The sequence below is a fragment of the Phragmites australis genome, chromosome 24 (assembly GCF_958298935.1).
Source record: "Phragmites australis chromosome 24, lpPhrAust1.1, whole genome shotgun sequence".
Classification (NCBI taxonomy): Eukaryota; Viridiplantae; Streptophyta; class Magnoliopsida; order Poales; family Poaceae; genus Phragmites; species Phragmites australis.
The window spans coordinates 14,659,480-14,731,568 of NC_084944.1; the positions used below are offsets into that span (position 1 = coordinate 14,659,480).

A 72,089-nucleotide genomic window follows, 5' to 3' on the forward strand; every position below is an offset into this window, starting at 1 on the left:
ATATGCAAAGCAAGCAAACAAAGGTAAGAAGAAGGTTACATTTCAGCCAGGAGATCTTGTATGGTTGCATCTACGAAAGGATTGCTTTCCCCAACAGCGTAAGAGTAAGTTATCTCCTCGGGGTGATGGTCCGTTCAAGGTTCTCCAAAAGATAAATGATAATGCTTACAAAATTGAGCTGCCACCTGAATATTCCAATGTGAGTACAACATTCAATGTCAAAGACTTGCTTCCATTTGTTGGTGAGCCTGAGTCGAGGACGACTCCTTCTCAAGAGGGGGAGGCTAATGAGGACATGCCTAGCATTCACTCATCTTCAAATGAAACTCCACTTGATATAGCTGGTCCAATTACAAGGAGTAGAGCTAAACAATTGCAGAAGAAAATTCATTCTCAGGTGAACGCTAACCTTATGTTTAATAATCAGTCTATGTTGAATGAGCCTATGCTTTTGAGTTCTTGTTTCAATGTCCTTAGGAATGGAGTGTATGAACCAGCATGGGATCAAGATGGATTCAAGCCTCTGGACATCTGAACCAAGAAGCCTATGGTGTGCATGAATAAAATGGTGGTTCATCACCTTAGCATGGGAATGCAACCAGAAGCTAGATGACTGACACATGGTACGAATTCCAAGCATCACTGCGGACAGAATACAAGGAGTTAGACGGTGTTCTATAAGTGGATGGAAGCGTCTTCAAGTCTACTTTCCAGCCCATCAAACGGTTCATTATTTGGACGTCCCAATAAGGAGTTATGCTCATTTTAGTAACTGCTGCCAGAAGCTGAAAAGACGCGCGAACCAGCCACGAAATCCATTAGAGCATGCGCATGCAGCCATTTACTCAAAGCTGAACGCCCCTATCTCTATATCTTGTACTAGACAATGAAAAGACAGATCTTATTTTTTATTGAATTCAGAATACACAAATTCGTGGAGTTTGTTTATGCGTGAGTCTTGAGAGGCTTGCAACATTTGTTCTTTCGACCCCTGAGGGAGTTGTAGAACGCCGAACTGCGGTTCACCCAGTTCGTGCCTTCACGTCTATAGGGCGTGATTGCGTGGGCTGTTTCGTCGATACGTGGAAGGGTGATTGTCTCGGTAGTTCGTCGCGTGGACAGCCTCGCGGTGCGCTGCCTCTTCACCAGGTCACGCAGCGACAATTTATCAAGTTCGCAGATCCTACGAGAAGATCGGGCCACAACAACTTGCTACACGTGCTGCCTAGGCGTGTGCTTATCAAGATGCCTACGGGATGATTTGTGATCACGGAGGTCTCACCAGCAGGGGAGCCAACTGCACTAGAGAGAGTTATGGGGTCATGCAAGTCAGTATGTGGGATTACTGTTAAAGATCACGTGCTCATCAGCTACAGATTGTGGACTGGCGAACGAGGTGATCTACACGTGGTTCCTGATTTGATCAGGAACGACATCTTATGGCCCAAGATATTAGAGGAGTTTGACTTCCCTAAAGAGACATATATGAAACTAGTTAAGCGTAAGACGCTAATGATCATAGACCTTTCATTTAAGAACTAGAAGGGGACACTGAATAGAACGTATGTGCAGAAAGGTACAATGCTAGATTTCCGCAAATGGTCGCAACTGGAAGATCATTGGCAAGCCTTTGCAGAGTACAAGTCATCGAAAGAAGCACAAAGGTTGACTGAGGTGAACAAAGCAAATTCGAAGAAGAACATGTACCCCCACAAAGTCAGCAGTCTTGGGTACGTGAGGAAAGAAAGGCAATGGCAATAACAGCTAGATGAACTATGAGAGAGAGGTGTTATGCTGAGATAGAGGACTAGAGAGAACGATCGACACACTTCCTTCTTGGGAGGGGTGCTTCTTACTCATCTGATGGAAGCTTATCCTTTACGACCTTCAAAGGCCCGGAAGTGATGCAAGATCTTACAAAAAAGCTTGCAAACACCCAAACGCAGTCTGCATAAGGCTCTTTCAAGCCATACAGGGATAGGACGAGCTCACCTTAGCCTTGGGAAACAAGGAGCACGGTGGTCGCACACGAGACGTTGGGGTGATGGGTTGGAAATATGGATTCCCAAGCGACGTCAACAGTTACAAGAGTCGAAAGAGATCCCATGCAGAGCGAGATACAGAATGGGAGACGGAACAAGCTAGGATGATGAAAATGCTTAAACAAGCACTAAAAAAAGGAGAGGCAACATACAGAAGAAAAAATAGCACAAGCAGTACGACAAGCCCTCATTCGTGAATGGGATGCCATTTTGAGCTAACAGGAACGGCCGGCAGCGTCTCCAAATGTTGCGCGCTTCAGCTCTGGTGGTCGTCGGAGTAGTTGTGCGTCCACAGGAGTTTCAAAAGCTAACTCCATTACTTATACTGTGGACCTCATCACATCACGAACACAGTGTGAACTACGTATTGGTGCTAGGAACATTACCTTCAAGGTGGCTTCTGGTGTGGCTTATCCCCATGGCTCGTATGAACATTTGCACGAACGTCCCATACTAGAGGGCTACGGCATGGTCAGAGTAGATGAGGCAGTTAACCAGTACCGCCATATTGAGGTGGACTACCCCCGCATAGGAGGAGACAAACACTATAGGAGAGAATGGGCACACATTCATCGCATGGGGGAAGGTCTACATAGTTTTTTCACCAGGGACAACTCTTGAGAATCTCTACTCTCCACTACACCTCGGGCCACTATCGCCTCGAAGATCTCCCTCTCCTCATCCATCTCCAAAAAGAAGTCCACCTTCTCAGCCATTGCTTTGAAGAAGTCCATCGCTCAAGAACCTAGGACCATCAAGAAGTCAGACATTAGCTCAGAAAATAAGATCAGATTCTGCAACATCCAAGTAGAGGACATCGTCTAAGAAGTCTGTGGCATTGAAGAAGTTGGCAGAACTCAAAGATATCTATTCACTCACTGCTGAGGAAACCAAAAAGATTGTGGACACTAGTGTCATGTCTCATTTCCATCCTCCACCACCTCCACCGAAGCTTGTTGTGCTTGAAGATGCCTTTAAATTTTTCATAAAAATGGCCAAAGCTAAACAGATAGGGGTGGCTTCAATTAAGCCACTGACTGACTATGAATGCATCAGCAAGAAGCAGGCCAAGAGCAAACCAGGCCCAATCATTAAGGATGCTCCAAGCAATGTGGACTTCGTGGCCGATTCAAGAATAACAGCAGAGGAACTAGCACGGCTTAGTGTGGGAGTGGATATATCAAAGTTGGATGTTACATGGCCATTTGAGTTGAGCAAACCCTTTGGTCAAACCAGATATAGAAAGAAACCTTATAACTCAAATATGCCGATTACATCAGTGGTACTTGGAGCAGTCCAGGTAGGGTTTTTAGGCATTCCCTGTAAGATACAGAGATGAATATTTCCTGAACAAGGATGGCTCTTTCTGGTTAGAATTCTTGCACTTGTATGAACTGTACAAGTAAGATACCCTTGATGTAGCTATAGTCAAAGCATGGACTCTATAAGTGACTTATATATATAATTCACGTTATATGATCTTGTACCTTAAAATTGCATAGCTAACTTCTCTCTTTCATAGAATGGAGATCCAAGCATATGAACAAGACTTAGATAAAAAGGTAGGATTCATCGATCCTGGGCTTGTGAACCAGAAACTTGTAACGAGTAATCCAGACTTCACCGAAGACTACTTATTAAAGTGTCTGCTTCATCACCAATACAAGAAATACACACTCTTACCCTACAACTATGAGTACGTGTTTGTGCACCAGGGTATCCTTATTTTATCGGCAACTCAATTCTAGTATTAATTTTCTATGGTGATATATTCTGCAGTTTTTGTTGGATCCTCTTTGTCATCCACCCAAACATGAGTAAGATCATTGTCTTGGACTCACAAAAGAGAGATAAGACGACTTACCAACACTATCGTCCTTACTTAAGATTTTTGAGATATACCTACATCAGCTGACGCCAAACACTATCGTCCTGCTCAACCTCTTTGCCTAGGTGGCAAGATCTGAAGGAGCAAAGGCTTCCGCTAGGGCCTTCGTTGCGGCCCACCAGCTCCATCACCAGCCAAAGCCGGTCTTCGTCAACAACGTATAGAGCGAAGCCCACTATGGCTACACGAACTTCACCTACCGGGTAGGTTTGACCATGCCTACCATGGCTTATAAGAACAAATGGCCCAAGCACTAGACACAATGGTAGTTTTACCATAAAGTAGATAAAAAGGACTATCTTGTGTCGAAGACTCAGAACTACAGAAGTAACCGCACCTCGGATGTCATGATAAGGGGCCTCCACCTCCGTGACAGTCACAACTGTTTCAACGCCCATCTTCTTCTGGGGAAATTTAACGCAAGCGAAGGGAAGGCCTGTGTCGAATTGGTCCTTGGTCGCATGCTTAACTGAATTTTTGAGCTCTGAGGCCTTAATTATGGAGGGAGACCATAAGCCACTGGTCTATCGATCGAAGGTGCTGAAGAGGCTGAAGATGCCAGAAGGAAAGGGAAAAGGAAGGATAGGAACCCTTTGGCTCGCATTCACAAGAAGCGAAAGATCAGAGTCTTGATGAAGGTCACTCGCCCTGATGAGTATCTCATCGACGAAGCTGGGGATGATGACGGTGTCAGGGTTCTGATCACCATTCTAGTGACACCTCTGTAGCAGACACCTCTAGAGGACAGGCTGGAGGTGGCCATCCCCTTGCCAAGACACACTGCACACACTGTGCCAATAAGGACCTTCGGCAGCAACGGGCACGAAGTGTTGATAGAAAATTGTTGTACCCCCATCCCCCAACTTTTAAGCCGTAAGGACCTTCAGTAGCAACGTAGTTGAGCACTACTACAACTCTACCTTTGCTCCTATATTTTGACTTGAAGACCAAAATCATATTGGCCAAAGTGTGTGTGTTTGAAGACCATTTTCCTTTTTCCTGTGCGCTACTCTATTTCTAGTTTGACTCTTTCATTTCTAGTCAAGAGGTGTGCTGCCTTTGTTTTAAGGTTCAGCAACACCTTGGCCTTTTTTTTTACTTTGGTGCAGGGCTAGCACTCTTAGTCCCCGTCTTGTTTGTGATCCAAAGACTTTAGTTTAGTCTTCAGAGCAAGGGCAAGCACTCCTAGCCCCCATGTTGTTAATGATCGAAGACTTCAGTTTAGTCTTCAAAGCGAGGCAGACACTCTTAGCCTCCATCTTGTTTATGATCCGAAAACTTTAGTTTAATCTTCGGAGTGAGAGTAGGCACTCTTAGCCCCTGTCTTTTATTTTTAAGTTGAGAGGTGTGATCCCTTTTTTAAAGGATGAAGAACACTTCAGCTATTTCCTGCAGGTAAGCAACCGTCTTATAAGTTGAAGGGTGAGGTGTCAAGCACACTTTGACATTCCTGGCCTCGACTTCTTCCGGGCTAGCTTTGGCCCACCTTATTCTGTCGATTTGTGTGCATCCTTCAAGCGAAGGCTTGTAGCACTTCCACCGTGAATTACACACTAATTCTATCGAAGCATATGCTTTCTTAGGGGTAATTTCTTATAATCAAAAGTGTTTACAAAGGTGACTGCCTCTTTAAAAACCTCACGCCCCGACAAGGGGTTCCCCTGTGAGGAAAAGAGTACAATACCTGTACATTGCTTGAATTGAAATGCTGAAATTAAAAGTTCATAAAGTAAATTTGTTACAAGGACTTCGCCTATTACTACGAAGGTCCCTCTTGACATCTTCAATCTCTCCTACTTAAAAAAACAGTAAGGCGTGTTCCGTCCGCTCAGCATATTCCTCTGTGATTCCTCTGCCTCCACGCATCTCGCCTCCACCTGATCCCGTACATCCGGTGCAACCCCGCTCTTCCCCTTCACGATCCTGCCCGTCCCTCCCCGATCCATGCCCTCCTCCTGATCCAAGCCACCACCCAGCCGTCGCCGCCTCTGCCTCCCCACATCATTGCCGCTGCAGCCGCTTCCATTTCCTCCACCCTCATCCCCTCACTCCTCCCCGTTTCCTCCGCCACCCAGCCGCCGCCGTCGCCGCCTCTGCCTCCTCCCCAACCCAATCTAAGCTTGCTGCAGCGTAGCCCCCTAGCCGGCGGACGTCGTCTGTGACTCCGTGCGCCGCTCCATATTTCCTCCTCAGCCACCGTCACCGTTGGTGGTGGGTTCAAGGAGTGGATCAGCAATTGCCTCCGCAGGTCGCGGGGTGTGGGGCTACTCGGGATGGCGTCCAAGAGCCCCTCGCCCATGCGCCACCTCTGGCGTCCGCAACTCCGTGCACCGCTACATATCCTTCCGCACGGGCTCCACCCTCGATGAGCCCGCATCCTCCTCCTCCGCCTCCGCCGCCGCCGCTGGTGGTGGGTTCAGGGAGCGGATCAGTAATTGCCTCTGCAGGTCGCGGGCGTGGGGCTGCTCGGGATGGCGTCCAAGAGCCCCTCGCCCACGCGCCGCCTCTTGCTGCCGCCCGTGCCCGCAGCCTCCGACAGAAGAGGTGGGGGTAGCACAGTAGGGGAAGAAGGAGGAGGAGAGGGGATCTTGCCGATCCGGTGGTGAAAGGGAGATCTCATCGGGAGCGGCGCATTCAAACAGGTTTACCTCGGCATGAACCTGGCGTTAGCGACGAGATTTGGTTTGTATGGGTTTTGGGTTGATGCGTTGCTTTAATTTTTTGCGCAGTGAAAATGGAGGAGATGCGCAAGGAGCTGGACAGTCGGCGGGCCAATGTGTAGGCGCTCACCGCCGAGCTCCGTGCAAAGGCGGACATCCGATGTGAAGGAGTTGGACGACAGGCGGGCCGATGCGGAGGCGCTCACCGTCGAGCTTCGTGCCAAGGCGGACCTCGCCGACGGGCTCAAAACGCCCATCGACAAGTCAACTTGCGCTTTTCATTGGTTTCAGGTGTAGTTTTGTCAGTAGGTGTTGCTAGCTTTTGGGCCTTCGCTTTTTCAGCTTATTTGGGTGCTTTCTTGGTGCGCCTCCGAATCAGGCTGTGTTAGTGTGTAAGGTTTGAGGCGAAGTTCCTCTACCTTGTTCTTGTCTGCCATTAGCTTCTCAGGATTGACTATTCAGCTCAGTTTTCTCCAAATATGTTCCAGGTTTCTTGCTTGGAACTGAGCCAATTGGGAGGTTGTTCTTGGGGCCTAAAGTTGCTTCCATTTGAGTTAGTACTGGATAAAAAAAATTGTTCTTGGGCTTCGTTCTTTGTTTCCTGCTCTGAATCGGTGAGAATTGGGATGCTTCTGGGCGCTGTGAGGTTAAAGGAGAAGAAGGGATTGATGATGGGGACTAGGGAGAGGGATCAGTTCACGGTTGGCATGCGGGTCCTCGCGGTCGACATGACCCGGTGTGCCTCAAGGTTCTCGAGACCCTCCTGTGGCGCTGCCAATACCATGGTCAGTAGTTGCTTGATCATTGTTGTGTTACTCTTATATTATCAATTCAGCTAATTGTACTTTCAGTTATCAATTATCAATTGTTAGAAATCAAAATTGCTTAATTTTGTACATTCATGCATATTTAGGACACTCTTTTTATGCTGCTGCTTGTAATTTATTATATAGTAATTACTACGGAGTACCACTTAACTGTTTCTGTAGCTTTAATAGTTACCACATGCAGAATAATTTTTTCCTTACATGATCTGACATGTTTGTCGCATTTATGTTTGGGAGAGTCTTTGCTGTTATCTCTGAATTTGGTAGCACATTTTAGAACTAAAGGATGTGTTAATGGTCTTATGATACAATCCAATATTATACTGATTAGACTATCGTAAACTGATAAGAGTACCTTATGCTTCCTTAACAGTAACAACAACCAACCAGGCCATTACTGCGCTGAAGCTATTACAGGAGAACAAGGATATGTTTGATCTGGTTATCAGTGATGTACATATGCCTGACATGGATGGCTTTAAGCTCCTTGAGCTTATAGGACTTGAAATGGACCTCCCTATCATCATATCTAAGTTTTTAGATCTTCCTATTCTAACCAAGTGCTCTCAATAGTAAGAGATTCTTGGTGAGTAATGGTGTTTGTTTCCACATGTCAAATGTGGATGTTAATCAAGTACATTCCTGTGCAGTGTTATCTGTGAATGGAGAGACAAAATCTGTGATGAAGGGGATAATTCATGGCGCCTGTGACTATCTCCTAAAACCTGTTCGTATTGAAGAGCTTAGGAATATATATGGCAGCATGTTGTTAGGAGGAAGTTTAGTAAACGCAAACGCAGTAATCTTGGTATTTGCAAAGAATTCACTAAGCCACCAAGCACAGATTCATGCCATGGGCACAGACAGATTATTGGTGGGGCTCCTGACCAAAGTGGGAGGATCAGCAAGAAGAGGAAGGAACTGCATAGTGATGAGGAAGATAACAGAGAGGAGAATGATTTTCAAGATGGTGATGAACCCTCAGCAGCCAAGAAGCCAAGAGTTGTTTGGTCAGTTGAACTGCATCGAAAATTTGTTGCGGATGTCAACCAGCTTGGAATTGATAGTAAGAACTCCCGACCTCCCTTTTGCTTTATGTCGATTGTCCTTACATGTTACAAGAGCTAATTTATGTTGTGTCCTTTATTTTGCTGTTGATGCAGAAGCTGTACCAAAAAGGATTCTTGACATCAGCGATGAGTTGATTCTTTTATAGTGTGACCTTATTCTTTTATAGGAGATGATGACTGCACATCCTATCCAAAATCATGATAACATTGAACGAGGGGAAGATGACAAGTTTTCATTGGCAAATCCTTTCACAAGCATCTATAATTTGTTTGGTAACATTACCGTTATTTCTCTTCTGTTTTGTGTTTGCCAGCTAAGCTATATTGATTTTTTTTATTCTAAAACTTAGCTTTATATACAAATCGATAGAAGAATGTCTTTGTAGGGGTCTGTACTATTAATGTTAAATAGATCCAAATCTAATTAATGTGCATTGCTTAGTACAGTCCTTGGTATGAAATTGTGTGCTGCTTCTATCTTATTTAGTTTTGCGGAATGACATGACAAAAGATTAAAGGCATGTTTGAATCTTGTAGTTTTTTAAAAAAACATTGTACTGAGAAACTACAGTTTTAAAAACTAGAGCCACACAATACCATAGTTTAGAAAAAAGAGATCTTGTGTGGTATTTCTAAAACTTCAAAAAGACTACACTTTTGGCTATACTATGGTTTTCAAAACTACAAGATCTGTTACATCCAAACACCTCCAAGTTTTCTAAAACCAATTTTATAAGACCATAGTATTTTTTAAAAACTCCAAAAGAACTTAGCATCCAACCAGGACCTAAAAACCTGAAGTCTTCACTTAACAGGTTGGGTTTGGTTTCAACTTGTATCTTTTTTGGCTGCCTTAAAGCTTCCGCTTGATAAACAGATATTCATTTGATCCATATTGTATACTTTAGGTAGGAATATTTTTATTTTAACATTGTAACCAAATTTTGTTTGTTGTTGGGCAGTGAGTTTCGGCTCATTCATGAGCTATGTTTATATGTCCTATCTGCAACACAAAGACCTGAGCTCATCCGTGCTACTTTGGCAACACTTCATGCTCTCTTATCATGGATCCCTGTTGGATTAATCTTTGAGTCACCATTGGTTTGTGGATGATTACTGAACTTTTTAAAAGATCTTATCTATGAAAACGCTGGGCCTTACTATTCCTTCCTTTTCTTTTTCTTTTTTTAATTTAGCTGGAGACTCTGCTGAAGTTCTTCCCTGTGTCAGCCTAAAAAATGCCATGTTTCCTATTACACTTTTTGAAAGATCGAGGTTTTTTTTGTAGCATGCCATGTTTCCTATTACACTTTATCACCTTTCGTTTGCTTGTCATTTTAAACACTAAGAAGAAAAAGGAAATGCTAATGTGAAGGAAGATGCCGAATAAAAAATGATTCTCCAATTTATCTGACCCTTTCCTTTTATTATATATCTCTACAATTAATACAAGAATTTTTAAGGTAGGAATGTTAGACTATATTTGTCACGAAGACATGGTGTAAGGCCATCTTACGACATCGGTTGATTTACAGGTGTGCTTTTATTTATGAAACTTTACATGTCTTTGAACCTTTGTGTTCTTCAAGTTGGGTAGCCAAAGCCACATGTTTCTTACACGTTATTTTTCTTGTTGACTTTGGAAAAGTTACAGAAGTTCAAGGTTTCTTTCCTCAGTACGAACCATACTACTGATATCACAGAAAAGGACGTTGATGAGGAGGATTACACAGGGTGGCATACCAACCGGCTAACATTTGTGTCTGATTCTTCGAAGGTAAGTTGCCTTGGGAAAATATATGTATCTTGTAAAGATTCGGGATGACCTGAAATATGATCTTCACGGGATGGAATGGCTAGAAAAGATGATCCAGATGACTATGTAGTTGTTGATCCACTTCTTGAGAAAGGAAAACAAAAATTCAATAAGATGCAAGCAAAGCTTAAGCGGAGGGAGCGTGAATGGGCAGGCAGATCTCTCACCTGATCAGCGATCTGCTTGATGTGTGTTAAATGTTCCCTTCTTTCCTATTGGTCGTCGATGGTACTGTATTACATCTGCATTTCCTGTTACTTTTGCTAACTCGGTAGCATTTGGCTGTCATTTTCCCCCAGTCATGCACTGGTCAAAGGTGGCCACATCTCAACACACGATGCAACCGTTGCAATTTTGGCGTGGTCTTTGCTGTACACTAATGTTTTTACCTTTTTGGTGCCTGTATCATGATTTTCCAAACTGTAAATGCAACTGTACAATTCATTTTGTTTGTGATGCGGGCTAGGTGGGAAGTGATGACGTGAGCCAAGATGGATCATTGTGACGTGGGTTAGGCTGTTGTGGACTGCAAAGCACAACATAACCAATTAGAAAATTGAGACGGTGGGAAATTCAGTAGTAATGTAAATAGAAATAGATTATGGCTATGCATGTGACATCATTTTGTATTTTATATAATGTCAGAGTTCCTAAGTAGAGTAGTATGGTATAATCTTCGGTTTTTATGTGCTTTTGATATAAACTATAGTTTTTATATGATGCGAAGATGAAGCACTTGCACTGCCATGAATATTTGCATTCCCGTTAGTCCACATGTGAGTACAATGTACATGTCTTTGGTACATTGACGTTGTTTCCAGTCTGATAATACCTCAATGTTCTTTTGTCAGGGTTGTGCCATGCTTGTTATGGTATCATGTCACTTTTGTTTAACAAATTTTTTACGCCTGTTGCAACGCATGGGCAAAAAACTAGTTATACATAATTCTTGTAAAGGCTACCTGCATTCCAAGTGTGTTGGAGCTCTTCTCCTTCGAGCGTAGCCAAGTAGTAAGACCTAGGCTTCTTTGAACCCTTGACCAAGAAAGGTCCATCCCATTTTCTCCACGATTTTTCCACAGTCGAAGCATGTAGGACCAAGAATGGTACTAGATAGGGGGTGAATAGATGTCTCACAAATTTCTTTCAAAATCGATGGTCTTCTCCTATTTATATCACCTAACGCACCTCAAAACTCAAGCGGAAGCAAAACTGAGAGAAACTTAGTTGCTATGGAAGTTTCCAAGAAGGAAAATGGCGCTCATTGGTGTAGATGAAAACTAGGTTCTATTTGCACTCATCCCATGCATCATCACAACAAAAGATAGCAACTTTGATGGAAGAAAAACTTAGAACCAAATAAGAGAGCACTAGAACAAAAAAACTCTCTGAGTTGATTATTTAGAGGCAAGAAAATTCAAGACCCACTTGTATACATTCGTATGTGAATTTTATACCTCTAGCAACAAGAAGTTCTCAAGGTGGGAAAATTTCAGCGTTCAACCAAAAACAAAAATCACAACTAAAAAGGAAAAACTCGCAACAAAGTAAGGGAGCCAATAGAAAGAGACTAGAAGGAGATGAACACAAGCATCGGAAGAAACAATATCTTCATCTCTTGCAAAGGATCCAAAAAAATAGAAAAATGCAGATTTTCTATGAAATCCTTTCTTTCCATAGATGTATCTAGTCTGAGACGGTACAGTACTCTATGAGAGGAATGCAATGGGATGGATGGTAGAGGGCTGCCTGCGCCCAAAAGTGATGATTCACTTGTCCCCTTGTCTATAGGGACCTTGTGGCATACAACCGCCACGACTCCTGCGTTATAGTCGCCCCTTTCTCTCTTTCTTTTGACTGCCTCGTGGACGGACGAAAGAAGGGAAGTTACAGAAGGGGGATAGCCTTTTTTCAGCAGATTACAAGATATTTTCTTCACAAAAAGCTCTCACATATTACAAAGCTCTACACAAGAACAACCACAAACCAACTGTGCATTACGCGCACACGTGCATTCCCACACCATCATCATACAACCATTCTGTTGAAACCCCTATACCATGTTGTTACAAAATTACCATATCTGATTCTTATTGAATAATTATTAGTCAAAATTAACATTTACCCAACTATGACAGCACTAGCATATCTACCCTTCATTACCCATGATTCATCAACGGCGACAAGGATAATCATACAAGAGCTAGTAAACCCTAACATGGGATTCCAAATTAGACAAGCATCCAATGAAGCATAACTAACTACATATTAATCCTAAAACAGGAGCAAAATGTTCTAGGACACTTGCCTTCAGCTGAGGGTTGTTCGAAGTCTTTGAAAACTTGATCTTGCAGAATCTCGAACTGATCACCTCCTAATTGACACACCGGAAAAGCAGACAAGGGAAATAACTAAGAATAGTACACCAAACAGTACTAAAACTAAGTAAGAACCCTATAAAAAACATTTTACATTTCGCTACGAACATTTGAGCATGAAAATCAACCAAATCGGAGCTACAAGCAAAAAGTTATAAACTTTGAAGTTCCAGGATTTTTCTGCAAATTTTACTTAATTTCAGAGATTAAACTGATTTGTTTTTATACTGAAAATCTTTTTTACTGTGTAGGGTGATGTCATCAAGCAAATATGGATTATTTTTTAATAGGCAAAGGGCGGTGGACTGGGTCTGTGGCTTGTGAATCGAAGGGAGGGGATTCGGTCCATCGGTCTACCATGGACTGAAGGAGCCGGCGGGCATGCACTCGACAGCGGGGTGGTTGGAGAGCGGCCAGGTTGGCTCTACGGCGGCTAAACCTCACCAAAGAGTGGTGAAACGTGAAGAGGGGCACGTGGGGATCGTCACCTTGGGGTGCTCAAAGGCCGGGAAGGGTGGTGGTCGGTTGGTGATGAGGTAGACGACGACAGTGGTTAGTGAAGCGTTGGGAACGGGTTCCGGCAGCTCGAACGACAACAACAAGCCACAGGTTCGACACCGAAGAGTCATGCAAGGCTGGAGGATGAGTTAAAATGGTCGGAGATGGCTCAAAAACAGAGAGAAAAGGCGGCGGCGCGCTTCATCGGAGTTGAAGAAGGTGTCGGCGGTGGAGTTTCTGGCGAAAGAAATGAGGGTAAAGGGGTGGCTCGGGTGCGGAACTTTGTGGAGAAGGTAATGGCCGGCTTAAATAGGTGCAAGAGGGGGAGGAAGTGGACCGGCTAGGGTGGTTTCCATACGGCAATCTATTGCCACAAATCGGCTTAATTAGGAGAAGGAAAGAGGATGTAACACCCTGATTTTCAGATTTCTCAAATTTCTAAAAAAATTCAAGATTATTGAATAGCTTCACTAGTAGAATAGGTTTAAAACCTATTTTCCTAATCAATCAATCAATATAGATTATTATTTTGTGTGCATTGCATGTTGAGTTTTGTTAGGAGCCAGGTAAATGCATTAGAGTTCTTTTTCTTTTTCTTTCTCTTTGGTGTTTTGAGTGAAAAAGATTTTGAAAAGGTTTTTACAAAACTCAGTAGTGAATAAGTTAAGGATCTTAATGGTTGGAATTCAAAGTCTTTGAATTCATCATCTATTCAATGCTTCACCATACCTGATCCTTCTTCAGTTCAATTCAAATCTTATACAAATCCTTGTTTAAAGCCAATTTCTCCTCTTTCTCAAAATTCTACCCAAATTCAAATTTAAATTTCTTACCTACTCCTATTCTTGTTTAATCTCATCTATTTCGTTTCTCTTAAACTCATCCAAGCTCAATTCAAATTCAAACCCTATTAAAATTTCTCTGCAAAACTTTCTTTTCTAAACCCTAGATATACCTAAAGTGTCTTTGGACTCAATCTTGCTCAAGTTCAAACCCTTAGCTAAGTCTTCTACATAGCCCAACAAAGGATCCACGAAATCTGCCAATTTTCGCGGAGTCCTGAATAGCCTCAAATGCAAATCTTGAAAATACCAAAGTTGTAGGTCTCATCGAGAGCTTTGATTTGAACATATGGAAGTTCCCTTTTGGATAATGGAACTAGGAGTTATGACCCCCGAAATCAGTGTTGCGCAGATAAATCCAAGTTCAAACAGTTTATCTTGTGGTGCATTTTTGGAAATCAAGATAGCATCTTCATAAGTTCCAATGAATACCAACATTGTAGATCTTTTCGAGTAGTACAATTTAGAGTCAAGAAACGTCTAATTTGGAGTCAGGACGATGGAGATATCATCCTTGGAATAGAGAGCTGAGAAAAAAAAAACCATAACCGACTCGAACTTGAATCTGATTCGTGTTCGGCTTGGACTCCACCTCAACCAGCTACCCCTAGCCCTATAAATATGAGTTTCATACCCTCTCCTACCCCTATTCCACATCACCAAACCCTAGAAGTCACTGCTGCCTTGTCCGTTCGCCGTCACCGCCGCCCGTGATGCACTACCTTGTCGTCTTCTCCGTGAATCCTCCTTCCTCGACCATCAAATCAAGGAGAGGACCCCTTTTTCTCCTCCCTTAGTACTTTTTTTATCATCATACTAAGTCACTAGTCAAGCCCTAGCCCCGCCCAAAGCCCGATCTACGCTGCCACAATCGTCGCTGTTGCCGATAGCTACGCTGTAGCCGATTGGCATCAACGTTCCCGACCGACAGGACCAATCACCAAGCCCTTTCACCGGTGCATGTCCCATGATATTCCCCATGCTCTCACCAACTGGGTCGGCCAGTAGAGCAGCCAAACCACCGTAATCAAGGTCGACATACCCGCTGTCCAATTTCTGGACGCGTTCTGCACAAGCACCGGATTTGCATTCGCGTTCCCTGTCAATCCGAAAGTCCTATGGATGCACAAACGCGTCACGGCATGTCCCATCAAGTCTTCTACGTGACCCTAGGAGCCCATCCCGATTTGTGCAACGACACGACCAGGACGCCATTGCCAACCACAGCATGTTGCAGCCATCACCCGTCTCATCTCTGCTGATCGTTCTTCCTCTCAGTGGATGATATACCCAACACTATGCCATAGCATTATGTCCCCGGAATATATGAACATATCTATTTCAAATGGATTTTCAAATTTTATAGCCAATCTTTGGGAAGGCGAGCGTCTTCGATCCTGTATCTGTTTGCGGTCACCACCAAACCTAGAAGCAGTCATCGCAGTTTTGCCGCTACCTCGGATGACCCCTTCCAAAACCAACCATACCATTGAGTTAGTCTTTCCATGTTCTACGCCATGCTTCCTTCGTTTCACTGAAACACCATTGAAGCCCACCATCAGTGTCTATGGCCACGTGTCTGATCGCCATCTCCGATGAAACCTGCACCACCACCGCTACATACAGTCACCAGTAGTATCCTTAACCTAGAAGCACAACCTTCAGCCTTTTTGATCCATCATAGGTGGTTGAGACTAGATCTCAGTATATCCCTTCTTTAATCTAAGATGGTACTTGCATAGCATGCCAAGTCAGCGCCACATCATTCTCCTTAGCCTAGTCAGCGAAGTCTAGTCTGCCCTACACTTCTTGAATCCTGTGCAATAATGATGTCAAGCCTGACACAGTGATTGTGCAATAAAACCTTTCCCATAGGAAGATAGTTCTAGAAATCACCATTTCCTTTTCAGTCTAATTCATCTCTTGAAAATTGTTCTCTTTTCATCTTAACTCCGATTTAGGCGATTCTTGAATCTAAATGTTTCTATAATCTTACCTATCCAACCATAGTGTTTTAAAGTGTTAATGATGTTTGGTATGTTGTTCGTAGTGTTTGCTTTGTGTTTTTTGTCGGTAGTTCTTGCAATTAGTCGATAACGTTCCGGAGTAGTTCGAGAGATTTCAAGACCAAGATTTCATCAACACTGAGCATCATTGGGTAAAAGGCAAGTGTCCTTGATCATCTTGAACATATGTTTCAAATGTTTTCTTTTACAAAATTGCATTCAGTGTCTGTTAATATGATGGATAATCACCTATGTTAGGGTTTACCTAGTTATTCATTTACATTCCTTGAAGCCTAAGTGGTAGTTGATATGAGTTTCTTGGGTAGAATTACTTAGCCATACTTTTGGGATGTTGGGAAGTGTCATATACATGTTTAGTGGACAAACGCAATGGAGATGATGAACTTGTTTAGCAACATGAAACCCTAGGACTTGGGCAAAGAATGGGTTAGGGGATGTTAGTTCTTGTGGTGGGCTTGTGGATACGTTCCGAGTAGAGATGTTAGATTTTGTTGGTTATTTCCCAGTTGGATGTTGCATAGCTGGAAAGTCTTTGCCCAAGTATCACATATAAGGATCGGTTTATGGAGCGACAACCCAAGAATTACCGTACCAACCACAAGACCGATATGGGTAAGGCTTAGCATATTGATTAGATACCTGGCTGGTATTCGTTGGAGTACCAGGACTTAATCAATGGACAATGCTTCGTAGTGATCTCCTGGCAGCACACCACTGGCGTGTGTTAAGTGTCTTGCAAACACTGCAACATGAAATTCATTGACTCGTGGGGAAAGCTGGACAACCTCTGCAGAGTGTAAAACTGTTATAACAATCGTGCTCATGGTTATGAGAGACTTGGATCCTCACATGATTAGTGGGTTGTGGTTATGGGTTGTGGTTATTTGTTTGGTTGTGGATATGGTTCTGGTACAGGGAGTACTAGATGGTTGTGGTTTTGGTTATAGTACATGGAGTACTAGATGGTTATGGTCTTGTATGCTGGGTGTTGGAATGTATGAGTCACATTTACTTAATAACTGCTTAATGTTTTTTAGTCCAAATATGTTTTCATTACTCGCATTTACGCAAATATACCATGTGTTAACCTATTCGTGATATAAGCCTGCATATCATTATCTTTCCCACAGTTTCTGAGCGCGTCATGTGCTCACACTTGCTATTTTCCGTATACCATGCGACATGTGTGTTGCTGCTTAGTGAGCAAAGATGTTGAAGACTATCAAGACGAGGTTGTGATGTTCTAGGCGCATGTCTCCCAGTCGATTGCCTGCGGTGTTGTTAGGCACCAGTGCTTCTGTTCTGCTACAGATATCTTCATAGAAGATAATATATGTCAATTACTGTAAGAGTTTAACGTTTATTTAATAAAAGTATTGCTTTTGTTACTTTACCTGTGACGTCCTTATGTGTGTTGAACATCTTGGGCACACATAAGCCGCATCTGATTTTGGCCGTTAAAATCGGGTGTAACAGAGGTGGTATCAGAGTCATACTGACTTTAGGACGCATGCCTAGATAGAATGGTCGTGCCACATGGTTATATTTTAAAATCCTATTTTGAAAAATCTATCCCCATACTTTTCTGACCTCTTAATTTCTCTCTCTACTTACCTATTTCAATCTATTCAGAAAAATGAATTTCCAACACTCCTCCTTTCAAACTATTAGTTGTTGAACCATCCGAGTTACTCTATTCGAGGAGGATGCACTTAAAGATCTCTCTTGGTTCTCCTACCTTGAGTAAAAATTTATATGATAAAGATAAAGATTCATCACGACAAGAAAGATTCATCTACCACAACACTGAAGACATGAAGATCTACCTTCGCACCGCTCCCAGTTTTAGTTCTTTGAGTTATAGGAGGATTTTCCCTAATCTTCATAAACGTTAGAGCGCTGTTAGTAGTGTGTGTTTATGTTGTGTGCCTTGTGTGATTTGGTTTTTTTTCTGTTTGAGTGCTGGAATGCGTTGTGGAATGCTTTAGCATCTGGTAACAGCGGCATTCCTTATATATCTCTATAGTTAATAGTATAGCTGGGTTTTCTCCTTCTAGTCCCTTATCTTCTTACCCCAACTTCCTACCTCAATCCTGATCAAAAAGGCTGAAGGTTGCGCTTCTAGGTTAAGGATACTACTGGTGACTCTATGTAGCGGTGGTGTTTCGGGTTTCGTTGGAGATGGCGATCAGACACGTGGCCATAGACATCGATGTCAGGCTTCAGTGGTGTTTCAGTGAAATGAGGGAAGCATGGCGTAGAACGTGGAAAGACTAATTCAGCGGTATGGTTGGTTTTGGAAGGGGTCATCCGAGGTAGCGGCAAAACAGTGATGACTGCTTCTAGATAGGTGGTCGAGACTAGATCTCAGCGTATCCCTTCTTTAATCTAAGATGGTACTTGCATAGCTTGCCAAATCAGCGCCACATCATTCTCCTTAGCCTAGTCAGCGAAGTCTAGTCTGCCCTACACTTCTTGAATCCTGTGCAATAATGATGTCAAGCCTGACATAGTGATTGTGCAATAAAACCTTTCCCATAGGAAGATAGTTCCGAAAAATCATCATTTCCTTTTCAGTCTAATCCATCTCTTGAAAGCTGTTCTCTTTTCATCTTAACTCCAATTTAGGCGATTCTTGCGTCTAAATGTTGCTATAATATTACCTATCCAACCATAGTGCTTTTAAAGTGTTCTAATGATGTTTGGTATGTTGTTCTTAGTGTTTGCTTTGTGTTGTTTGCCGGTAGTTCTCGCGATTAGTCGATAACATTCCGGAGCAGTTCGAGGGATTTCAAGACCAAGATTTTGTCAACACTGAGCATCATTGGTTAAAAGGCAAGTGTCCTTGATCATCTTGAACCTATGTTTTAAATGTTTTGTTTTACAGCTACTTTTTGGGGGAAGGGTATAAATACCTCTTCACCCCCTCCATTCAATGATGCTGAGCTACCTGCAAACAAACACCTTAAAAGAATTCAATAGCCCTCCCAAACCCCTCTAGTGCTTTGATCTTTGCAAAATTTGAGAGTTAGGGTTTGGGGAGTGAAATCTAGAGCAAGAGAGCAAAAATCCAATCTTTGAGCATTTAAGTTATTCGCCAAGCTGTGATTTGCATTCTTTACTCTTGAAGCTTCGTGCTTCTAGACGGAAAGGAGTCACCCGTAGAGCACCAAATCTTTGTGGAGTGCCATGGGAAGTTTGTATCACCCTTGATTTGAGTAAGAACCCTAGCTCAATCTTTGTGATCGCTTGGGTGAGGATAGGGTTGAAAGAGACCTAACTCTTTGTGAGCTCATCAACAGATACGTAGGCACTTCTTTGTGAGGAGGCCGAACTTCGGGAACAAATCCTTGTCTCCATTACTTTCTTGCGTTTTACTCATTCAAGTTGATATTTGGGGATTTGCGCCAATCTTGTTGCTTGTGAGTATTTGGGTGCAGGTTGTTGTTGAAAAGAAGCATATACATCTTATAAAGCATGTGGTAACTCATAGACCAAACTAGACTTGCGTAGATTTACTTTGATTTTGAGTTCCTGTATAGTCCGGATAATCCGGTGAACTTAGATACTCCAGAACCCGGAGTATCCAGATTGAGCTGGAGTTTTCGGGCACTGTCTGATCCACTGTAAAGTTTTAATATTTTAGAAACGACTATTCAACCCTCCCCCCCCCCTCTAGTCGACATCAAGTACTTTCAGATACCAAAGCTCACTAGAACCTAGTTGAATATGGATCTTGTTCCACTATATGTCGTTAGAGGGAAACAGTTTCAAAACATATAGTGGGAGTATTTTTTGTTAAATTGTTTAATGAAAGGTTTACATAAACATAGTACTAAACTTTGCATATTTATTTATGTTGTAGATCATGGCACCTATTGTTAATGCCAATTCCAGTTTTAATTTGCGTTCAATTCTTGAAAAAGAAAAGCTATCTGCAACAAAATTTATTGATTGGTATAGAAATCTAAGAATTGTTCTCAAACAAGAGAAAAATGAGTATGTTCTAGAGGTTTCCTATCCTGATGAACCAACTAACAATGCATCTATTGCTAATCAGAGAGCTTACGAGAAGCATACCAACAATTCACTCGATGTTACCTGTCTCATGCTTGCCACTATGTCCTCTGAGCTTGAAAAGCAATATGAGAATGCGGATGCTGATGATATGATTATGGGACTCCGAGGCATGTTTTAGAACCAAGTCCTTGTTTGCGTGCAGGTTGATAGAAGCAATCCAGTTAGTCCTCATGTGATCAAGATGATTGGTTACATTGAAAGTCTGGAAAAACTTGGTTTTCCCCTTAGTCCTGAGTTGGCTACGGATGTAATTCTCTAGTCACTCCCTATGAGCTTCGAGCCGTTCATTTTGAATTTTCATATGAATAGCATGGAGAAGAGCATGGCTGAATTGCATGAGATGCTTAAGACTGCTGAGGAAAGCATTAATAAGAGCACTAGTTATGTGATGATGGTTCAGAAAGATAGTAAGAAAAGAAAGCGCAAGTCCAAGGCTAAAGTGTCAGATGAGATCTCGAGCTCAAAGCCTAAACCTGTTGGAAAGTCCAAGGCAGGCCCTGCTGCTTCTGATGCTTGCCACCGCTGCCATAAGACTGGCCATTGGCGGAGGAACTGCAAACTATACTTGGATAAACTCAAGAAGAAGAAGGGAAGTAAGACTTCCACTTCAGGTATAAATTTTATTGAAATTAATCTTGCTACTCTTCCTAAAGATTCATGGCTATTTGATACCAGATCGATGATTCATACTTGCAAATCGTTGTAGGGACTGAAAAGGACTAGGAAGTGTGCGAGAGGCGAGATGGATGCTCGTGTTGGCAATGGTGCAAAAGTTGTTGCGTTGGCCGTTGGTGTTTATTCCTTATCGCTACCCTCTGGATGAGTTTTGGAATTAAATAATTGTTATTACATTCCTGCCTTGGGCAAAAACATTATCTCTTTTTCACGTTTGGAAGAAGATGGATATGACTTCATAATAAAGAACAAGTGTTGTTCGATTTATTTTAATGGTATGCTTTATGGTAATTGTTCATTGGTGAATAGATTATATATTCTAGATCTTGAGGATGTCCCTATCTATAACATTAATGATATGAATCCCACTTTTATTTGGCATTGTCACTTAGGTCATATAAATGAGAAACGCATGCAGAGGCTCTATAAATATGGTCTTCTTGATTCATTTGATTTTGAATCATTTGATACATGCGAATTTTGTTTACTGTCACACCCGGTTTTAACGGCCAAAACCATATGCGGCTTATGTGTGCCCAGGATATTCAACAAACATAAAGACGTTATAGGTGAAGTAACAAAAGCAATACTTTTATTAAATAAACGTTAAACTCTCACAAAAATTGACATATATTGTCGTCTATGAAGATATCTGCAGCGGAGCAGAAGCACTGGTGCCCAACAACACCGCAGGCAACCGACCAGGAGACACGCGTCTAGAACATCACAACCTCGTCTTGATAGTCTTCAACATCTTCACTCACTGAGCAGCAGCATACATGCCGCATGGCATAGGGAAAATAGCAAGTGTGAGCACATGATGCGCTCAGCAAGTGTGGAAAAAATAATGATATGCAGGCTTATATCAAGAATAGGCTAACACATGGTATATTTGCGTAAATGCAAGTAATAAAAACATATTTGGACTCAAAAGTATTAAACAATTATTAAGTGAATGTAACCCATACAATCCAACACCCAGCATACAAGGCTCCCCACCTTGCATACCATAACCGTCCAGTACTCTCTGTACTATAACCAAAACCACAACCATCTAGTACTCCCTATACCAGAACCATAACCACAACCATCTATTACTCCCTGCACCAGAACCATAACCACAACCAAACTCATAACCACAACCCACTAATCATGTGAGGATCCAAGTCTCTCACATCCGTGAGCACGGCTGTTATAAAAGTTTTACACTCTGCAGAGGTTGTCCATCTTTCCCCACGAGTCAGTAAATTTCATGTTGTCGTGTTCGCGAAACACTTAACACACGCCAGTGGTGTACCACCAAGAATCACTGAATGGCACTTTCCACTAACCAGAGACTAAACCAGTATGTATCTGCCCACTAGGTTTCACCGCCAGGCTTTACGCGAGTTCAACTCCTACCTAGAAGCCTCCTTTTGCGCTGACACAACACACACTGGATAGACTCTAATCAGTATGTCACGCCTTACCCATATCAGCCTCGTGGTTGGTACATTACTTCTTGGGTTATCGCTCCACGAACCGGTCCTTACTTAGGTTACTTGAGCAAACACTAAACCAACATCATAACCATGATAACCATCTAAACCCCTTTGCTCAAGGCCTAAGGTTCCATATTGCTAGACCATTAACAAATTAACGACCATTGTTGTATATGTTCATTAGTCAAGATTATGACACTTCTCAACATCCCAAAAGCATGGGTAAGCAATCTACCCACAAAGACACCTAACCATAAACCATCTAGGTTCCAAGGGATGATAAGAAAAAATCTAGGGAAAACCCTAACATAGGTGACTACTCATCATATTGACAGACATTGCATGCAATTTTGTAAAACAAAATATTTAAAACATAGGTTCAATATGATCAAGGACACTTGCCTTTTACCCAATGCTGCTCAGTATTGTCAAAATCTTAGTCTTGAGATCCCTCGAACAGATCCGAAGCGTTGTCGACTAATCGTGAATTCTATCGATAAACAAAAACACCATCGAATAAACACCTAATAAACTCCAAAAGAAACAGAACAATAAACTGGGATCTTGGATTGGGTTGAACAAGGAGAACAGAATTGACAGGACCACTATCGAGGAAAGTTTAAGGGATGAGAACTAGGGTTAAAGTTTCACATGGGAAGATAGAAAAGATTGACTATAGTTCTTTTGGGGAAAAAGATATGGTTGTAGAGATCTAGATGTTACTAAGGAAAAACTACTGTAAAGATATGAGAATTTATACTTAAAAGTAGCATGGATAGATAGATCAAATTTTTAGAAAAATTTGAGCGCAAGAATCACTCAAAACGGAGCTAAAACGAAGAAGATATGGCTAAAACAATTCTAAGGTTTCATCTGAAAAAGAAAAGGGCTTATTTTGAATAAAACAGAAAGTTCAGGGACCTATTTGTAAAAATAAGGGACCTAATTGTAATTATGGAAAAGCCTAGGGACTGATCTATAAAAATACAGGGCTCTTTTGTAATTACAGAAAAGTCTAGGGGTCTTTCTGCAAAATTTCCAACTAAAGGAATTATTTGGAATTATTTTTGTACTAGAAAAGCTTGAAATATTGACTGGGCTGCTTTAGCTGATGTGGCATGGTGACAAGGATGACACATTAGCAATTTTGTTGATGTGGACGGTGATGTGGCGTGTGAGGTGGCTGAGATGTTGACTGGATCAAAGGATGGACATGTGGCAGCACGGCATAGGTAGATGAAGGGGTATCCTTTGCTTTAATCTAGACCGTATGTTGCTAATCGGACGGCTGAGGATGTTTGGGGACAGATGGACACCGACAGGGTGGAAGTCCACGGCGGAGCCGAGCTCGGGCACGACAGTGACACGTCGGAGTTGGCCAGAACGGCACTCCAGTATGCGGATTGCGACGGTGAGAGGCGGATAAGCCTCAGGAGGGTAAGGGGGTTCCAATTGAGGTCTTACCGAGAGCGATTCGGCACTAGAGAATCTCGGCAACGACGAGGGGCGGCGGAGGGCTCCGGTCTTCGTCAGAGAGGGCACTCTAGCGATCTATCAGCGACGGCGAGGGTTAGAAAAGATTCGGGTAGGTCACGCGGCTCCGATGGTGGGCTTCGGAAGGCTCCGGGATGCTCAGGATCGGCGGGGCAGCGAGCTCGAACAGCGGCAGCGGCTATGGCGGCGGCGGCGAGATGAGTCTCGGCGAGAGGGCTCAGTTTTGACGAGTTGGCGATGGGAACAAGTCGAGGAGGATCGGGGCTAGATATATAGGTGGGTTCGGGAAGGTGGGGTGCGCTAGGACTCCAGGGTGACGGCGGATCGATTCGGACACGGCAGCAGTTGGCCGAGTTCGACTCGAGGACGACGGGTGTGACAAGTGGGCTCCACACGTCGACGGCACAGCGTGATGGCAAAAAGGGTGGAGACACCTTCGGTGAGCGGGCTGGAGAGCTGCGCTGCGGAACAGCTGAGCGGGCGAGCGCGCGCGAGCTGGGCTGAGGCGGCCAGGCCCAGGTGGGGAGAGGGAGGAGCAGCGGGTTGGCGCGACTGGGCCAGGCAGAAAGGGAAGGGAACGGGCCAGGGAAAACAGGCCGAGGCAGGAGAGAGAGAGAGAGAGGGGAGGGAATGGGCTGCGCTAAAGGGAGGAGGGAGGATGGGCTGGGCCTAGGCTAGATTAGGTTTAGGTTTTTTTATATTTGTTTTGGAGAATTTCTATAGAAGAAAGAAAGCAAATAAAATCCAATAAAATACCAAATAAAGCCTAAAAATTCTAGGAAATTTAACAAGCTCAAGAAAACATTTTGGAAATCATTTTAACACAAACAAATTCAAATAAATCTGAAGGAGCTCAAATAAAATCCAATAAGATCCAATAAAACCTAAATGCCTATTAATCAGCATGAATGCATACAAACAATTAATAACCTTAATTCAAATTTGAATTTGAATTTAGAAAAGAGGTTTTTTCCTATTTTAATTATTCAACCTATAATCAAATATTGGAAAATTTTAGAAAATTGAGAAAAGTGAAAATCAAGGTGTGAGATTTACTTGGCAAGATAACTAAGGCGCCTTTCACCCGTCAAGGAGAGAGGTCGAGTGAGTTGTTGGCCCTTGTATATACTGATGTATGTGGACCAATGAGCTCTATCGCTAGAGATGGTTTTCAGTACTTCATTACTTTTACTGATGACTTTAGTAGATATAGTTACATCTACCTAATGAGGCATAAGTCTGAGTCCTTTGAAAAGTTCAAGAAGATTCAGAATGAAGCACAAAATCAACTTGGTAAGACAATTAAATTTCTGCGATCTGATCGTAGAGGTGAATATTTGAGCCATGAGTTTGGTGATCATCTAAAGTAATGTGGAATTGTTCCACAATTGACTCCACTGGGGACGCCTCAATGGAATGGAGTGTCCGAACGGAGGAACCAGACTTTGTTGGACATGATCTGATCCATGATAAGCCAATATGATCTTCCATTATCCTTATGGTGATACACTCTAGAAACCGCTACGTTCACTTTAAATAGGGTTCCATCTAAAACTGTAGAGAAAACACCATATGAGATATGGACCGGGAAGCGTCCCAGGTTGTCTTTCCTTAAGATCTAGGGTTGTGAGGCCTATGTAAAACGTTTGACATCAAATAAGCTCACTCCCAAATCAAATAAATGCTTCTTTGTGGGGTATCCTAGGGAAACCAAAGGATATTACTTTTATAACCGGAAAGAAGGCAAAGTGTTTGTCGCCCGAAACGGTATTTTTCTGGAGAAAGAGTTTCTCTCAAGGAATATCAGTGGGAGCACGGTGCAACTTGAAGAGATTCGGGAACCATCAGAAAGTGTTTCAGCTCCTACTGAACCACAATTAGATGTTACAGAATATGTTGTGGAGACACCAACCCCACAATAGTCAGAAAGGATTAGTCACGCACCTGAGAGGTTTATGTTCCTAACCATGGAGCAGCGTGATATATTATTGTTGGGCAATGATGAACCTAAGACCTAATTGGATGCGGTGGTGGGACCGGACTCTGAGAGATGGCTTGGAGCCATGAGATCCGAGATAGAATCCATGCACGATAATCAAGTTTGGAACTTGGTTGATCCACCTGAGGTGTCAAAGCAGTTGAGTGCAAATGGGTTTTTAATAAAAAGATAGACGTTGATGGAAATGTTCACATCTATAAGGTACGATTGGTGGCAAAAGGTTTTAGGCGGATTCAAGGTGTTGATTATGATGAAACATTTTCATCCATGCTAAAGTCTATCCGGACCATCCTAGAAATTGCCGCATATTATGACTATGAGATATGGCAGATGGATGTCAAAACGGCTTTCCTTAATGGAAATCTAAGTGAGGATGTGTACATGACATAGCCTGAAGGTTTTGTCGATCCAAAAAATGCTAGGAAGATATGCAAGCTGCAGAAGTCTATCTATGGGTTGAAGCAAGCTTCTCGGAGTTGGAATCTTCGTTTTGATGAAGTGGTCAAAGGGTTTGGTTTCATCAAGAATGAAGAAGAGCCTTGTGTTTACAAAAAGACTAGTGGGAGCGTACTTGTGTTTCTGGTTTTATATGTAGATAACATATTATTGATTGGGAATGACATTCCGATGCTTGATGCTGTCAAATCTTCATTGCAAAAGAGTTTTCAATGAAACATCTAGGAGAGGCAGCATGCATATTGGGCATAAAGATCTATAGAGATAGGTCGAGAAGGCTGATCGAATTTAGCCAGAGTACATATATCGACAAGGTATTAAAAAGGTTCAATATGCAGGATTCCAAGAAAGGTTTCTTGCCAATGTCACATGGCATCACTCTCAGCAAGAGTCAGTGTCCTTCGACCACTGATGAGCTCAAGAGGATGAGTGTGATCTCGTATGCTTCCGCTATCGGGTCCATCATATATGCCATACTTTGTACACACCCAAATGTCTCCTATGCTCTAAGTGTTACGAGTAGATACCAATCAAACTCGAGTGAAGCTCACTGGGTAATAGTAAAGAATATCCTCAAGTACATTAGAAGAACTATGGATATTTTCCTAGTCTATGGAGGTGAGAAAGAGCTTGTTGTAAATGGTTACATCAATGCTAGCTTCCAAACCGACAAGGACGGTTCGAGATTGCAATCTGGTTTTGTGTTTTGCCTCAGTGGAGGAGCAGTGAGTTGGAAGAGTTCCAACCAAGAAACAGTGGCCGATTCCACAACGGAGGCTGAGTATAGCACAACTTCTGAAGCTGCAAAGTAGGTTGTTTGGGTCAGAAAGTTTTTTTCTGAGTTAGATGTGGTGCTTAGTGCTTGTAGTCCAATGGATCTCTATTGTGACAATAGTGAAACCATTGCGCAAGCCAAAGAACCTTGGTCGCATCAGAAGTCCAAACACATACTGCGGCGCTATCACCTTATTCGAGAGATTTTAGATCGAGGTGACATAAAGATATGCAAGTTGCACACGGATTTGAATACTTCTGATCCGTTAACAAAGCCACTCCTACAGCTAAAGCATTAGGCGCACATGAGAGCTATGGGTATTAGATACTTACATCATTGACTATAGTGTAAGTGGGAGATTGAAGGTGATATGCCCTAGAGGCAATCGTAAAGATGATTGTATCACACGTCTATGTTAATGTACTTCTGAATAATGTGTTATTCCAAAAATGACTATCGTTTATATTGATTGGTAAGTATATAACTTGTTCATGAAACTCTTTGTTTTATATCATGATCTTATTCTTAATCGATCCCTGGTCGCATATCATTGTGATGATACATAAGACTATCACATGTATTGATTGATGATCATATTTCATGGATCATAGGTATAGAGATACCAAGTCAATAATGTAGACATTTATGTTAGAGAACATGATGTTGGTTTGACCTACCTTGAGATACTGCTGGGATTGTTATTTAAGATGTGCTATAAGTTGTTATCTAAAATGGTGTACCTGCCAGATCATTAGACATGAGATTGTCATTGATTCCCGGAATGTGTAGTGGCATACTTTGAGGCTGCCAAACAGTATTCTGTAACTAGGTAGTCATAAAGGTAGTTTTTGGGTTTATCATGAAACATGCCGTGGGGTATGAGCGATCAAGATGAAATTTGCCCCTCTTTGATAACGAGAGAGATATCTATAGGTCCCTCAAGGTAGTTGGATTGAGAAAGTGCATGGACATGCCAATATTATTAAAGAGTTAGTCATGATGAATACACTACTTGATCAAGTGAATGGTCGGGCTATCACAAAAGTGGCACGTATCTCGCCTTGAGCTTGACTGGTATCATGAGGTGAAGGGATCGTTGTATGTGTATATCAAGATTCAGCTGATATGATCTTTTATGTATACTCGGGAGTCGACATGTCCTGCTAGGGACCGCTTTTGATTTCAGTTTGGAAAGGATTTCCCAGTCATAACCGTTTGTACATGAACCTAACGGGTCACACACTTAATGGGTTGGAACAAAACATGCAAATTGGATTCGTATATGGGTTTTGATTGGATTGTGATTCATGAGAAATTATAGTCCTAAAGGTCTTCCAACGTGGGAGCCCATTGGCAAGCTCTATATAAGGAGAGGTGTGGGTAGGCCATGCTGAGGTTGAGCCACTCCAAAACCCTAGCCGTGCATGCGGTGCTAGCACATCGGTGCTCGACCTTTCTGCCCAGTACGTGTGGATATCGTAGAAACGCTGCTGCTATTGTGGCGCTGATCTTCTCGGTGAGTTGAATACGACGTGTTCGGGACTGGTCGCCACCTACTCGGAGTTGGTCGAGGAGCACGACCACCTGCTCGGAGTTGGTTGAGGAGCGTGACCACCTACGCGGGGCTGGTTGCGGATCTGATCGAGAAGCTGCTTGAGGAATTTGACACACACAACGTTGGATCGGTCTACTCGAACTCTTCTTTCGCTGCATTGCGCGTCGAGCAATAACGATCTATGATCTTCTACTAGCATGATTTCCTGGGTGAATATGGTAGAAAATTTTTGTTTTAGGCTAGCATAGTATGCCCATTCCCCAACACTTCACAAGTAACTTGGTCTTCACTCTTATTGTCAATATTCATATGAAACCTAACCCTACTCACTCTCAAGCACATAACACATTGGTTGGTCTATAAAACTCAATCGACAATCTTATACCTTTAGTCACTTAATCTCCACAAGTGGTATAGCATTCACTCTTATCGTTAATCTTCTTGAGCTCCTCCTTTATCTTATGAGCATCACCTAGAGCTCAATGATATCGATGTATTTATTTGATCTCATAGAATTCCTCAATGAATCCATGATTTATCACTTATGCATCTCCTATGAAACAACATACTAACAATTCTCAATATAATTGTTAATCCATATGTATTGTCACCACTTACCTGAGCATCACATAGAACTCATTAATCTTGATGCATCTCTTTTGATTATATGACATTCTTTAATGAATTCATGCTTAATATTCCATGCATCACCTATAGAATAACTACTAATAATTCTCAACACAATTAATAGTCTATAGACATTATCATTAATTATCAAAACCACACTTAGAGACTAGATACACGTTCACGTGCCCACGCTGACCCACCGCACATCGACCCACCGCTGAACCCCCCCCCCCCCCCCGCCGCCGCGTTGTCCCGCGCGAGCAGAGTTGGTGCATGTACATCGTGAAGTATGCTGATGGGTCCAACTCTAGGGTAATCTTGCATAAGAGACTGTGACTTTGTTGGCTTGTTGCCGCTAGCACCGCTGGCCATTAGAGTGGTCTATTGCCGCTATTCAATTGATATACAAATTGAAGTGACTCAGGTTGATCAAGGTATTTTTGCTAGAACATTACAACTGAATAGAAGGTTGATTATCAACTTGTTTATTGATTTGAACAATAATGCATATATTAGATTTTCAATTTCTCTTATTCTCTAACTGACTTATCTTGCAACATACGGGATATTCAATCTGATCCAAAGGCACTGACGGCTAACTTCACATTTGTTGCACGTGATTCTATTTCTGGAAAATCTGCTCTAGTAATCCACCTTTCACCAGAAACCGAAAGAGAAGCAACTATTTGGAGGAAGAGAAGCACGTGATAAGGTGAGAAAAAAGGAAAAGAGAAGACAGAAGGAAGGGCTCGAAAATGGATACATAAACTTCGTGCTAAGGCTAAGAAGTTGAATGTGTTGCAACAAATGTGAAATTAGCATGTTTTCTCTGATTTCCCTACTTTTGCTGATAGATATAGCATCTTGCTGAGGGATACACGCGTGGAGAATGCTTTTATCTGCCAGCCTCAACAACGAAACTTGCACGGATGAATATTTGGAGGTTTCTTGATGCACCGAGCATTTGAGCTTCCCTTCTCAACTGCATATGCCTTTGAGGGGCAGAGACCTAGTTTTCTTGAAGTCGATCATGTTGACTTCTTAAAACCGATAAGTGACTAGCATTTTTTTGGGCGGTTCATAATAATTCAAACCCTATCTAGTGTAAGTTGCAAGAAGTATTGTTCCCTGTTTGCCTATGTAAGTTGGTATTAACAACCTCAAATTAGCATATTTAAGATTTTTTGAGGCAAAAATAATGACACCATGCATTGTTTGGCTATGTAATCAAGTCCAATTCTAAAATAAAAAATTCATTGTCCTATCAACCATAGGTATAATCATGTCGTTGTGCTTGTGCAGGTGGATGTAGGAGACTTTCTTCTATTCAAATCATGTGTCTTGTACACCTAGCTTGATAATCCAGAGCAGCCCCTAGCCAATGTGGAAGTTGTTGCCCATGTAACAAGGCTCGAGTTCCGGAAAAAGCGAGGTAATCCCAATGTCTCACAGCATACATCACTGATGCCACACTATTTTGATAGCACCAGCTATGCTTCAAATATATTTTTCCCTCTTGAATTCTTGTTGCGAATGTTACCTCAACACATATACTAATGGTGTTATCGAACAAACAGTTCTCCAACGCATTTCACTTCACCTCCACGTTCAGTAGTGATGTGTTGAAGAATTGCTCGAAGATTCGGAATGTTGTTCCCTCTACTGAAAGAAGAGGAATGGTGCATTTTAGAGCGCATGGATGCAGAAGGTTTATTTAATTAGTTATTCTACAGAACCAATTATTTTGGCCATTACGGTACTTAATTTCATGTAGAGTTCTAGTGTAAGTATTGTAATATTATATGTGTCGATCTATGTAAGACTTTATTCATATTTAGACTATTTATATTATACTTTTTTATAAATCTCAAACTTATTTGTTCAATTTATGATGTTGAGAACTTGTAGTATTATTGTACTTCTAGCAAATTTTATACTTGTATATTGGATTCGAAAGTTTCCACCAGGCACACCCAGCGATCAAATCCTGACACCGCCCCTGGCAGCCAACGATGGCCATCAGAGAAGTATTTTTACTGTCACCGTTAAAAAAAATAATTTGTGTAATCAACCAATCAAAACCTCATGCTAGCAGTCGCTAAAAGTTCCAACAAAAATATGACAGTGAAAAGCATGCTATCATCTAACATCTTATAAAATTTGAACTCAAGTAACAATTTGTACCAGGAGAAATAAAAAAGAGCCAACCTAAACCGCATACTAGGAGTCATGAATTTTTTTTAACAGAAATATAATAGCGTAGATCATACTATCATCTACCATCTCATAAAATAAAATTTCTCCCGCCGGAAAGGGCAACATAGCATGCCATCTTTGTGTCACTTTCACTCTCTTCCCTATCTTCTCTATTTTTTTGGAAGAAATGTTTAAGTAATTTTCAGCCAATGTTTGCACGGTTACTTTTTTGAGAAAGGTTCCAGGAAAACTTTAGTTCAAAATTTTCAGATCAAACTTTTTTTCAATTTAAACATTTTGCTAAAAAAATTGAGTTCGCATTTTTTGGTAAGAATTTTTGTTTATAATTCTGTGTACAAAGTTTTGGTCGAAGAATTTTGGTTCAAAAACTTTGTTCTCACAATTGTATAAAAGAATTTTTTTGGTAAAATTTTCCAGGTGAAAATCACAGTATAAACTTTTTGTTTCCTGAAAAGGAAATGCAGGGGTCGACCGTGCTTACCAGAAGGGGCTGTCGGACGGTGCGCTTGGCTGAACAAATTACCTAAACATATCTGCAAAAAAAAAATAGAGAAGATAGGGAAGAGAGAGAAAGTGACACTGAGATGGCATGTAATGCTGTCCTTTCGGGCAGAAGAAATTTTATTTTATGAGATGGTAGATAATAGTACTATCTACACTATCATATTTTTCCTAAAAAAATTTCACAACTCATAGGGCTTAGGTTGGCTTTTTTTAATTTTCACGACTCCAACGAGGCTGGAGTTTGCGTCTACAGACATTAATGGTGCAGAATGGCTGCCCTGTGGAGTGGCGGGACATGATAGCTGATGCGGCTAGAAAGGGCTTTGCTGGTGGAGTTGCCCTCCAGTGGAATTCATATAAAATCTTGACTGAGCAAATACGGCAGGAGTGGTTAGATAATCTTCAGAAAAAAAAATGTCAATGCCGAGGCCAAGAGGTAATAGACGAGCACCAAAAACTCCTGAACAGAGGAGAAAAATTGCGGGAGCCATTGCTCACACACGGCTGAGTCAAAGGTTCCAATGCTAGTGGGCAACCGTATGGGCATCAGGCACTAGCTCTCCCGGAAAATAGTTTCTTGGTGAAATGAGCATCATTTCAAATCCCAGCATATCAATCTTAATATTCTCGGATGCTATGCTACCCCTATGAGGAACTGACACCCTGTGATTCAAGAGAACGTGGATTTGGTTGACATTCTTCGCCTCTGCTATTGTTCAATATTTTTCTTTTTTTTTATCTGTCTCTGTTTGGAAGAATGAGATTGCTACATAATATTTTATATTTCATTCAAATTTAAACCAAATCCCGGATTTACGGCCATTCAAGTGGAAGCTAAACAGACTATTAAGTGGCTGCATCTCCTCATGCTTCACCGAGATACCTTCCAATTTTCTTATTTGATAGAGCTCTAGCTTCAAGATACATATAAAATTTAAAGTTTATAAAATAAAATAAAATAGTTTAAATATCTATTTTTAATTCAAAATAAGATCAAGATGTATAACCTTCGATCTACCCACAGCTGTAGCTCCAAAAATTTATAGGGTTAAAAGATAACCAGCTCCAGCTAAAGCTCCATGAATTTCTGAATAATCAGCTCAAGAATTCTTGAAGCTAAAACTCAAAAAAAAAAAAAAAGCCCAACCAGAAGTTCAGAACTCCCTACTCGGAAGCCCAAAAGACGTACCGTTTGATATATGTGAAAGTAGACTTCCCAATCTTTCAAATGACACACCAGATGCATGCTGAAACCGACTATGTATCCGTACAGGTACACTCGACTCAATCAGAATGCGAAGGCCACCAGCTAACACGATATTACAGTAATGGCTACAGAATATTGTAATTCAAGACATACATTCTTGGAATCACGATATTAGAATAACATGTTCCTAGAGCTGACTACATCACGAGGAGAAAAGATCTAAGCTCCCAGCTACTAATTACATATCTCACCTCTGACGAGAACAGGCTGTGCTAAACGTGATCCAACGTACCTTTCATGGTAGAATGCACCAACCATGAATGTGTCTCGTGATGATGAGTAATCCCTTCCAAACCAAATTGGGTTATGCTTGGTTCCAACCAGTAAGCAGGTTGCATTCCCTCAATCGTGCATATCATGGCTTACAAAATGGTCGCTAAACTGAAACTAGCAAAACCCAAATGCCTTAGAATGGTATCTTGGGCAGATACAGTCAAGTACTACTAGATTTCATAATACGCCACATCATTTTCTATTTTTAACCAGCCTTCCACGTACCCACCTCATCTTGGCCTTTTCTGCAGACCAAGTTGCGTCTTCTTCCAGTCTCTCTGGAGGACAACTTTCTGTTCTTTCAGCCTTCTGCGCAAATGAGGGAGTGTCTTCTTCCAGTGTCCCTGGAGGGCCATTTTCTGTTGATTCAGCCGCAGTTTGATCATGCTTTGCTGTCTCATTGACCATCGATTGACTCACTTGGAAATCTATTATTCCAAAATCTCCATTCACATGTTTAAGTGTTGACGAAGCTGAAGGTAGAAAAAAAGCTCTTTCCATAAAATTTTCTATTCTCTGATATAATTGTTCTGTTTCACTGAGTGCGGATACATCAAAATGGAAACCGATGCCATTAACATTGCTTGGAGGAAATTTCATGCCATTCACAGGTTTATTCTCTTGCTTCATCACATCGCTTTGATTTTGATTCTTCAAGCCATGGTCGTGCAAGTCCAATACAGCTGAGTCATCCGATGTATGTTCAGAAACATTTTCTGCAGGCTCTTCATTATCAACACATTCAAGTGACACTCTTGCCTCTGTAACAAGCTTTCTAGCTTCTATAAGTGATGCTTGAGCAAAAGGGCTTGTTGCTGCAGCAATTTCAAGAGCATCTGCAGCCTTATCGGCTTCTGCAATTAGTGACCTAACGGTAAAGAATTTAAGCAGCAGTTAATTATAGCACATAATTCAGTTTGAGAAGAGCAACTAAAACACACATCATTGAAGTGGAATATAGCAATACTTCCCACAAAAAAACTTAGCAACTAAAACACACATCATTGAAGTGGAATATAGCAATACTTCCCACAAAAAAACTTAGCAGTGGGCATTGATTAGGTTTTATCGAGCAATTAAAAGGACATGTACAAGTGCACAGAGATGAACTGAAGCTATAGGAAGATTTTATTTTCATACCAAAACTAAAGAAGTTGTAGATATACCTCACATAATCTATGCATCTTTCAGTATGGAATAAACATGCATACCTGGCCCTTTTAATAGCTTCTTTCTTTTCTATTTCCAGTGCTGCCCTTTGAGCTCGAATCTTTGTTATCATCTCTAATTTTTCACCTGCCATTGGATCTTTGTAAGGAGTTGTGCTTTTCTTTCTCTTAACTGTTGCAGCTTTTCCATGAGCATCCTCTAATCCAACAGCTCTGGCTTGCATAGGTTTCTTTTTCACTGTTTCTCTCTTTACACCTGGTTCTCTGGCAGGTCTTGGCTTTCTTGGTGCTCTAGTCCCAGTAGATGTTCCATGATGGTAGCTAGCAATTCCACTGCAAACACGTTCACGATATTCCTATAGGGAGAGAATACTAAAAAGTTAGGCAGTACCATCAAAGCATCTATTGCCAGCACAAGAGGATGCGAAATAAGGAGCTCCATATGGCATTGAAACAAAATCAAAAACAAAATGAAAAGAGATATGTAGATGCTCTTACTTGATCTAACCACTTCGCAGCAATGGCTTCCGCAATTTTTCTCCTCTGTTCAGGAGTTTTTGGTGCTCGTCTATTACCTCTTGGCCTCAGCATTGATCTTTTTTTCTGAAGATTATCTAACCACTCCAGCCGCATTTGCTCAGTCAAGATTTTATATGAATTCCACTGGAGGGCAACTCCACCAGCAAAGCCCTTTCTAGCCGCATCAGCTATCATGTCCCGCCACTCCACAAAGCAGCCATCCTGCACCATTAATTTCTGTAGACGCAAACTCCAACCTCGCCTCACTCCCTGTGATATCTTTATTCGTGTCTCCTCACTGTATAAAGTACAAGTACAAATCAGTAGGGATGAGTAGTAGTTTTAGGAATCATCAGACGAGGTATTGTAAAACATTTATTACTATTGTAAAGCATTAACACTGTAAGACTACAAACATAATACACACAAGTTAGCAACTGCCAACAGAGCTATCTCATCTACAGCTGAACATAGAGGTCGAACAAAGTTACATTGCATATTAGTGCAAACAAAGAAACACAATGGAAAGAAGAAAATGAAGGTATGTTTAACTTGAGACCATGTACAATTGATCATTGAATTTTAGGCTCACCAACTCATCAAATGAACAAACAAAAACAACTCAAACTAAAATGAAGTCATTTGTATCCACTTGTCTGCATTCTAGCCCATAAAAACAAACTTACAATCATTGTCACATTAAGAAAGATTTTTGTGAAGAGGTGAACAGAAAAAAGATGTCGTGGATTGTTATGACCGGCACACTATAGCCAGCGCAACAAAGGTGCCTAGTGGCGCAGCAAGGAATCCAGAATCGGTTTAGGTCCAGTTAGTTGGTGATCCAGTCGGTTTGGTCTTTGACTCAGTTCGGCTAGAGAGAAGAGATAGAATAGGTTAGTTTGAATAAAGAGATAATTAGAGATAAGAGTTAGATTTAAATTAGAGATAAAGTTTGAGGTAAAAGGTTTGCATAGCACTCTTGTAGGACGGCTGGGATCCTCCCTAGGAGTCGACCTGTGGCCGAACAGATGAATAAAGAGATCAGATTCCCTTCCTTCCTCCTCTCCCTACCCTCTCGGCTATTCTCTCTCTCCCTCTGTTCTGCTCTCTGCCGTGATTACAAGAGGTGATCACGGCACCCCCTAACAGGTTGCTAAAGCCCAGGCCGGCTGTGATGCACAGGTACAACTTGAGAAGGTGAGGTCTTATCATGGATCTTGCTGTGCATGGTCTTTATTTTATTTTGATTACATCATGACTTGTTTTTTTGCTGTTGCTTTGCCTATAATAATACTTGCACTTTTTCTTACTTCCAATAAGAGGATTAACTTGGTTGATATTGTTCCAAAATTGATATGCATTCTAGCACTCAGAAAACAAAACCATAGGCCAGGATATTATAATAAGCAGAGGATAGTGATTCCTCAAAAATTTGTACAAGAAAATTTCACATCAACTCCTCCACATAGACCATAGGTAGTTATTTTCATTTTACTATATCAAAAAGACAAGTAAATGGTGACATACCTCTGTGCATGCCCCAGATTCATCAGCTTTTTCTTAACCTGCACAATGAAATTAACAAATCAATGGATGTAAACATGTTATTTTACCCAGAAATTTTAAGCCACATAAATGACATGGTCCCTTATGTTCATGCAAAAAAATCGATCATTCATGATTTTTAAAAAAGCATGAGAAGCGAAGCAATACTTTTGGTTTTTGTGTATTGCTCTATGAAGGGCACCCTAGTTAAAGAGGAACTAAGAGTTATTGGCATCAAAATAGCCATATAAGCATCAATGTTTGAGACCCCACATGGAAATGAACCATACTATTTTTTAAAAAAAATGATAATTGAAATATTCAATAATTTATAAATATAATAAATCATACATCTTCACATATACACACCTACTAAATTTCCATAGCAACTGATGCATTATGAATAATAAAACACATGACATTCATGAATGATGTCATCCGTTTCAAACTTTCAGAACAGTAGATTAAGCACGTTTCTCAAACTGACCAGACAGATGGACACTAAAACCACTTTAACAAGCTATAAACCATCATTGTTCAAAGATTTATAATCAGTTGATGTGGCTACAGTACCCAAGTGAATCAGACATTATTAAGCAAGCAAGATCAGTCCCTTCTCCTATCCCTGCCCTTGTGGTGCGGCTGGCGATCACTGTTGGAATCAACCTCGAACACACGTGAGAACACAAGCTGTATTTTTTTGTGTTGCAACGCTGCAGCTTTTCTCTTGTCTATTCTCTTGTAACAGCAAAAACACAACCTCTTAATGGCCCAAATGGCCTTAACAGCGAATAAAAGGCACTTTATTGGTGGCTGTTACAGGAAATAAACACACAAGATTTATAACATTCTCCTTCGATGCACTTATTGAATTTGATGAAGACCGATCTTAGAACAAAGTTCATGGATGATGCGGCCGAGAGGCTTGGTGAAGATGTCCCCGAGTTGCTCCTTGCAGATGAACTCAGCGTTGATCAGGCCTTAATCTGCACGTGTGTCGATGTGCTTGCTCCTTGCAGATGAACTCAGCGTTGATCAGGCCTTAATCTGCACGTGTGTCGATGTGCTTGCTTCGGTCATGATGTACTGGATTTTTTTACCAAAGAGATTGTGAACTTGTTGTCCACCTTCAGGACCGGCGCACTGGACTCTGAGCTGAGCATGTCACTCAACAGCCGCGTCAGCCAAACGCCCTCGCCGTGGAGGTCGCGGAGATATATTCAGCCTCACAGGACGACATGGCCACCACCTTCTGTTTGGACGATTGCCAGGTGATGGGGTTGCCATCGAGCAAGATCATCCCGGAGGTGCTCTTCCTATCATTGATGTTGCCGGCCATGTCACTGTCATTGTAGCCCAGTAGACATAGTCATGTGCTCTTCTTCCCGGCCGCGTAGAGAACAACCCATGTTCTTGTCCCTACAACATAACGCAATATGCGCTTGACGGCAACGAGGTGCTCTTCACGTGACGCCTCCATGAAGCAGCTGACGTAGCCTACTGAGTAGACCAGGTCTGACCAGGTGTGGACGAGGTACCGGAGGCTCCCGACTAGACTTCGGTAGAGTAGCATCAACCTTCTGGATGGCAGAAACAAATATTGCCAGAATGTGATTAAGAGAAGAGTCAACATCATCTTGAGAAGGAAATTTGGAAAGTCCAGGAAATTCATTGAGCAGAGGAACATTACACACAATTATGACAAGGCTGTCAAGGTTCTTGTCCACCCTTGAGGTTCTTTTGGTGGCCATACCACTAGCAGACTTCATGGTAGCCTTGTAGCCCATCAAATTCGTGGTGTTTCTCTAGCTCCTTCTAAGGTTCTTAGCCACAAAGGGAGCAGTCATCTTCCTTTTTTTAGCAATCTTGCAGCTAAGGCTATCAGCAAGGATTTGCTTGGGCTGTGAGATGTGCTTCTTCCTGACATAGGTCTTAGTGATATTCCTGTTTACTTCCAGTCTGGTAGCAGCATTGACATCCATTTTAGAAGGCACATTCACAAGCTTCTATCTGTTGTTCTGTTGATCCTCCTTGTACCAAGTGAGGAGAAGCAGAGGTTCATGTCCACCCGAAGACTGCTCTTGCTGGTAGGAGTCGACAGCTTCAGCTCTCAAAAAGGTAGCATCCACAGAAAGAGGGAACATTCCTGCCGGCAAGGAGATAACCGGACGAGACTGCAGACTTTCCAATTTGCCCTGGAAGCTGGTGAGCAAGTTAGACTGCACCAGGGACACAGTTTCTGCAAAGCAAATGGGGGTCCACCAGATAGTCCATCTGGTTGACTTCGTCGGGAGAGGGGGGACACCAAGATCACGCTGAAGAACCATGATGTCTCTGTCAGCGCCACCTACGTGCTGTGGAACTTGATTCACTGAAGACAACGAAGAGTCGATCTCATTATCTTCTGCACCAGAGCTAAGGGAATGGTAGTGTTGGGCAACTGGAAGCTGGGGAGCTTGGAGGGTCTGGATGACCACTGGGTTTGGCACCCAGTTATGGCCCCCATTGCCTTGCCCAGCCTACTGTACTTGAACATCCCATGTCGTGTCGCCCTAAGCAGGCTGCCATTGTTGGGCAACTTGCATCCCCGCATTCTGATCGTCCCCTGGGGCAACAGGGTTGTGAAAAGGATGCGGATTTCCATTCCCAAGAAGTAGTTCATCTTCATCCTGTGGCTGAAGATCAGCAAACTCATTATTGAGCACGTACACCGGCACAGTCCATGATCTGCCAATCCTCCCCACTCGAAGCCCTGCTGAATCACCAAGCTTCTAGGCACACCGTCTACATCATCAAAAAGACACTTCGCCGGCACGTAAGCCCTGTTTCTAGTATTTGAATGCCAGTGGATCAACTTCCCAAACAACACACAAGCTTGATCACGAAAATTCAAGTTTCTAGCAACATCATGCTTGACAAATTTTATTCTGAAGCAGTCAATGACATGAAGAATCTAACTAATAGCACGATCCCGCTGGAAGACATCCCGCATTTGAAAGAGACCAACTCCATGAGGATGAGGACAACAGAATTGAACATGCATATGCCTCTCATCAACAAGATAGTGACGGATTTGATGCATAAACACATTATAGTCGTCAGCATCGATATCATTATCAAGAGCCATAGCGAGCATCCATTCTTCATGTTTCTTAAGAGGGTTACCAGCAAAAGAAACCGAAGCCCAAGCCAGCCTCTCCTCACCGCTTTCTTCTACCACCATCTATGGAGGAATGAACCGCAAAGGGTCCAAGACAAAGTTTTGCCATAGGCCTTCTCCCAGGAACAATGGCAGCGCAAGGGATAGTGGATGGGAGGCACAAAGGAGGTTTGCCGAAATTGGTGAGGGAGGTTCCAAAGAAGTGGGGGATGAGGTTTTCTCTCTTTGAACAAGAAGAGGGAGAGGGTAGGAGGCAGGCGAAGCGACACAGGTTGAGAAACGGCCTTGATCAATGACCGTACGGGAAAGAAGTCCTCTATGAACCCATTTGAGCCGTTTGTTTTGCCAATTTCTGAAACAGACCCTCTCAATATGACCATAGCCAAATCAGGTCCTACATCTGATTTGTTCCACACAGTCTCTTACCAAAGGAGCAGGAGAAACCCGCGGTAAACTGGCCACAAAACCGCTCATCTCTGCAAAGGAGCACTTGATGGCTTGTTCATTCCCTAGGACCTCCAAGGAAGGCCTCGGGCCAAGCAGCCAACAACTCGTAGACGCTGAGTCGGACAGGGATGGAGGTCATGTGCGATTAGACATCACGGTGCCTGCAACCCCCCACCTTGTCGACGAGAGAGACCAGCGACTTCGCCGCAAGCTACCCCCTAGGGAGGGCATAACAAGGCCAGAGCTAGGGGAGGTTTCCAAAGAACCATGGCAAGTCAAGGTGTAGAAATTTGAAAAAAATGACCTTTGAGTTGGGCGAACGTTGGCCCACAAGGGACTAAGAACCAAGGCAAGAACTCCCCTGAGCAAGAATAGGGCAAGTGATAGCACCGATCTTGATGAAAGCATGAAGATCAGGGGGAACCGATTTCTTTGAAGGGGAGGGGAGGATCAACCTCTTGGCAAAGGAAACTCTTTTGGGAGGAAGGGAATTGGGCTTCCTCTTCTTTTTCGAATAAGAAACACTGGTCCATTGCCTCTCTTCCTCAGCCAACTGAAGCTTCTCCTCTCTTCTCCGGTTCGGACCCTCATCACGCCAAAGATGAAAGTAGGCATCAAAGCTTTCAGCATTCACTCTACGTAGATCATAGACCATAAACCCCACCTCTTTAGAGGCCACTAAAAACCTGAAGTGCCTGACTGACTCAAACTTAGCATGGAAACCCGCTAGAGAGCGGTGGCGTGGGTGAGCCATGCTCCTATCTATTGTTGATCATGCAGAGGTACCCACCCCCGGCACTAAAAGGCTTTGTTGTTGCTGCTGTTGAATTGTTGTTATCAACAATCCTAAGGTTATGAAGCAGTGAGCTCAAGTACACAGCTAACATAATGCAATTACCAAGACCAAAGAGTAAATACACCAGACCACATAAAAATAACGATAATTCTTACATGACTTCACCTTGGGGTCCTGCATTGCAATCCTGGTTCTCTCGCGTATCCGCTGAAGCGTCTCTGCACATGGAATTCAACTAAATAAGACATTACCGTCGCCTCAAAGTGTTGTAGCAAGCTATTACCTACCAGACCATTTATTTCATTTGGTTCCTACCCTATCCCTTCCGACTATGGTCTCAGTTTTGAATATTATCATAGCATTCCCTCAAATTTATCTGCGATACCCACCAAATTCTGCCGTTTTGTTCTTCTATTCCATGTTCAGTCAAATATATTCCACAACTATTTATTTCGAAACTAATATTCCACAAGTAATTACCAAAAAGAAACTAAGGAGAGCACAACCATACCTGGGCTGTGCTTCCTGCCCTTGTTCCATGGCGTGTTGCCCTTGTTCGCCTTCGAGATCCGCAACCGCCTCAGCCGCTCCCTCTCGTCCAGGTCCTCCTCCCCGCCTACCTCCTCTTTCATGGGGTACCGGATCCCCATCCCATGCGCCGCGTGGTCCTGGGCCAGCGCCGGGCCGGCGTCCACGACCACCCGGACCGCGCCGGCGCAAGGACGGCGAGGCGGCAACAGACGAAGCACCTGCCGCCGCTGTGAGTCGGAGGAGCGCGGCCACGGGGGCAGCTGCTGGAGCCGCGGCCAGGAGGAGACCCAGTAGCACCCCTGCAGCTGCGGCGCCATTGGACGAGTTGGGGGTTCTATGCTACGGGGAGGTCGTGAGCCCAGCCCGACGCCGGGGTGGAGTGCGGGGAGCAGTCGGACCGGAGCGCCACAGCGGCCGGTAGGGAGGGGAACGAACGGTGGCTTCGGCGAGGGAGTGAAGACGGGTGAAGTGGTGGAATTGGGGAGGAGTTCCGTTGCGTGTGGGGCGCAGGTGGAGCGCGGCGGGGATAAGATGGGGAGCGGCAAGGGGAAGTCTCCTAGTCCCTCCGTTCGGAAATATACAACGTTTTACACTCAGACTATCTCTAAGGATTTCTCTTCAAGATCTAAATTTTTTTTACGATAGATTTTTCTTTTTTTTTTTCAGCGTTTCAATAGTTTTCCTTTACGGTTTTCGTCACGAAAGAATTTTCAAGGTCATTTCTTTCAAGAATGAATTCTCTCTCCTTCCCTTCACGATTATCTTCGAAGGGAAGTTGTTAGATACGAAAGAAAATAAAAAGAATGAAAATACGGAAGGGAATGAAATAAAGGGAATGTAGTTAGATATGGTCTTATAATGTTTTTTGAGAATATATGGCATTCTATAATACCGAGGTAATTTTTTTATAGTATTTCCTGTTATGTCCTTATCTTATCATAAATACTACTAGCTCTCTACCAACAGTAATGCTACAGTAGAACATAATTTTCTACAATGCAATGTTGATGCTACCGAATCAACGACACGTTACTTGGCTCTCCTGCGCTGGCAAAGTAGCAATGCTAACAAATCAATGACACGGTACTTGGCTTTCCTGCACTAACAAAGTGGCGATGCTCACGTGTCTGCAGCCGAGAGCAACACCGCCTAAACTAGTACTGGAATATCTACTCTACCTCAACGCTACCTCCCAGGGTTGAGATCAAAACATAGCCTTACTTCATGTACGGTCAAACCAATACTCCTACTTGATTCGTCCCCTCGTAGCACATGGACTCACTTCTCTACTTGCTCTTCTCCTACGATGCGACGATCACCTCTCAACGTTGATATGCCCCATTGCCCCTCTTCCATCCCCTCCACACACCTCACCCATACCCCGGTGATGTGAACCACCTAAACCAGTACGGTCAAATTGACCCCGACGATGCTCAAATCGACTCCAGCAGTTGCCAAATCGACCCCAACGGTAGGCATCCCGCAGGTCCCGGTGGCGCCACCCGAGGTCAAGGAAGATAGGCTATGATCGCGATAAGATCCGGCCACCACAACCTTGAGGAGCTCGATTCGTTGGATTTGGTGGAGTGGAATCTCGATCTGACCGGAGGGGAGCTTAATCTGGTGTTGGGGACCTCGATCCAAGCTAGATCGGAGATTGATTCAACCACCACAACCCTGAGGAGGACCAACTTGATGCATCAGAGAAAGAGGTGGGAGCAGGGGGCTACGGAGCAGCAAGGGGAGAAGAAGAGTGTGCTGTCGTGCTGGAGCTCCGGGGGCGTGCGAGGCAAAGGCATTGTGGTCATGTAAGTTTCCGATACTTTATTACATTGAATTTTCATAACACGAGTAATAATGCAAATAAACATGAGTACATATGGTGCGACTAATTCATGATACTAGGAGTAACTTCTTAGCAATAGTACTGTTGCTAGGTTGATGCTTGCAAATAATCAAGAACATCATGCACGAGAGTAGGATCACAAGAAATTTGCTGAGGTAGTTGACCTTCTCTTTCCGGTGCATCTTTGTTCATGTGTGGGATTTTATATCCATCAGAACCTCTGCATTTCATGGCCTCCACCACGCAAGATTGCAGTGTCAAAAAAAATTGATGAACCTTTATTGCTTCATATTTCTCAAATTCCTTTTCTACTGCTTCAATAAGCTTATCTATGGTCTTTATGTTATTCTGATGCTGCAAAGACTAGATAGAGCTAAAAAAAACTCAAGGTCCAAAATATTGAAGTATGGAGAATTTGATGGTCGGTTCATTAGCCGAATGTCAATGTCATACTGGGAGCAAGCATTTTTAATTCTTCATCTTCAAGAGTAATATGAGTTCTGGTATTATCCTGCTGAATGTAAACTACTGTCCTACCAAAATCATCTCTCGGTCACATGGATGCTATTGCCAATATTACTTTATCGACTAAAAATGATCTATAGACTTGCCTATTGACATTAATAGATTTTGTCACTAAAGTACCAGTATCTCTGTTTCAGCTTCGCCTTTGGGCTAGCTCCTTTGTGACAAATGGGAAGACTCCTATTTTTCCAGAGACCAATCAATTGCCTAGTTCATCAAATCTTGGACGAGCCAATACCACCAAAAACATCACCTTTATGATAAAATTCTTACTTTTGCATGTCCAAAGTGAATCTTCTTCACATGTGAGCATATAATATTTGTCATTCTTCTTGGTCATATAGAACCATTTCTCATCGATGTTCACAACATTGTCCATACAACCAAAATTCGGCGCATGGGGTAAACTAGATTGTTCAAGCATAGAGATACAGAACGGAAGATGAGCTTTCTTATTTTCTTCTGTAAGATGCGGCTTGATAGCATTGGTGTGGCGTCGAAGATGACCTTCCTTCACAAACTTATCCAAAGTGGCAAGGCCGACATTCAAAGCTGGAGCCAATGACCTCAAAGTATTTCTTCGCCAAAGGAATATTACGAATTTACTCAAGGTCTACCTGAACCCTTTTACGCCACAACATATTTTGTTGTGAGACACATCCACAGCGACACCCACTGGAGTCTGCTTCACTTCCTTCCATAACCGCTGAATTGATGTTATGGGGACAGAGAACAATGAAGCGATTTCTGTAGTTGTATTCCTCTTCAACTTTCTATTGCAACTTTTCTCTAATAAAGCACTATAGATATCTTGTCTTTTTACATTGGACAATACTTTTCTACCCCTTCTTTATGTTTGATCTTCTTGAAATGTGTAGGAATTTTCTGTGGAGTATACATGAAAAGAACAATCAGAGCATGTCATTACTCAATACTAGGTGTTCTAATTTTCATTTGATCAAACAAAGAATTTTTTTTAGCATATCATCATGGATATGTAGTTAGCTCTATGTAATACTAAGAACAATCAAGATGCTTTGTTTGCTGTTGATATGAGGCACCAGGCTCTAAAAGGTGTGGCTTATTTTGGCTCTGGAAGAAAATGGTTCATGTGAATTTGTTTGCAAAAACTCTGAAAATACTGCTTCCTTACATGCCTTCATACCTTATGCTTGTTCATGTGATTTTGTTAGCTTATGCTTTGTTCTGTTGATATGAATCCTTCATGTGCGATTAGAAATAGTTCAACTGAGATGCATTACTAACAGCCAATGAGCCAAATACACAGAGTACAAATCCTTCTCAAAGCAAACAACAACTAGAGTTGTTAAAGCTAGATGATCTTGTTACCTGAACTTAAAGCATATGAAGGACCAGCATTTAGATCAACTATTGGATGCTCAACATCTTCAACATCTTCCTGTAAATGATTGACTTCATATTGAACATTTTCTTGTACAGGATCAGCAGCATCTTCAACTGAGTGAGTATTCATGTAAAGGATCGACATTTAGATCAAACCGTGGGAACTCATCATGATGGATTGCTTCTGCACTCGGAGTAATGGATGGGAAAGGACTGATATCATCATTAGGACTATGGTATTCTAACTCATCAGAGATGATGGATTCATTTAGGTCAAGAAGGGCTTTGGACTACTGGAAGCCATAGTGTTTTGTTACTGCTATCACAAGCTCTATATAGGCATGTGTGTTTGAGCGAGCAAGGAGCTGAACATGCATGTGTGTTTGGCACCAAGTTAAAAATGTGTTTGAGCACGCAAGGATCTGAACAGGCATGTGTTTGGTGCTAGGTTAATGTGCATGCATGCATCTGTGTTTGCCAACGCAAGGAGCTGAACGGCATGAATGTATTTACTGCAAAGCATAAATGGTGCAATTAATAGGACTAATATGGTAATTTGAAGCAACTTCTTAATGCTAGAGCCAAATGCTAAACGTCATATAAATCTGAACAAAGGGAGTACTATTTAAAAAGTAGCAAAATCTAAATCCTTATACAAGCGATGGAAATCTTGTATCTATTTTAATATGTGTCCATAAAAATTTCTAAATCTTGAGATCTAAATCTAATATTTGAGATTGCGTTGTCCTATTACCATTTCCCCATTACCTTGCTCAATTGAGAAATTATTGATTTTTATTGATTCAGTTCCTAAAACTTGCTCTTATTAATCCTGATTGTTAATTTCCTTAAAAAGAAAACCATGCCATCAACTAGAGATCAGATTTGGCTAGCAATCTCTCCTAATTAATTAGTCCATCAATTTAGAAACCGTAGTTTCCAGATTTCTTCCCGCATGTATTGTCAATTTGGAAACTTCAGTCAATAAATCAATTAGTCCTTTCAGACCTACATCATACCCTCCCCATATCAATACGAATGGCTCTACGCCTACCTCCTCCTCTCCCTTGAAAAAATCCTATAAATACACGAGTTGAAACAATCATATGCACACCCTAAAAATATCCACGGAACAACTAGCACCCCTCAGATTTGTCAACATCCAACAAATTCAACAACCAAGATTCATTTTATGGTAATTCATTCAATCCAATGGCCGAGTATGCCCACCCAAACAAGTATCCACATAACTATTAGAATCCTCGGATCTGAATCCAATAGCTGAGGTTGTGTTGTCGCTCCACCATTCCCTCACTTAGTTGATAAATCATTAATTTGGTCCCTAAAATTTGATCCCATTAATCTTGGTTGTCAATTTCCTTCTAAAAAAGGACAATTCAATCAATTGGAGATCAGATTTGACCCCAATCCCACCTAATCAATTAGTCCATCTATTTAGAAACTATAATGTTGATAATAAGATTTGTCATCTATAGTGGTCATTACAATACTGACGGCTAAATGGTAAGAACTTAAGGCTGTTGCCAATTCAGTTACTATTCGACTTTGAATCGGAAGGTAGAGTGCTCCGATTAGGGAAGGTTGTACGAGATCGGATGGTAATTGCGAAGGACGACAAGATACAACAATGATGCTCAGAGTTTGTCAGAAGTGTTAATGTGGGTTCTGTCCAGGTAGCCTCGGCCCAGGTGGCCTCCATCCAGATGGCCTCTGACCAAGTCTCCGGCCAAGTGTTTCCACCACGATGAGTTTAGACCATGGTGATCTTCGACCACGGTGATCCCTAACCTTGATGACCTCCGAGCAGGTAGTCAGACCAAGAAGGTGGTACGTGAGTAAATGTTTGAATCAAGCACGTAGTCGAATCGAGGAAAGCCTAACTACAATAAAGGATACCCGAGGAAATATATGGGAGTTTATGTGGTCGATTAGGAAAGATATGTTAGTTATAGAAAGTTGGATGAAGGTATAGCCGAATCATATCTATAAGTCTTGTTTGGTTTGAATTAGGAGTCCTGATTCTATACAGCTAAGATATGTCGCCCTTTAATTTTGAGAGGGTCATGGCCAATTGAGGATCATCAATCCAATAGATCAAACACCATTTACATTACCTTTCATTTGTATCCCTTTTGCCAGCTCCTATAGTCTCGTTCTCTTTTCCAATCTACATTGCTACATGTTCTTGATCTCGATGACCAAGAACAAGTCGGCGGCCATCCACGCCATCCACGCTCTAACGGGGTCTCTCTCGAGTGTCGGTGACGACAAATGTCCAACAACGAGTGTACATATATATATAGAATTGGTGGACTAAAAGCCTTACTGGGCAACCAAGTAATGGTGATTTTGTTGGACTCAGGAAGTAGTCACACATTTATCAATTCATAATTGGTAGACACGCTAGGGTCCTCAATGCAAGAGATCAACCCTCTGGAGGTTCAAGTAGCCAGTGGCAATACATTGAGGTGTACTAGGTAGGTACATAATCTCACATGGTAGATCCAAGGACACACATTCACCAACAATGCAAAGATCATAGATCTAGGGGTGTGACATGGTGCTTGGAATGGACTGGCTTGAACAATTTAGTCCTATGACTTGTGATTGGGCAGATAAATGAGTTGAATTCTAGTATATGGGTGCACTCATTAGACTGCAAGGAGTCCTGCCTCCTACTGATCAAACATTGTTTGCCATTCAAGAAGACCCACTACTTAAGTGGCACAAAGGAAATGAGATTTTGGGAGCAGCAATAGTGGAACCCACGGCAACTGACCTCCCAAATCAAGATCTTGTGCTGCCAACTTCAGCACAACAACTCCTCTGCCACGGCAGGGCGGCAGCCGAAACGCCTTGATCCTTGCGATGTTATTCCGAGACAAGCCGGATGATACGGGACGGGACCCGTGCAATTAATAGCCCCACGCCTCTCTATCAAAACATGGCAGGAACTGACACCGCGGCGGGAGCAGTTGGAGATGTCAGGCCACGCACACTCATTAAATGCGGCCTCAGACCTCTAACTGATTGACACCTCATCGGCGGGCCCCTCGGGGGTCTTTCTGGATCGTCGGGGCACCGAGTGCTCGGGGTACTGTTCACCTTCCCGAGCACTCTCTCCCGAGAATGTCTTTCCTTGTCCTCGAGGTACCGGGTGCTCGGGGGTACTGTTCACCTCCCCTAGCACTCTCTCCCGAGCACTCTTGTACGGTCCTTAGGGGAACCGAGTGCTCGGGGGCTGCCACGCGCAGCCCCGAGCACTCTCTCCCGAGCACTCTTATACGATCCTTCGGGGAACCGAGTGCTCGGGGGCTGCCACGCGCAGCCCCGAGCACTCTCTCCCGGAACTTGGCTCTTTTGATCGTCGAGGGATTAGGGCGCTCGGGGGTGACCGGGCACCTCCCTGAACACTTTCTTTCCGGTACTTAGACTCTGTGGATCATCAGGGAACTGGGGTGCTCGGGGACCGACTGTGGCCCCGAGCACCTTCTCCCGGGACTTGAACTTTCCTCATTCTTTAGTAGGGACCTCGTGGGATGGCGCCATGTGGCGAATGGCTGGCCGGGCCTCGGGACTCAGGGACTCCCGGTTCCTGATACACCGACAGTAGTCCCGGGCCTATTGGCAGGCGATGGCACAGAGACTGCGGGTGGGCCCTTCATTGCGAACGAGGCCGAGGCTGGCGTGGACACCACGTGGCCAGCTTTCAGAGGGTGGCCCCTTCGATTTGGGCCTTTGGTACGGCCCAACGGGGAGGCGAATGGACGCGCATCCACATAACTCCCGAAGGGCACGACAACGGGACGGGCGGCACGCGCGGTTGCCGCGCAGATCGAGAAAAATACGCCTGGCAGCCGCTGACACCGCACGACCAGTGGGAGATTCGCCTGGCGGTTGCGTCAATCGAGGAAACCGTCCCGCCGAGTGCGCCGTTGGTACGAGATGTTTGAATTCTGTGAGGTATAAAAGGGGGAGGGGAGTGATCCGCCCCCCTCTTTACGTCATCTTGCGATCCTACTCTTGCTTCCTTCGTGCTCCTGAGCCCTTAGAATCTCTTAGGCGATCAGAGCACTTCTCTCTCTCCCTCTCCACCACCCAGACAACCTCCCCCTTCGACGAGATGCCGAGAGCCGGGGGAAGCCACCGCGATAGGACTCCAGACAGCGTACTGCCGGCGTCTCGCTTGAGGAACGAGGAGGCGGCGGAGAGGGTCAGGAAGCTGCTGGTCCCCGAGGGCCAGCAGGGGGCCCTGAAGGTGACGCTGGCGAGCTTCCCGCCGGTGACGACCAACCCCGGGCGCATCGTCTTGTTTACGTCCTTCGTGGCGGCGGGGCTGGTGCCACCGTTCTCAACATTCTTTCTCCAAGTCCTCGACACCTAGGCATGCAGTTGGTGCATCTGAGCCCCAACTCAGTCGTCGTGCTGGCGGTGTTTGCGCACTTCTGCGAGATGTTCGTGGGAGTGGCGCCGTCGGTGATGCTTCTTTGGCACTTCTTCGCCCTACGGTCGGCCGAGAAGAAGAGAGGGTACTCCACGGCGGACGTTGCGGGCTGCTGCAACCTTCGGCTGCGGGACGGCATGGGGGAGCGGTACATCCCCCAGGTGCTGCGAAGCAAATGGGAGGAGTGGCGGCGGGACTGGTTCTACGTCGACGTCGACCCCCACGACCGCCTCGCCCGGCCAGAGGTGGCGGCGGAGCCCCAGAAGTCGACATGGGAGGCGCCGCCGCCGGAGGACGCGAGGTTGGAGCCGGTGTTCGAGCGCATTAGGTTTCTGCGCGACGCCGGGCTGAGCTCGGTGATGGTGGTGGTGGACTTCCTGCACCGCCGCCTGGCGCCCCTGCGGGAGCAGGCTCGGCCCTGCTGGCTCTACACCGGGCCCGAAGACATCACCCGGACCCAAATCGGTGCAAGCTAGGACCTAGGCCCGGTGGAGCTGAGGGGCATGATCCGGGTGGTGATTGGCGTGGAGGACATGAGCCGGGCGGAGCTCCCGTGGAAGGAAATGGCGCTCTGCGCCAACCCTGAGCGCACGACGATCCAGGCGAAGCTGTCAGAATTCGACACCCAGGGGCTCATCGACCGGCCGAGGAGCCGGAGCCCCGAGGCCCCCGAGCTCCCTGGGTTGGATGAGGCGGCCAGCGAGGGGGCCGCGAGCAGTCCGGTGCGGACCGGTGGCCCGGGCGCCGCGAGCGGCGAGCCGCAGGCCAGCGGTGGGGCCGTCGCGGGCAGCAGCCGTTGCACTGGAGGAGGAGGCACCGCCGACAGCGGAACGGCGGCGGCGTCGGAGGACCGGGGGAAGCACCCCCGGCTCTTCATTCCCGTGCCGGAGTCCCCGCCGTTGCCATCTGTAGTGGCGGCGTTCCCGGTTCTGGAACCGCGCCTCGTTCGGATGGGGCCCGACCCGGCGCCTGGAGACCGCGCGGTGGCCCCGCCGAGCCCCCGGCGGAAGAGGAGGAGGGAGGACCCCGAGCCAGCGCTATCGGGCTCGGAGTTCAGGATCCCGGCGGCCAAGTGGCAGTACCGAGGGACCAAGACCGCGTAAGTTTTGCTTTTCATTCCTTCTTGGGCATGCTTCGCCCGATCTAAGCTTCAGTTTTGATCTTCGTCTTTCTCCTGCAGGCCGCCTACGGGTGCCGTTGAGGGCCAGGGGCGACCGGAGGCGTCGAGGCCGACGCCAGCCTCCGAGACGAGCGCGCCGGCGGAGCCAGAGCTGGCAAGCACGGCGGCCGAGCCGAGGCCAGCGGACCTGGCGGCGGAGACGGGGCAGATGGATGCGGCAGCCATGCCGGAACTGGCGGACGCGGCCGCAGAGCCGGAAACAGCGGGCGCGAAGCCCTTGCTGGGACCGGTGGATGCAGCGGCCGAGAGGGTGCCGGCAGTCGCGGGGAACCCAGTGCCCAACCGGCGCCCGGCTAGCCTGCCGACCCCCTCCCGGTCGCAATCGAGAGCATCCGGGTGGCAGTCGATCGGCTGGGCGCGGCGGTGGATAGGGAGGTGGCGCAGCTTGTGGCGGAGCGCGCCACGCTGGCCACGGAGAGGGCGCGGCTTACGACGGCTTGGCGCTCCTTCAAAGCTCGGCTCGTCGCGGTGCGCGCCGCCAACGAGGAGGAACAAAGCGCCATGGAGGACCTCTGCACGGGAGCAGAAGTTTTTGGAGGATACCCGCGCGGAGGTCGCGCAGGAGCGGGAAGTTTTGGAGAACACCCGCGCAGAAGTTGCGTGAGAGCGAGAAGACGCCGCCCGCCTGACTGAGGCGTCACGGCAGCAGGCTACCGAGGCCCTTGCTAGGGAGAGGCAGGTGCAGGAGCGGGAGGAGGCGGTCGTGAGCCGCGAGAGGGCGGCGCAGGCCCTCCAGGCTGACCTGACCCGTCGGGAGGGCGAGGCCGACCAGGCTCGTGCCGATTTCCAGCATTGGGCAGCGGAGCTCCAGAACACCGAAGGGGATCTCCGACGCTGGGAGGAGGACGTCACCATCCGGGAGTTCGACCCCGACATCACGGCGGCGGACCTGGGCGCCCGAGAGGACTTACTGACCCGCCGGGAGGGTGAGGCTGCCGAGGCGGTGGTGGCCGCCGCTGCCAGGGAGGAGCAGATCACTAAGCACGAGGCAGAGCTGACCGCCCGCGAGCGGGCTCTGTCCGAACTAGCGGCGTAGGTGAAGCAGGCCGTCGGCCCTGCACCCGACGCCGGCTCTTCTGGTGCTGCCGGGGGCCAGGGACTCGAGGAGCAGCTACGGATCGCGAAGGAGAATCTCGAGGCCGCCTTTGTCGCGCGGGCCAACCTGCAACAGATGTTGGAGGACACACTCCGGCGGATGCGGCGGTCCGTGGCGAGGGCCGGCCTTGGGTGACTCGTCGTGGAGACGAAGGGCGACACCCCCGGCCGTTTCGTCCTGGGACTCCAGCAGGTCTGGGAGCGCCTCGAGGCGTTGCCCTGGGCCATCCAGGAACTTGCCGCCCGGGAAGGGAGCGGCTTGGCCCAAGCGGTGGCCGAGCACGTCCTGGCCTTCTACCGGAGCAGAAACTCGAACTTCCCGCTGGAGCCAACTCGGGAAGGAGTAGTCGAAGCCGAGGGAGAGGCCGCCCAGGAAGCGGTTCGGAGCACCGCTGTCGAGGTGGCGGCTGGCTTCACGTGGGAAGTGCCGCCGCCGCCAGCCCCCGGGGGTGGCCGTGACGACGCGGACTCCGACGCCGACTCCGATTAGGCTTTTTGTAGTTTCTTCTTCTTTCATTTTTCTTTGACTTGATGTAAATACGAGAGTGATCCCTTAGAAACGCTTGTATTCCCTTTGTAAATATAATGGAAGCTTTTCTTTGGGCTCGCAACTCCGGTATTCTTGAGTATTTAGCGCTTCTTCTGATGTTTTGCCTTGATGCCCCGGGGAGTACTCAGTCGGACCGATCCCGACCTTTCCATCCCCGAGAACGAAGTCGTCCCGACCGTCCTTCTTGGTGGGTTCAGCCCCCGAGCCCTCGCGAGTCCGCGTCGACTAAGTCAAAAGACAAAGACACGAACTTCCTTGCTCGGGAGATAGATCGATCCAGCACGGAGCACGCCATGACCGGTGAACACTTTTCCATCTTGAGACCACTCAGTTAGCAATCCGGAGACACGTGCGGGCGGGAATGCGACCAAGAGTCCCCATGGTTCGGTGGTGCCCGGGCTTAAAGCGGACCGGACCGAGCACCGACAGCCCGCCCCTGAGGCCTAGGCTCCGGACTACTCGAGCGGCTCAAGCGATAGGATTACCCAGGGCGCCCAGGGACTCGGTAGTGCTCGGGGCCCTTGAAAGCGGACCGAACACCACGACCACCATGAAAGACTTCGATCAGACATTACCGCACGTACGGTACACCTTTCTACAGATCGTTCTGTCGTTCTAGGAAAAAGTGGACACACGGTAGGGTTTTGTGCGTGAGGAGACCATCTCACCGGGCAGATTAGAATACGAGGGCCCCCGAGGATGACTCGGGAACAAAATATTATTGAACGTAAATTCGTTCTGAATTTAACCACTCACCGGCCAGCTGTCGGCCTTTCAGCCAACCGATCCAGGAGGGGCGTGCGCTCCGAGCTCGGGGTGCCCGGGACTTGGTTCCCTCAGCCGGGGCGCCCGAGCATCAAGGGGCGCGCGAGGAGCCCGGGGTCGGGTGATCACCCCGAGGAACCTTGGGGCCGAGCAGCGACCTAGGCATCGAGGCCCTCGCGGTCGAGCTGCTTTTGCTTTGATTGTCGATCTGTGACTTAAGAGAAAATGGAGAAAATCCTTGCTTGGTGCGCTCTGTTAGTGCGGTACTTGTTATAGACTGCTCTCGTTTTCGACCCGAGACCTCTCGAATACCCAGACCGGCGGACAAGAGTAGGCAGAAGGCATAACCCAGAGGTCCTATGGTTCGGTGGCGCCCGGGTATGACAGACCAGACCGAGCACCGACAGCCCGCTCCTGGGGCCTAGGCTCCGGACTACTCGAGCAGCTCGAGCGATAGGATTACCCAGAGCGCCCAGGGACTCGGTAGTGCCCGGAGATCTGCCACGGCACCGAACACCACAGCCTACCACATCAGACGTAAGTCAGCGGCAACTGCCCGCGCGCATACCGATCGGGATTCTTTTATCAGTGGGGAAATTGACATACGATTGCACATTAATATTCATACTGAATTGACAATTTTTTATAAGGTTGTTTGACTTACCCAGCTAGTGGTAGCCCCCGGTTAACTTGGGTGGGGGGGGGGGAGCCCTTGGCCTGGTTGACCTGAGCCGCGAGCATGGCCATCTACGGATAGAACTTGCGCAGGTGCTCGATGTTCCACGGGTTGGGGAGCGGTTGCCCGTCTTCTACAGCCAGCCTGAAAGAACCTTCTCGCGGGACCCCGATCACGGTGAAGGGACCTTCCCACATAGGGGACAGCTTATTCTTTCCTTCACGCGACTGGACGCGTCGGAGAACTAGGTCCCCCACCTCGAGAGACCGGGCCCGGACATGGCACTGATGGTAGCGCCGCAGACTTTGCTGGTAGCGAGCCGCCCGGACGGCGGCACGCCGCCGGTGCTCCTCCAAGTAGTCGACGTCGTCGCGCCTCTGCTGCTCCTGTTCGCCTTCAGAATAGGCATGCACCCGAGGGGAGCCTAGGGTGAGCTCGGAGGGGAGGACCGCCTCAGCGCCGTACATGAGGAAGAATGGAGTCTCCCCGGTGGCGCGGCTTGGCGTGGTCCGATTGGCCCATAGCACGGCGGGCACCTCGTCCACCCATCCCTTCCCGTGCTTCGCGAGCACGTTATAGGTCCGGGTTTTGAGGCCCTTCAGTATCTCCGCGTTGGCGCACTCAACTTTCCTATTACTCCGAGGATGAGCGACGGAGGCGAAGCAGAACTTGATGCCGAGCTCTTCGCAGTAGTCCCAGAACAGGGCACTTGTGAACTGGGTGCCGTTGTCAGTGATGATCCGGTTCGGGACACCAAAGCTACTGGTGATGCCGCGGATAAACTGGAGCGCCGTGTTCTTGGTCACCTTGATGACTGGGACCGCCTCCGGGCACTTGGTGAATTTGTCGATGGCGACGTAGAAGTACTCATAGCCCCCGATTGCTCGGGGGAATAGACCCAGAATGTCCAATCCCCAGACCGCGAAAGGCCATGACTGGGGGATGGTGTGAAGAGCCTGAGCTGGCTGGTGAATCTGCTTTGCATGGAACTGGCACGCCCTGGAGCGCCGAACCAGCTCGGAAGCATCCTGGAGGGCTGTAGGCCAGTAGAAACCTTGCCGGAAGGCCTTCCCGACCAGCGTGCGGAACGATGCATGGCCACCGCACTCGCCATCGTGGATCTCAGCGAGAAGCTCGTCGCCTTCTGCCCGGGAGATGCATTTCAGGAGAATACCGCATGCGCTACGCCGGTAGAGATCCCCATCTACTATAGCATAGCGTTTGGACTGCCAAGCAACTCTTTCGGCAGATGCCTTATCCCCGGGAAGGAACTTTTCCTTCAAGTACCCTCGGATGTCGTCCATCCACGAGGCATCTTCAGAACATTCAGCAAGTGCAGCGCACTCGCCGAACGGCGGCACCCTGACGGGGCTTCCCACTGAGGGCACCGCCGGGGTCCCCTGAATTGAGTTCGAGGTTTCCCCTTCGTCCTGTTCGGCAGGCAGGACGGAAGGCCGTGTGAGTCTTTCTTCAAAGACTCCGGTAGGGACACGCGCACGGGAGGAGGCCAGGCAGGAGAGCTCATCGGCCAGAGTGTTGTCGCGGCGAGGGATGTGCCGCAGCTCCAGGCCATCGAAGCGCTTTTCCAGCTTCCTGACTGCTGCCACGTACGCCGCAATTTGAGGATCCGCGCACTGGTACTCTTTGGATACCTGGTTGACTACCAGCTGGGAGTCTCCCTTGACCAGGAAGCGACGAATCCCGAGGCCCACCGCGGTTTGGAGGCCAGCGATGAGACCTTCATATTCCACCATGTTGTTGGATGCGCGGAACTGCAGCTGCACGACGTACCAGAGTTCTTCACCCGTTGGGGAGGTAAGAACCACTCCAGCCCCCGTGCCTTTCAGCAAAAGGGAATCGTTGAAGTGCATGATCCAGTACCCAGGCGCATCGTGCCCGGGATATGCAGAAATCTGTTCTGGGACGACCTCGGGGACGGGTGTCCATTCTGCCACAAAGTCAGAGAGCGCCTGGCTTTTGATCGCCTGGCGACTGACAAAGTGCAGGTCGAATTCCGCCAGCTCCACCGCCCACTTGACAACATGCCCAGTGCCTTCTCGATTCCGGAGGATAGGTCCCAGTGGATATGTGGTAACCACCGAGACCTTGTGCGCTTGGAAGTAGTGGCGCAGCTTCCGGGAAGCGATAAGCACGGCGTAGAGCAGCTTCTGAGCCTGGGGGTACCTTGTTTTGGCCTCCCGGAGAACTTCACTGACGAAGTACACCGGTCGTTGTACCCGGCGGGCCCGGACCGCGGCCTCACCCGAGGGGTTGTCGCAGCCCCCAGGCTCGGTGGCGTGGTCGGGGCTGACCGGGTGCTAGGGCTCTACTCCCTGGTCGGGAAGAGCCGAGTGCTCGGGCTCGACCCCCTGCTTGGGGGGAGCCGAGTGCTCGGGCTCGACCCCCTGCTCGGGGGGAGCCGCGAGGACGAGGGAGTGCTCGGGGGCAGCCGGGAGCTGGGACCCAGCACCTGGCCCCGCGCACTCGTCGCGCTCCACCACCAGCACCATGCTTACGACCTGAGGAGTGGCCGATACGTAGAGTAGTAGCGGCTCACCTTCGGATGGAGCCACCAGCACGGCTGGTGAGGTGAGGTACTTCTTCAGGTCGCGGAAGGCCTGCTCGGCCTCCAGTGTCCAGTCGAAACGACCGGTCTTCTTCAGAAGCTTGAAGAGGGGGAGCCCCCGCTCCCCAAGTTTGGAGATGAAGCGCCCGAGGGCCGCCATGCAGCCGGCGAGATGCTGGACCTCCTTGAGTCGAGCCGGGGGTCGCATCTGCTCGATGGCCCGGATCTTCTCTGGATTGGCCTCGATTCCTCGGCTGGAAACCAAGAAACCGAGGAGCTTGCCCGTGGGTACCCCGAAGACACACTTCTCGGGGTTGAGCTTTAGGCGGGTAGTGCGGAGACTATTGAAAGTCTCGGCAAGGTCGTCGAGCAGGGTGGCGCGGTCTCGGGACTTGACCACGAGATCGTCGATGTAGGCCTCGACGTTGCGGCCAACCTGCGAATCAAGGGTGATGCGGATGGCGCGCTGGAAAGAAGACCCAGCATTGCGCAAACCAAAAGGCATTGACATATAACAATAGGTCCCCACCGGGGTGGTAAAAGCAGTTTTTTCTTCATCCTCTACGGCAATGCGAATCTGATGATATCCAGAGTTTGTATCTAAAAAACATAAAAGGTCACATCCCGCAGTTGCATCTACAATTTGATCTATGCGGGGCAAGGGAAAAGGATCTTTAGGGCAAGCCTTATTTAGATCGGTGTAGTCCACGCACATGCGGAGCTTGCCGTTGGCCTTCAGGACGATAACTGGATTCGCCAGCCACTCGGGGTGGAGGACTTCTCGGATAAATTCGGCGTCAAGGAGCTTGCTGACATGCTCCCGGATGAACTCCTGGCGCTCAGGCGCCTGCCGCCGGACCTTCTGCTTCACCGGGCGTGCGTCCGGGCGCACTGGCAAGTGGTGCTCAATCACCTCCCTAGGGATCCCGGGCATGTCGGACGGTTGCCATGCAAACACGTCGGCGTTAGCCCGGAGGAAGGTGACGAGCGCGCTTTCCTATTTGCCGTCCAGGTCACTGCCGATGCGGACGACCTGGGAGGAGTCTTCGCCCACCACGACCTCCTTCGTAGGAACAGAGGTGTCGGCGGCGAGTCTGGGTTTGGATGAAGAAGGTCCCAGGACCCCTATGCAGCCTTCGACCTCGGCCTGGGCTGAGACCAAAGCCATGTACGACTGCTCGGCGCAGGAAACGGCGCCGCCGGAGTTGGCAGTCACGGAGATGGGGCCTGCTGGGCCCGGCATCTTGACCATGAGATACGCATAATGCGCAGCCACTATGAATTTGGCGAGCGCCGGATGCCCGAGGATGGCGTTGTAGGGGAGGGGGAGCTCCGCGACGTCGAAGAGGACATTTTCCGTGCGGAAGTTGTCCCGACTCCCAAAGGTTACGGGTAGCTCGACCTGCCCGAGGGGCAGGGAGTGCCCGGGTGTCACTCCACAGAATGGAAGTGACAGCTTTAGGCGCCTGGAGGGCACCTGCAACTTCTCGAAGGCCTCCTTGGAGAGGAGGTTGAGGCCTGCGCCCCCGTCGATCAGCACTCTGCCGACCTTGACATTGCAGATGGTAGGGGACACTACCAAAGGTAGTCGCCCCACGCCTGCAGTACTGGCGGAGTGATTGGCCACACTAAACGTGATCGGGGCGTCTGACCATCTCAGGGGCCTCGTGGCCTCTTCGCTCGGGGTTGCCAAGCACACCTCACGCCGCATGGTCTTGATGCCACGCCGCGAGGAAGGCGTGTAGGTGCCTCCGTCGATTAAGGTGACGGTATGCTCGGGCTCCTGAAAGCCGAGCTCGGCGTTGCCGGAGGCAGCCTCAGCATCGCCTCCCCCGCGGGACTCGTCGTGCTCCCTCTGGCGCTGCTCGACAAGGCCTTTGACCGTACGACACTCTGTAAGGTCGTGCCATCTGGTCTGGTGGATGGGACACCATTTGCCTGGATCGGGCCCCGCAGGAGCGAGAGCCCTCGCTGGAGCGGGAGCCCGGGCGGGGGCCGGAGCCCTTGCGGGAGCCGGGGCCCTTGCGGGAGCCGGAGCCCTAGGAGGGGCCCTGGCCGGGGCCCTCGTGGGCGCGGGCCGTCTGTTGGTGGTCGCCCGGTGTTCTTGCTGGCGGTCGGGCTCTTGGGCCGACCTATGGGCGGGGCCCTGGGCCGGTTCGACAGGAGCGGCCTCGCGCATTCTTCTCTTTTTCTTTTCCCGCCTGTCAGAGCGGGAAGAACTTGGTTGGTCGGCGGCGGGGCGCGGAGCATGCCACGCCCGGGCCTCCGCCGCCTTGGCGCACTTGTCGGCCACTGCGAAGAGTTCCGCAGTGGTTTTGATTTCGTGCGTACCTAGCTTCTCAAGCATCCGCTCGTCGCGGACGCCCTGCCGGAAGGTGACGATGACAGTGTGGGGGGCTATCCGCTGGATGGTGTTGCGGACTTGGCTGAAACGCTGAATGAAGCGCCGCAGCGTCTCCCCCTCCTGCTGCTTGACGGCATGGAGATCGCACTCCAAGCCGGGGCGCGTGAATGTGCCCTAAAAATTAGCCACAAACTGGTGGCAGTGGTCATCCCAGGAGCTAATAGATCCTGGGGGTAAGTTCATGAGCCAAGAACGGGCGGAGCCCCTCAAGGCAACATGGAAATAATTTGCCATCACCTTTTCACTGCCACCGGCCACCTGGACGGCCGTAGTGTATATTTGGAGGAACTTAACGGGGTCGATGGACCTGTCGTACTTCTCCGGCAGCTCAGGGCAGAACTTGGAGGGCCATTTGACCCGTCGGAGCTCACTAGAGAAGGCACGACAGCTGGTGCCGTACCCCGTGGCGTGGGCGGCGTTCCTTGGTGGTGAACGCTGGCGAGCCGGGGAATCCTGGCGATCGTGGGCCGGAAAAGAGGAAGCCTGGTCCTCAGCCTCGGCCTCCTGCCGGGTCTCCCGGTGGTGCTTGAGAGTGATGCGCACATCTTCGTGGCCCCTCCGCTCGTTGAGACGCAAGCGGAGGTCCTGGGCCTCGGAAGCGGCCAGGGGGGTGGCGCTCCGCCTGGAGGCCCCCCGACCTGTGCGAATGTTGCCTGTTGATGGGCCGGTTCTGGTGGCGCCACGCTCGGTGGTGGCGCGAGAATTCTCGGCCAGCACCTGGCGGCGAGCAGTGCCGACCAGGGCAGTGACTTCTTGGATCCAGCAGCCCTCCGGGGTTTCCGGAGTAGCCTGAACAGGCGGATGCCTGAGGAGAGCGTGTGCCGCAAGCAGCGCGCTCCCGGGGCCGGCCTCGCTGAAAGCGAGCCTACGCCGAAGAGGCACCCGACGCTGCCCGGAGGCGGACCTGGCGGCCGGAGTTTCGACCACCAGCTGGGGGTCGGAAAGTGCACCGGTGGCGACGGCGGCCCTGCTCGGCCCAGCGCCTTGGTCCCCTTGGGAGGGGAAAGCCGCACGTGCAGATCGCGGCTGCTGCTGGGACGTAATAGCGGCTAGGGCCTCCTGTGCGAGGGGCTGTATTTCCTCGCTGGAACTGGAGCCGGAACGCTGGAGGCGGTGTCCATCGGCCATTTTTTCTGTGGAAGAAAACAAACAAACAGATTCAGGGATGTTCCCCCCTACCTGGCGCGCCAGCTGTCGGAGGATTAACTCCTGTCGCAGGGATCCTGAGAGACCCCTTTTTACAGATTCGGCCGGGGGATGATCCTGAATAAGTTCGTCGGAGAAATGAATGAGAGTAAATGCAACGGCCGGTGGTGGGGGTGATGACCTAGTGCAAAAAGAAGTAAATGCACCAGAATTTAGACAGGTTCGGGCCGTACGGGGGCGTAATACCCTACTCCTGTATGGATGTAATAACTGTCCTGAGGAAGTCCCTCAAGGATGTTGCTGGTTACAAGAATATTGGCCTAACTAAGAACTTAAGGCTCCTTGTTCTTGGGCAGGGACTGTGCCTTGTGCCTTGTGTTGGTCTATGGTTCCGTTCTTGATGCTTGGGTGCTTGAGACTCTTGTTCGGATTCTCTGTCATCTATTTTTCTTCTGCGTTGCCGGCTCTTTTAAGCATTCGCCAGCCAAGACATGCCCCGAACGGAAAGGAGGGGGCACAAGTTCCGAGACGCCATGACTGGGAAATGCGTCATCATTTCTTCTGGATGAAGTGACTGGGGGGTGGAAAATGCGTCGCACGCCTGGTCACTTATCACCATAAATGCCCTGGCAACAGGCGTCGTGGAGAGGGCCCACCGGGCAGCCGCAGAGCAACCCGGCGTGCCCGCCTTGTCTTGTTCCTCTGCCACGGCAGGGCGGCAGTCGGAACGCCTTGATCCTTGCGATGTTATCCCGAGACAAGCCGGATGATACGGGACGGGACCCGTGCAATTAATAGCCCCACGCCTCTCTGCCAAAACATGGCAGGAACTGACACCGCGGTGGGAGCAATTGGGGATGTCAGGCCACGCACGCTCATTAAATGCGACCTCAGACCTCTGACTGATTGACACCTCATCGGTGGGCCCTTCAGGGGTCTTTCTGGGTCGTCGGGGCACCGAGTGCTCGGGGGTACTGTTCACCTCCCCGAGCACTCTCTCCCGAGAATGCCTATCCTTGTCCTCGGGGTACCGGGTGCTCAGGGGTACTGTTCACCTCCTCGAGCACTCTTGTACGGTCCTTCGGGGAACCGAGTGCTCGGGGGCTGCCACGCGCAGCCTCGAGCACTCTCTCCCGAGCACTCTTATACGATCCTTCAGGGAACCGAGTGCTCGGGGGCTGCCACGCGCAGCCCTGAGCACTCTCTCCTGGAACTTGGCTCTTCTGATCGTCGGGGGACTATGGCGTTCAGGGGTGACCGGGCACCTCCCCGAGCACTTTCTTCCCGGTACTTAGACTCTGTGGATCATCGGGGAACTGGGGTGCTCGGGGACCGACTGTGGCGCCGAGCACCTTCTCCCGGGACTTGAACTTTCCTCATTCTTTAGGAGGGACCTCGTGGGACGGCGCCATGTGGCGAATGGCTGGCCAGGCCTCGGGACTCAGGGACTCCCGGTTCCTGATACACCGACAGTAGCCCCCGGGCTTATTGGCAGGCGATGGCACGGAGACTGCGGATGGGCCCTTCGTCGCGAACGAGGCCGAGGCTGGTGTGGACGCCACGTGGCCAGCTTTCAGAAATTGCCTATCTATGAGAAGGAATTCCAAGTTGTCATGATGAAAGTAGAGAGGTGGTGTAAGACCCTGTTCTCAGGATCTCCTGTGCCTCCTGTATCAGTCCCTGGATCAAGTAGCTGATACGCACAATATAACAGTTGTAATATCACAGTCAGCTTGAACATAAGTATTAAGGTTACAGAGTACAAAAGGTTACAAACCATAGAGTATATATTACAAACCTGGCCACCGAATGGCCAACAAAAGCACAGCGGAAAACATAAACCAAATCACAGGCAGCTAGGGTGCGAATGCAAATTTAGGGACTACTCTTTAGCTCCGGCTTCGCCTCTGGCATTGGCGGGATCCGCCTCTTCATCTGAATGACAACAATAGTAAGTACGGAAGGCATTGTGCAAGCCCTATACTAATTCAAGGTGTCGATAGATGCATAAATGGGTAATTCAAGGATAAGGCTTTACGGTTTTAGTTTTATGCGTAAAGCGGTTTATGCAGGTATACTATTGTATCATTTATTATTGACTTTTAAATAGTTTAAAACTGTCTAACAAGCTTTATCTGGGGTTTTTCGATCCTGGGAGGAGCTACACCTCACTCCACAGTCCCTTTAATCGCATCCGGTGTACCTCTAGTACCACATAGCTTCTGACAGATTGAGCCAGGAACCTTATCACACGGATATCTAGTTCACACACTCACTCATCAAGACACACGCACCCGGAGTCTAGTCATCATGGTTACTACTTTCGCATGTCCATGACCATGGACACGGCTATTCGAATAGATTTACACTTTACAGAGGTTGTACAACTTACCCATGCGATATGCTCAGCCTCCAACCGTTGCAAGCGCAGGAGCGAATCATACCGAGATCCTCCAAACACCTTTCCTGTCGGGCTTTTCTACGTGATCCATCAAGCTCTTCAGGTCTCGTATAGAGGGCAGACCCCCAATGATCAACTGGAGCAGAAACTCCTTCGCGCAGAACCTGAAGACACTTGGCTCAACGTTGCCTCTCGGGCTTCCTAGTATTATGCCCAACCCAGTCCGGTGAAAGAAGAGTCAATTCCTGTCCATTTAGGATGCATAGTTGCACGAGGGTGGCTAAGCATGACGGTGCAATGACTCGGTACTTAACCGGCCAGAGCAGGTATCTTCTGACAATGAACACCACAAAAGTGACTCAAGCCCTCAGGAGCATCCTTGTCTAGAGCACCACTCCACCTGCTCCCGCTAAAACAGTTTTCACCCATTTTTACATATCTCCCACCATATCCCACACAATGTCAAGGATTTCACAACCATCACGGAATTCATAACCATAAGGATTCATGGTATATGAGTTAACATTGATAACGGTAAATCTTATCTCTGAGAAAAAGTGTTGTAAAAGCGACGTCTCCGAGGAGACGTATTCCATCCTAAGCATGCTAGATATCAAGACGTCATCCATCATTAATATATTTAACAACAGGTATTCCTAGGGTGATATGTATTCTGGATGATGACATGTAAGGTATGGTAGTGTTGATAGGATTAACTACTACAAGTAGTTTGAAGGAAAACGCAATATATAACACATGCGATAATAAGTCCAGTTTTAGTTGATCATGTATATTATTTGAAAACCATAGCTTCATTATGATCAAGGAGATAGGACTTCACTTCTCCAAAGTTCTCTTCAGAGTCTTGGTTGTAGTCTGGATCCTCCTCGCTCCTGATGCTTCCTGCACAGCACTCGCAGAACTCTGGTTGCCCCGTAATTGCGACTACGATCTACTAGAAAAGAATCAAATAACACTACATAGAAAACCAAATAAGCCCTAATGGATATCACAACATGACAGATGAGTAGATCTCGATTTTAGATGAATTTCGGCGAAAGAATCACCGAAATCAAAGCCAGAACGGAGAAGTTACGGCTCCCAGAATTTTTTAATCTAAATTAAATCGGAAAAAATGACACTGTTCATGAGTGGGGCCCACTGGTGGGGCCACTGAACAGTACTCGGACCCACATGAACAGTAATAGATGGGACCCACATGAACAGTACTAGTTGGGCTGAGATGGGCCCAAATTGGGCCGGGTCCAGGCCGGGCTGTATAGTGTTGGGCTGCACAGTGTTGGGCTAGTTGGTCAACGGGCCAGGAGGAGCTGGGCTGGCCCACAGGGGGTGGCCTATTGGCGGCTAGGCTGTCCAAGCCGGCCAGCCAGCCACTGGACCGAGCCAGGCTTGCTGGCCACGCCGAGACACGACCCGAGCCGACTCGCGTGAGCGCGCCAGTGTGCAGACGGGCGCGAGCAGCGGAGCGGGGGGGGGGAGGATTTTAAGCTGGTGGTGAGGTATCACGGCGGCGCGGCACCGGAAAGCTCGCCGGGTTTGGGTTTCCGCCTGAGTTTCGTGACAACGAGTTGACGCCGGGCTTCTACATGCTACGGGGAACACGACGGGAAGCTTGTCGATGGCGGCCAGCGGCGAAAGCAGTGCCAGATCACGGCCAAAGTAAGGGCAACGGCGCGGGAAGAATCGGGCAGCACCTCCCCAGCACGGGGAGGAGCCAACTTGCAAGGAAAAAAGAGGCTTAACGCCTCAAGAGCACACGCCACGATGGCCAGTGACCACACAAAGCGCATAAGCATGTCGGCGATGACGTTTGCTCGGCGACGCGCAGCAATCACACGGTGGCACAAGGTAAAAAGCAAAAAGGGACTCGGGAAACGCCTACATACTATCTAGGTGGTGCTAGGGGAACTGAGAGGCTCATCAGAGGGCGAACGTCAGCGATTGGGTCACGGTGGTTGGCGTTTGGTCGATGGTGACGGCGGATGGCTCGGCTTCGATGCACCGGCAGCTAACGTCGGCTCCCTTCGGATGGGGGACTGCACGGGGACAATGACGGGCCTCGGGTCCTCCACGGCAACACATAGGCGGCGAGCAGTGGTGGAGCGAAATGAAATGGAGGCGCGGTGGTAGCGAAATGAATAAAAGGAGGGGGGGGGCGAAACGCTGCCTGCTATTTATAGGGGAGAGGGGGCTGGAGAGGCGGTGCAGCTCGGCGCGAGATAGCGCTGGACTCGCAGTGCCGCGCTGTCCACGGTGAGCAGTGCCGTGGGCAGCGCCCATCCTCATCCGAGCGACGGGTCGGCGTGACCATCGGCTCTCGCGTACGGGCGGTCGCTGAAGGCGTGGCTGCCAAAGTTTGCTCGGGCGACGCGCTGTGAGAGCCGAGACAGGAAGGGCGAGCGACAAAGTCATCGACGCCTTTATGGCGCCGAAAGCGGCAGTGACTAAGCACAGTGCGGCGCGTGGTGCTGGAGCGCGAGCGGGAGGTGGGGGAAACAACCTGGCCCACGTGTTGGCGAGGGAAAGGAAGGAAAAACGGAGTGGCTGGATTGGCGACACGTGGCCAAGCGGACGGCCGAGCGAGCGCGGGTGCGCAAGCGAGCTGGCTGGGGCATGGGGGTGACGCGGGCCGAGGGGCGCTGGGGCAGCCCACATGCTGGGAGGCGAAAGCGGCCGGATGGGTCGGATTGCTGGGTCGCGCCAAGGGAAAAGAAGGAAGAGGAGGGGGCTAGCTGGGCTGAGAAGAAAGGAAGGGGGGAGGAAGATTCGGCCCAGGGGAGAAGAAAAGAAAAAGGATAAGGACTTAAATTCAAATGAGAGATTTGAATTTGAATTTGACTTTGACTTTGGATTAGGATCAATTCAATTGGAAATCTTTGAATTACGAGATAGATGTAAAACTCCCAGATTTGGGAATATGATTTGAATCAAAGGATCTAAATTGAATTTGGATTCGAGTTGGAAAGGATTTTAAGAAAGGATTTGAATTTGAGAGACATTCAATTCAAATCCCCACTAAAAAATGCATAAAAACCACAAACCAAACGCGTATGAATCAACTTAAGGCAGGGATTACCCTAAAATTAATTTGGAGCATTTTAGAATACTTAGCCAACTAATACCAGTATTAATATTCACACACACACTTCCTTGATGTTATTTGGTTTAAATTTACTACAAAAAATTTAAATTTGCACTAGATTTTGCTATTTAATTAATATGCTAAATTCAGGATGTCACAGGTGGAGACCTTATCTTCTTAGAGGTCCATTCACCATCAAAACTGACCACAAGAGCTTATGCTATCTGGATGATCAACACTTGTCTACTTAACTTCAGAAGAAGGCAATGACCATGGTCATTGGATTACAATATAAATTCCAATACAAGAAAGGTTGTGAAGATAAGGCTCTTGATGCCTTCTCTAGGATGCGACAATTCTTTGCTATGCAAGCCGCATCCACTTGTCAACCCTTATGGATACATGAAGTAACCAACTCTTATCAGACTGATACAAAAGCTTTACAACTGTTGTCTGAATTGGCTGTTATATCTCCTAATGCTCAAGGTTTTTCTCTGGAAGCTGAACTTATCAAGAAGAAAGGCAAGGTTTGGATAGGCAACAACACTGCTTTGCAAACCAAGATTATTGCAACCTTACACTGTTCAGCTATTGGTGGTCATGCTGGAGTACAAGGAACATACCAGCACATAAAGAAGGTCTTCCCTTGGGTAGGGTTCAAAAGTGTTGTCACAAGTTTTGTCAAACAATGCCTTATCTGCCAGAAAGAAAAGCATGAGCACCAAAAATCACCAGGCCTACTTCAGCCATTACCTTTACCTCAAGGAGCTTGGCAAGACCTCTCAATGAACTTCATTGAAGGTTTGCCTTCCTTTGATGGTTACACAATTATTCTAGTAATTGTTGACAGGTTCACCTAGTATGCCTATTTTGTTGCTTTAAACCATCCTTCTATAGCATCACAAGTAGCTAAGGTTTTCTTACACATTGTGGTTAGATTACATGGTTTACCTCAAACTATAGTGTCTGACTGAGATAAAGTCTTTACCAGCTCATTTTGGCAAGAGTTGTTTAGACTGGTGGACACTATACTACAATTAAGTACAACATATCATTCCCAAACAGATGGTCAGACTAAAATAGTCAACCAATATCTGGAGATGCATTTGAGATGTGTTTTCAATGATGCGCCTCACAAATGGCATGGTTGGTTGGTTGGATATGGTTGAGTTCTGGTATAATTCTAGTTACAACTCTTCCTTGGGTTGCACACCATTCAAAGCTTTATATGGAGTTGAGCCTAATTTTGGCATTGTCCCATGCCATCATATGAAGATACAGATGTGGTTGAACTTCTTAAGGAGAAGCATCTCTACTCAGAATTCCCTAATTAAAGACCAGTTGGCAAGGGCCTAAGCTAAGATGAAGTTCTATGCTGATCAACATAGATCTCCAAGGGAATTTCAAGTAGGTGAGATGGTCTTCCTCAGACTTCAGCCATATGCTAAAAGTTCAGTGGCCAATCGAGCTTGTCCTACACTTTATGTCGATGATTGGTGAACCTCCAATCTTACGAACTTGTAGAAGAGGTAGGGGATACTTCGAATAGACGAATCACAGAACACATAGAGGGATTTTTATACAGGTTCATGCCTTCCTTAGGATATTAGCCCTACATCCTGTTTGTCTTGTATTACTCTCACAGACTACTACAAGAGGGTGTGTGGCTAGCCTAGATGGATCTAAACCTAGTCGAATGGCTCTCTTATGTGCGAAGATGCTAATACAGATCTAGATGGATGTAGAGCTTTCACATGCTTCAATGGCGTGTGATGGCTTATGTCTGTCTTCTAATGACTTATCCTTCATAGGGTCCCCTAGCTCCATTTATATATAGGTGAGTCAACGTACAGCCTCCGGAGTCATTTCCTGTTTACGAGATATCTTAGGTATCTATGGGCAGTTTTCATGTGTCCATGGATTCTCTTCCTAGAGATAAAGATATGCCTCTAGAATGATGGAAAATCATGGGGCATTTGGATATGATAGTTCTATACTACTAAACGTTAAGCCCCCTGCTAGTACATGAAATGAGGCTTCGACGAATGAAAGACCTGGTCAGCCAAGATAAGCATTTTGACCGGCCGCATCATCGAGTAGAACTCAGATTTCCAATTAGTATGGTGCATCTAACCGGATTCTCAGGATCCTCGGGTCATCTATTCAGGGTTTCAAATGCCTTCGAGTTCTCAAGCTAGCCCTTGAGAAGGTATTCCATCTGAGTAGGATTTCCGATTTGCTCGTAAAATATCATCCCAACCTTGCAAAAGGATGAGGGAGAAAAGATTTGTCGCTGACCAGGTTTAAAAGTTGAGCCATCATAATAGAAATTTGGCATGGTAGTGAAGAGATTCTGTCTGACAAAAGGAACTACACAAGTATAGTGAAGTAATGCTCCATCCTCAAAACTACCATGCGTGCTTCAAAAAATGCATCAGGTAATTGAATGCAATGAGAGGCTGCCTCTTTGTTTGCGTGAGCCAGCCAAAAAGATGCTACATTGACTGCTCACCAGCGCTTGGTTTACCGTGAGCCATTATGGGCTGCACCCGGCATTTAATGGTTCAAGACAAAGAGACATTGTTTCCCTGACCCGGAGGCCTTTATAAGCACCAAAGTGATAAGTCCTCGCTGCACCAGAGCAGAACTTAACCATGGAGTCTTCATTCCTGTTGAGCCCTTCTCTAACACCACCGCCATCTCTAGCCAAGCCCAGCTCCATTGTAGAAGTCGTTGGCATTTCCTCTGACGTGGAGGTAGAAGAGGAAGCGGTGGCTAGTAGCATCTATGATAAAGACGGCAAGCCCCCGGCTACCGAAGAATCATCTCCAGTCCAAGATGAAGTGGACTGGGACCTCTTGGAGGTGGAGATACGGGAAGAAGAGGCAGAGACTAAGGCGGAGAAAGAGGAAGAGACCGACAGTGTCTCCATTAAAGATGGAGAGGTCTCAACTTCTTCTTAACCTTCGTCCTCAAATGGCGTAGATGATGATGAGGGAGAGCCAGGGCTTCCACTCCATTCTCATCCTCCATGACACCGACGATGACAACAGCAATTGGAGAGGAAAAGGAGGTGGGAGAGACATCCTTGATTGTTTTCTTTCTTCCTCCCCTACTTGACATTGAGTAGATCATAGGGCTGATTCTAAACCTTGTTCATCTTCCTCTAGTTTATCTGTAAAAGAGGTTGAAATCTTGTTAAATGAAAAAAAATCCTATTTCTACTGCAATGCCTATGTATGACTGTGGATCTTCATGAATTCAAGGAGCATTAAACAAGTGTTCGACCATTGAATCATATCTTCCGATTAGTTTGGTGAGTTTCATAACCACTTGTCGGGATGTTCATCCCGATTGCCTTAGGTCAAACTTTGAGTGAAAAGCATCTTAGCTTTTAGGCACTCGTGGATTCAATAAGGCTCTCCATGGTCCCTAAAGAAGAGATTTAAGATGGTCTTCCCTTTTCATTAGAAAACGTTTTTACAGTGCGCACAACAAGTTTTTGTAGTCTGACTACACATGAAGGCCCTAATATCAGGAAAGAGTTCCCGGATAGACAGTCAAGAATTTTGAGTGCGGGCATGGGCGTAAGTACCCAAATAGCAGCTTATCACAATTTTAAGGCATCAGATTAGAATAGGAAAACGATATATATTGATTTATTTAGAAATATGACAACTAATATTACAAAATATATTCTAAGTACTTACACATAGAACTTATGAAGCTGGTCGATATTCCAAGAATGTTTAAGAACTTGGCCATCTTCCAAAGCTAAACTATACAACCCTGGTCGATTAGACTCAATCACCCTATAAGGACCCTACCACTTCAGAGATAGCTTGTTGCTGTTTTTTTTTCCTCTGGAAGAGTCGTAGAACCAGGTCTCCGGGTTCGAAGGATCTTTTCCGGATGTTCTGGTCATGGTAGCGCAATAGAGCTTGCTGGTACCATGCTGACCTTATCAGCACTTGTGTCCTTTTTTCCTTGAGAACATTGAGGTCATCTTGTCTTCTCGAGATTCGTAGCCTAAGTTGGAGTACAATGTCGGATTGATTCTTATGTGTTACAAGTTCAGCTTAGGCCAAGGTATTCTACTTTTGTAATCTTACAGAATTTCCTAATAAGCTTTGTTGAGGGAATGGTACCGTGTTGGCCCCCTTTGTTGACTTTGGCCACATCAGCCGACCCCAAAGATAAAGTAGCAATACTAATGTAACGATGGAGATGTTTTCACTATACTCTGGAGGGATAAGGACAAATGATTTATGGCGTAGGACAGGAAGCATGAAGATGTGAACGATGATCCCAAAGGGAACATTTCAGGAGAGGAACACCGAAGGGCGAAAGCGGTAGCAAAGCCCGTAAGATGAAGCACCAGATGCGAGGCAAAGGCCAAAGCCCGGACAAGAAGTGGAGACTGAAGCTTGGAGAGTGAAGGGATGCAACCAAGGGACCTTCAGGCAAGAAAACGAAGGTCGACCTTGAGAGAAGCCTACATGTTAACGAGGATCTGAGAAGTAGATGGCCAGATGGAAGCTGCTTGTAGTCCTGAAGGGAGGCTCAATGTGAGCCTTTTGGGACACGTGTTAGGCATGGCTAGGTTAGGGTTTTGCTAATGTACTTAGTCTGTAATACCTAAGAATATTCTAGGATCATTCATAGGGTCAAGGGGAATATCCCTATTGATAAGAGGTGCAAATGTAATGATAATTAGGGTGGTTGAGGTATGGCAATAAATACCCCCACCTAATTGATGTAACAGCAAGAAATAGTCATTACACCTACTATTACGAGTCCACTATTCACCGTGTTGCGATCAAGATCTCAACATTTGGCATCATCCTTGGGGATCAAACCCATGACCATGTGGTGAGCCATCATGCCACTGAAGACTAGGAAGGGAAGAGCGTAGGAAACTGAGGACACCGAAGGTGGTTCAGCCACACCTTCGTAGCAACGAGGAACCACAGTGATCAAAGGGGTTGGAGCTTCAGGCGAGACCCCTCGAGTTGAGGTACCCAGAGTTGGAAGGTTGTAGAAGGTAGAACTGGAACATCCAGATCGAGCGGACGCATCGGAGGTTTGGGAGGATCATGTGACTGCATCGATCGTCTAAGGGAACCACGGAGCTGGAGCCCACATATGCGAAATGGAGGAAACTAACTAGCATATTCAGGAGCTACGCGAAGAGCTCAGGTCCCTTCGCCAGTCCATGTCCTCTCACCAAGGAACTTCGGAGGGACTCAATGCAGGGACACAGAGGTGGCTTATCAGCAAGGGTCAGAGGAGCCTCTTCGCCTGTGGGTGGTAGACCAAACCTCTCAACTGTCTTCAGGCTTGCAAACATGGTCATGGCCCTCGGTGTTCAAGATGTCATGGCTGCACCTGTACAACAACAAAATTGGCCCAAGGAAATTTGTGATTAGCTTTGAATCCAGGGTGGAATCTGACGGGAGGGATAACTCAACCATGGCCAATGCCTTTGTCCTTGCAATCAAGGGAATTGCTCTCTTATTGTATACCTCCCTCCCTCCAGGGAAAATATACTCTTGGGAACAGCTTTGAGAGGCATTATTCTCGCACTTCCAAGATAACTATGCGGCTCCAGTCACCATTGGGAAGGTGAGAACATAAAGGAATTCACCTAGCATTTCGTGCGAGTGAAGCCCGAGGAGAAGGGCCTTAGCAATGACACTATGATAGATGCTGCACGATAGGGGCTCCGCCCAGGGCATTGGTGTCATGCCTAGCCCAGAAACCAATCAAGAACGTCAATAAATTGTTCACTAAGATGGAAGAGTACTTGAGGGTTGAAGAGGACAACCTTTGGTGGAACGGCGATAAGCCCACTTCAGAGGCCCGAAGTCACAAGATAGGTGTTGGAGCAAGAGTTCGTCTTGCCCTAGCAAATATTGTGAGAGTTTCTTCTAAGGAGGAGACACAAGCTTGGAGACGAAGTTTAAGAGGAAGGAACACCACGAATGTATTGATGGTAGAAAAAATAGATCGGACTGGAGGAGTATCATAGCGTGAATTGGTGTTTTTCCACCTCTGTGTCTTTCTGCCGTCTAGCCCATGTTGCTAGCCCAGGCAACCATGGTTCCTATTTATAAGGCCGTGCGTAGCTTGGCATATAAGTTATCATAATGTACAAATATCTGGGATCTGAACGATTTAACGGGCCTTATCTTGGATAACTACTTTTGACCTTATCTGGGAGATAAATATCCACTATAGTAATTATCGTGGTGCCTGCCCACTGAAGGGGGCGAACCGGTTGCCAACTGCAGCCTGGCACCGCACTGTCAGGGGTGTCAGGATAGCCTCCATTATGCCGGGGTGCAGAGCGGTGTCCACACCCAGGCATTTAATGCCAGTCAC

The 72,089-nt window shown here is 46.7% G+C and overlaps 1 protein-coding gene and 2 pseudogenes across 1 annotated transcript; 2 read left to right on the forward strand and 1 right to left on the reverse strand.

Moving 5' to 3' along the window:
- Positions 1–5,765: 5,765 nt before the first annotated feature.
- On the forward strand, positions 5,766–10,751 carry LOC133907044 (two-component response regulator ORR22-like; annotated as a pseudogene).
- Positions 10,752–13,343: 2,592 nt separating this feature from the next.
- LOC133907204 (acyl-coenzyme A thioesterase 2, chloroplastic-like) lies at positions 13,344–30,912 on the forward strand (annotated as a pseudogene).
- Positions 30,913–33,195: 2,283 nt separating this feature from the next.
- On the reverse strand, positions 33,196–42,179 carry LOC133906975 (uncharacterized). Its single transcript, XM_062348946.1, has 6 exons — positions 41,599–42,179; positions 41,253–41,305; positions 36,667–36,704; positions 35,119–35,437; positions 34,663–34,976; positions 33,196–34,319 (listed from the first exon to the last, which is right to left on the reverse strand). Exons 1-6 carry the CDS (start codon positions 41,933–41,935, stop codon positions 33,644–33,646), a joined length of 1,737 nt encoding a protein of 578 aa, XP_062204930.1. The 5' UTR covers positions 41,936–42,179; the 3' UTR covers positions 33,196–33,643.
- Between the last annotated feature and the right edge of the window lie 29,910 nt (positions 42,180–72,089).

Bases quoted from the DNA above. Each gene is read 5' to 3' on its own strand.
- LOC133906975 (XM_062348946.1), bottom strand. From the start codon at position 41,935: ATGGCGCCGCAGCTGCAGGGGTGCTACTGGGTCTCCTCCTGGCCGCGG. The intron at 41,306-41,598 runs GTATGGTTGTGC...TTCCATGTGCAG, and splicing joins GGGCAGGAAGCACAGCCCAG to AGACGCTTCAGCGGATACGC. The intron at 34,977-35,118 runs GTAAGAGCATCT...CTCTCCCTATAG, and splicing joins CTGCGAAGTGGTTAGATCAA to GAATATCGTGAACGTGTTTG.